The sequence below is a fragment of the Canis aureus genome, chromosome 1 (genome assembly GCF_053574225.1).
Source record: "Canis aureus isolate CA01 chromosome 1, VMU_Caureus_v.1.0, whole genome shotgun sequence".
Classification (NCBI taxonomy): Eukaryota; Metazoa; Chordata; class Mammalia; order Carnivora; family Canidae; genus Canis; species Canis aureus.
Window position 1 is genome coordinate 97,224,832 of NC_135611.1, and position 70,950 is coordinate 97,295,781.

The window sequence follows — 70,950 nt, forward strand, 5'->3', positions numbered from 1 at the left end:
CCACCTGGCTGGGTCCTTCTCTGCTTCACCCTCTGAGGGATAGCAGCAGTGCCTGGGACTTGCCACTCAGGCTCAGCCTGACCTCTCCCTGCTGCTTCAGCTCTGCTGTGGGAACCAGGGACCCTCATGGCCTGTCCTGCCAGCGTCATCTCTGCAGACCGCCCGGCGCCATACCCCTCTGGGCGTCTTGCCTGGCCGCGTACCAGGGCCCCGCATCCCCTCATCCTCCAGACCCTCTCCAATCCTCCAGGATCACGGGCCAGGCCCTGAGGGAAGAAGCCAAGGGCTGTCACTCCATGGGACACCTTCCAAATCCGTTTCCCATCTGGCCACCCCTGGAAGAGGCCAAGTCAAGTCAAATATCCCATCTCCGAGAAATGGCTGGTTCTTGTGTGATGTGATGAGTTTGCTTAGGAAAGAAAGCGTGCCCAATGTAGGCCTGGGTTGATACCGGCAGGTGATACCTGCTGATGCTGTCTGTCTTGTTGGAGAATAAATTTTGGAAGTTTTCTTCTCCCCCCGCCTCCACACACAAAAAATACCGGCAGGTGAGAAAAATGTGCATGCCAGTGACTCTAAGCATAGTTTAAACAATTCCTTCTGCATGAGGAGCCTGGAGGCTCACGGCGTCTGTGGATGAGGTGGGGACAGAGCTCAGGCACCTGCCATTGACACAGCAGGATTGCCATCCTCCAAAGCTCCGAGCTAGATCCATGGGGGACCCTTCAGACATAAAGGGAGCCTTGAGAGTCACAACAGGTCATTGCGCTCTGGAAATGAACAGCTCCAGAAAGTTAACTACTCCAGTAACCAATGAGTCCTGGCCAAGGCTCTTGGCAGAGGTGCTGAACTCCTGCCTGTACCAGCCCAGGTGAGAGATGACTAGGAGCCGAGTGGGAAATTATCAAAAAAGGGTGCGTCCAGCCCACCAGGAAGTGAACAGGGTAATGGTGATAAGACTGGAGACCCTGGTGGTTTTGAACATCCTACTGAGTTTGCATTAAATTAATCCTTAATGCTATGCCCAGGGAGAGTCATTACAGATTTTTTTTTTTAAGATTTTATTTATTTATTCACGAGACACAGGCAGAAGGAGAAGCAGGCTCCCTACGGGAAGCCCGATGTGGGACTTGATCCCGGGACTCCAGGATCACACCCTGAGCTAAAGGCAGACGCTTAACCACTGAACTACCCAGGCGCCCCTCTTTAAAAGTTTTTGAACCACGGGATGCTAGAACCTGGCCAGAAAGTACTGCAGCCTGTGGGGCTCTCTGCCTTGGCCGGACTGGTGGGCAACCATGGCCAGAATCGTGCCATCAGGCCTGGGTGGGCCTGTCTGGGGGCAGAGGGTGGAACCACAGGGAGATCCCGACTCCCACAGAGAATGCCAGGGATGAGCATGCAGCTGCTCGGTTTGCTCCAGTGTGACGTCATCAAAACCAAAATGTAGAAAGAGCTTCCGGATTCCCCACAGCGCCCAGCACTGGAGCATCAGGAGAGATGGGCCCACCACAGAGCGCCTGTGCCTGCCAGTGGGTGGGGGAGCAGGTGTGAGGCCTATGTTCAGGGCTCGGGCAGGTGCTCCCAGCCCCAGCGAGGGGTTCAGGGGGCCTTACACACGGTGGACACAGCCAGGGGGAGCAAGGGAAGGGCACAGAGACGAGCAAGGGACAGAGCGGGGGGACCCAGGTGAGCATCAGGAGCGGCGGGCGAGACGCTTGCTCCAGACTCGGTTTCCAGGGGAGTGCAGCCCCCATGCCCATGTTATTCTAAAATCTGAGAAGCGCGTCTCTAGGCACGTGGGGAAGGAGCCATGAACGTGCTCCGCGATTGGGTGATCCTAACGTAGAATTTGAGCTTCCGGGATGAATTTAGAAGTTTGTGTTTATATGAGCTTTTATTCTCTAGTTAGAGAATTGACCCACTCATCAGACAGATTACCAACACCTGCTAACCCTTGGTACCCTTACTGACCTTTCTGGAACCCACGGGAACATGGAACCGCGGTCATATTTGAAATTACAAATAGCTCCTAACTAGGTAGGAAGAGTCAGCATCCGGGCTGAGGACGTCCTGTGGACAACTCGCTCTAGACCTGGGGGCAGGGACCATGACCCTGGCCATTGCTGGTGACGCAAAGCCTTGGATGGAATCCCCCTAAGGTAGAGCAACCGCCAATTGTGATATTAACTCCCAGGTTGTCTGGCTCTGAAGCAGGAGATGCAGCTCCAAACACCCAGGTCAGAGGTCAGCCATATCGTGGGGGAGGGACAGAGAGAGAGAGAGAGAGAGAGAGTTCCCAGAAGCAAAAACACACCCTGGCCTCAGGGGATGCCCCCTGGTCCTGACACTGACACCAGAGGTGCAAGATGAACCCCCGTCGAGGAAAACCTGTCCCCCGCGTTCTGGTGTGTGAGCACCTGCACGGTTCTCTGAATGCAATCGGCTCCATTCTGTGATTTTACAGCGGCTGCATATTTCTGACATTTCTCAAAAATCATCTTCAAAGAAGAGCTCATTCCCGGAACAGCTCATTCTAGGAAACATTCACGTTCAGCTCTGCTACTTGTCGTCTCTGGGTTCGCTGCTCTTTGCCCTATTCTCCTCCCCTCCTCCTCTTCCTCCCCCTGTTCCTCCCACTCCTCCTCCTTCCCCTCCTCCTCCTCCTCTTCCTCCTCCTCCTTGTACCTTCCCCCTTCTTCTTCCCCACCCCCTTCTTCTCCTCTTCCTCCTCCTCCTTCTCTCCCTATTCTTCCTCCCTCCTCTCCTCTTCCTCCTCCTTCCCCTCCCCCTCCCCCTCCTCTTTTCTTCCTCCTCCTCCTCTTCTTCCACCCTCTCCTCTTCCTCCTTCTCTTCTTCCTCCTCCTCCTTTTTCCTCCCCTTCTTCTTCCCTACCCCCTTCTGCTCCTCTTCCTCCTCCTTCCCTTCCCCCTCCCCCTCCTCTCTTCTTCCTCCTCCTCCTCTTCTTCCACCCTCTCCTCTTCCTCCTTCTCTTCTTCCTCCTCCTCCTTTTTCCTCCCCTTCTTCTTCCCTACCCCCTTCTGCTCCTCTTCCTCCTCTTCCTTCTCCTCCTTGTCTTCCTCCCCCTTCCTCCTCCTTCTAATGCTATATGTATATATTTTGCACAACATAAAAATTAAATAAATCATTCACTTCATTTTATGAAGAATATAAACCCCAGAAACCAAATCATTTGTTTTTACTTTACTTGTTTTTACTTGTTTTTATTCACCATCACTCTCCGCTTATTGAGCCAGAGCCCCTTGCAGCGTTAGTGAGAGACTAGCCCCTCGTGCAGCACGCTACCTATACCTGCAAACTCACTGGCAGCCAGTGGTCTTAACACCAAGCTCCAACAACGTGCAGCAAACTGTGTTGTTTTTTTTTTTTTAAGTGGGAAGATAAATGTCGACCCTCATTTAGTAAAAACAGACATGTAAGATTCCTACCCCAAAAAAAGAAGGTCAAATTATGTAGCTCATTAGAAATGTAACCCTTGGAGATGGCTGGGTATACACTAGATACAGATACAGAAGATCAAGAAATGGATTGATATAATACCCACATTAATAAAACAGTGTATGGATATCATGATAAATTCTGAAAAAAATACATTTAATAATCACGCTTTTTAAAAATATGCCAATTAAGACTAGAGGCAGTCTCTCTTACTAACTCAAACTAACACTTTAGCCAGTCAATCCCTAAATATGCAGGAAGCTCCAGGTACCACCGTAGGTCCTTGGACTACATCAGTGAGCACAGCAAATACCTCTGCCCCGTGGAGATGCTATTCTGGCTACGGGGAGGCGTCAGGGGAACGGGTGGTAAACTACACACATGGGGTAGACATAAATTACATAGTGTTCATGGGTCCAGGAGCAGGGAGCCAGCAGGTGTGTCCAGAGGGAGCTGCTCTGGATTTGGAGCACAGGAGTGGGGTACGAGGATGGGCAGGGTTCTGGTATATTCTGTGGGTAAAGCTGAAATGGCTCGAGGATTTAGAGCTGGGGCGCCGTGAGAGCAGAAGCCACGGGAAGGATGCAGCCACTGTCAATGGGAAGCGGATACCAGAGGAAGGGGCCCCGGGGGCGGTGTGGCAGGAGCCGCAGTGTTGAGCCCTGGCTGCAGGGACAGACACGCAGAGATGGCCGCAGGGAAGCTGGTCACCTGCTCTGCAGCCTACACCTGGGCTGGGGCTGGGGATTGGGTCCTTAATCCCCATGGGAGACAGGGCCATGCCCCCTCTGTGTGGGGGAGCCCCGCAGGGAGGTTACGCTGGGCATTCAGGGAGCTTTCTCTTTGGTGACAGGGCCTGGCCCCCTGGGGCACCCTAGCTGTGCCCCCAGCTGCCTGTGGGGCAGGTACAGTCAGCACCGTCCCCTCCTGTCTCTCTGCCTCTGTCCCCCCAAAGTGCACAGGGCACTGAGGCAGCCCCATGTTCCCACTGCAAGTCTGGAGCTTGGAGGTAACAGGAGGGAGGCACTGTCAGCCCCATTCAGGGTCCCTGCAAGTTTCTCCTCATGTCCCTGGGACTCAGTCTCCTCCTCTCAAGCCAGCATCAGGTTCTGATGTTTTCCAGTCTGGGAGGACAGAAGCGGCCTCCTCCGGCAGCCCATGGCCTCCCTGGGCCCGTGACACCCCCCGCTGAGCGGCCCTGCCTCCTTCCCACCCTCTCTGACCCAGCCACCTGCCCAGAGAGGACTTAACCCACCAAGATTGGGGCGATCGGGGTTTTCAGGCTGGGAGCTTATGCATCAATGATGCTTATGCTCTACCTAATCGCTTTTCAAGGTTGTCCTGATTTTGGATGAGTTTGTGGCATTTGCACATTTGAAAGAGGAAACCACATGCAATTGACGCTTGAACAAGTCCGGAGTTAGAGCACTGACCTCCCGCACAGTCAAGAACCCACATGTGACTTGTTTGTTTCTCACTTTTCATCTCTGTGATGTATTTATTTATTTTATAACTGGAAGCTTCAACCTCTTAATCCCCTGTATCTATTTCACAGGTACGCCCCTTCCCCTATCCTCCACCGGATTCACCTGTCTCTCCCCACTCCTTCCCTCTGGCCATCAGTTTGTTTTTATATATTTAAGAGTCCTTTTGGTTTATTAGATGCCACATATGAGTGAAATCATGTGTTATTTGTCTTTCTCTAACTTATTTCACTTAGCATGATACCCTCTCTATGTGTATACATGTAGGGTGTATGTGGATATTCGCATATGTGTGTGTGTACACACCACATCTTGTTTATCCGATCATTCATCTATGGACACTTGGGTGGTTTCCATATCTTGATTATTATAGATAATGTTGCAACAAACATAGGGGTGTGTATATCTTTTTTAATTAAACTTTATATTTTCTTTGGGCAAACACCCAGCACCTTGTATTAGATCATACAAGGTATTTCCTCCACTTTTTTTTTTTATAGAAAACCTGGATTTATTCGTTAAACTATTACAAAGACAAAACAATTATCATTGAAGTACTGTGAGGACTTCATCCCAATTTCATTTGTTATGGAAACTGACCTAAGAGGTTAGAAATTAAAGGCTATAACCTAAGAGGTTATAACAAAACAGACTGGTGAAACATGGTGAAAGAAGTAAAAGCTAATCAGAAGCATCCATATTAGTGGTATTTCATGTGGCTAGTATATTTCTCAAGAGGCTCTCTAAAGATGCCTAAATGAATTAACCTGGATCCCAAATTAGTAAAAAGACCCTAATCCCTGTGAAGAACAAGCAGTGGCCAGGGTTTCTCTGAGATCTCTTTGTCTTTCTTTTTAAGGGGTAATGGAATCCTTAGGCTCTAAAGGATATATCTTAGATTCAGCCTCCTTCCTTCCCATCCAGTCTACCTATGTCTTCAAGCACCTGCGCATTCTCACCACATAGGCCTGCCAGGTTACAGAAGATGCATATAGTGAAAGCAGGAACTACAGGCCTACTCAGAGGATACCTATACACAAAAGTTTTGGGTAGATGATAAACTACAAATACCCTCTTGGTTAAGTTGATTCACCTTTGTTAATAAAGGTCATAGTTTCTTCTGCTGGTGACAACTTTTTGTCTCAGTATATAGTCTGTCTCAAAAAAAGAACTGGTTCAGGTAAATTTTGGAGAAGGAAAAAGACTTTCATCAACACCCACTCCACAGTAGAAGAGGCACCAAGTTCTTTAGTCCTTTCCTAGTTATGAGCAGAATCCCACAGCAGCATAAATCATCTTCAGTGATCAACATCTGCATCCTCAAACTGTCCAGCAATTGTTGGTGTAGTGTCTACCTCCATCCCATCTTCATAATCTCTGATTGAATCTTCTGTCCGGACTCCAGCCATGTTATATTGGCTGCTCACAGACTGAGAAAGCATTCTTTCTAATCTCTCCAAGATGGCTTGGCCTTCCGCTGTTAAATGGGATAATCCTTCTTCATAAGTATAAAATGTAGGGATGTCCCCCTGCCCTTGTTCATGTGCTTCCACATCATATTCTTCTCCATCGTAATCATCTGAATCTTCATCCTCAGGATCAGGATGCCAAGCCTGGCATTCACACATTACAGTGAACATTGCCTCCAATGCTGATTTATCACTAGGCACAAATCTAAATTCAGCAATAGGTTCAACATCATCATCACTGTCTTCTTCTTCTTCAGCAGCAGATTCTTTTGATTCTTCTCCAAATTTAGCATTCACCATAACATACAAATGCTCTCGTGGATAGGCATTTAGGTCCCTGGACACCGCATGCAAGCTAATGGTGGGTATTCCAGTGAGAATCCTAATCCAGAGCCATCTAACCAAGACAGGCGGCTCTCGGCGATGTAGAGCGTGCCGGTGCCAAGGCCCTTGCCGTTCAGCACAGCCTGGGTCTCGGGCTGCTGCTGCCGAAGCCCCTCGGCCGAGCCGGGCGGCGGGAAACTTTTGAGGAAGCTCATTGCAGCAGGGAGTGCGGAGACACAGGCCGGGAGGGAGCTGCAGTGCGGCGACTCCAGCCACTCGCCTCGCCCTGCCCCTATTTCCTCCACTTTTAATATTTTGAGGACACTCCATACTGTTTTCCAGAGTGGCTGCACCCATTTGCATGCCCACCAACAGTGCATGAGGGTTTCTGTTTTCTCCACGTCCTCGCCAACACTTGTTTCTTGTGTTTTTCATACTAGCCTTTCTGACAGATGAGAGGTGAGATCTCACTATGGTAGTTCCCTGAGGATGAGTGATGTGGAGCATCTTTTCATGTGTCTGTTGGCCATCGGCCTGTCTTCTTTGGAAAAAAATGTCGTTCAAGTCCTCTGCTCATTTTTTTTCCTCTGCCCATTTTTTAATTTTGTTTTGTTTTTGGTTTTGGTGTGAGTTGTAGAAGTTCTTTATTTATTTTGGATACTAACCCTTCACTGAATATATCACTTGCAAATATATTCTATTCAGTGAGTTCCTTTATTGTTTTGGTGATGATTTTCTTGGCTGTGCAAAAAGCTTTTTTACTTTGGTGTGGTCCTAAGAGTTTATGTTTCCATTTGTTTCCCTTGCCTCAGGAGTCAGAGCCATAAATGTGATGTGGAAGCCAATGTCCAAGAGACTAACAGCCTATGTTTTCTTTGAGGACTTTTATCGTTTCCTCACATGTAGTTCCTTAGTGCATTTTAGGTGTATTTTTGTGTATGGTGTGAGAAGTTGGTCCAATTTCATTCTTTGGATATATCTTTCCAGTTTTTCCAGAGTCATTTATTGAAAATACTGTCTTTTCCCCATTGTAAATTCTCATCTCCTTTGCTGTAGATTAATTGGCCGCATAAGCAGGAGAGTATTTCTGGGCTCTCTATTCTGTTCCATTGATCCATAGGTCTGTTTTTGTGCCAGTAGCATGCTGTTTTTAGATTATGGTAACTTTGTAGTATATCCTGAAGCTTAGGTTTGTGATACTTCCAGCTTTGTTCTTCTCCAGATTGCTTTGACCTGCGTGTACCTTTTGATTCCCCCAAAACTTCACTACTCATAGCCTATCAGTGACCAAATGCCTTACCAATAACATAAACAGTCAATTAACATCTGTTTTGTATGTTTTATGTATTATATACTGTATCCTTCCAATAAAGTGACTAGAAAAAAAGACAATGTTAAGAAAATCATAAGGAAGAAAAAAACACATTTACAGGGCTGTCTTGTATTTAGCAAAGAGAATTTGTGTATAAGTGGGTCCAAATAGTTTGAACTCACATTGTTCAAGGGTTGACTGTATTCTGAGTGGCGTGAATCACAACTTGCCAAGAACCCTGTGAGCAAGCACAGTGAGCCTGGCTCACCACCTCCAACGTCTTGTGGGAGAATCTGGGCTTTGAATAGGTAGAAATATTAGCAGAATGCTATATTTCTGCTGTGAAAACATTCCCCCTTGACTTAAATATCATGATGAGAAGCACCCGAAGGAGGTGGTTGTTTATCAAAGTTTCTCCCAGAATAGAAACTGCCCACAGTATTTTTCTTGGGAGGTACATGTGCAGGGGAATGTTCACGGCTGATATTTTTAAGCTAATGCATCATGTTATGCAAAGTTGAGCAGAAAAAGCAACCTTCCACTCGCCACCATGTGCTCTCCACAGTCTGCCAACCAGGCTCAATACGCTTTGCTGGTCAACGCTTTCAGTGCTTAGATTGTTAGCTCCTGCATTCCTGAAATGCCAGAAGCTCACCCTCAGGCCTGGATGGTTTGACATTTCGGTCCCAAAGCTGAGGCAAGTGGCCTAAATCCTTTGCTTATCCTTCTGTTCAGCACTTGGGGCCCACAGCAAAAGGCAAATACTGACAGTGTTCTCTGGTTTCAAATGCCCCAGTCTCTCCAGAGGGACACCACTCCACAAAGGAAAAATGGCCAACCTCAAATTAAGCAGCTGGCCCCCCTGTAAATCCAGGTTCGGGGTTTGGGGTCTTAAAACAGAGCACCTGTTGCAAGCAGGCAGGTGTGGTGGGACTGCAGCTGTGGGTGCTCTTGGGCGGCTGGTTGGTCTTGACACACACAAGGGTCCTTGTCAGTCTGACGCGTGGGGACAGGACGATGAATGAGTTTTATTACAGCTCCCACCACCCCGGGAAAGAAACCAGCCCAGTTTAGCAGGATCACAGCAAGCAATAAGGGGGAAACACATTCGTTTGCCTGGTGTCGTCCAGGCTCATGGTCATCTTTCCACCGGGTTTCTATGGCAACAATGTTCATTGTAAATGCAAACGCTAACCGATTGATTGATTCAGTCTCGGGACCACATTTCCATCCCATGCTGCAAGCACACCTGCCCCCTCTGCTCTGGCGTCAGTGCACAGGGCAGAGGAGGGCCCACACCTCCCAGAATGAAATAGCTGAGTGTTTAAGCACTGAGCATCCAGTCCCACATTCCAGGAATGTGCTAATGCAGAGAAAGGCAGGCAATGAGGGGCACGGGCAAGGGGTTGGTGTTAGACCAGAATCACTGGTGATGCCCAGATGTCCAGCCTATGCCAGTATCCAGACTAATTTTATTTTCTTTTCCACCATTGTTGGAATTTTGGTTAGATTACTCTCCTAATGACAATGGTTTACTAAAGATTTTCTTTTATAACAGAACCATGGAGCTTCTTCTGTGCATGTTACAAGCAAACCCAGGTGGTGTTGCAAAGATCACCGACCGCGAATCTCTATGAAGGATAAGAGCACATGGTATCAGTGTCTCATCTGTCTCGGGTGGAGATACAGAAAACCCAGAGCCACCCCAGGATCACAAAGATCCAACGAGCCACCACCCTATGAGAAATGATCCCTGCAGTAGCCCACAAGTTCACGGCTAATGCAAAACACTGAAAACACAGCCAGAATGTCAGAAGCTTCTCTCTGTGGCCTGGGACCCTCCGGACAGGTGCCCACTCCTCTGGCCTCTACGTTGTCACAGATGCGTCACCTGGAGCAGGGGACAGGTCCGTCTGTGCATTCTTCCAGGTTCTGTCTTTATTATTGTTACTATTGTTTATTAATACCAACACCAAGAGGGCTTGTCTTCTTAATGAAGTTATTTCTTCTCGGTGTGTCTTTAATTCCATATCAGGAAATGGGATCTTTTACTACATTTTTAAGCAGTTGTTTTAGTTTCTTTTAGCAAAGCTAAACTCAGGTGACACTCAGCGGTTCACCCCGCTAGGTTCCCACACCTGGGGACCTGTGCTGGCACCGCAAGGGTGAACTGACCCCGAGGCTGCACCCGCCTGTGGCTGGCCTCGGGCCTCTGATGATCATAGGGAGCTACAACACGCCGGAGGATTACGGGAGGAAGGGTGTATTTGTTTGATCTTCGAAGGTCAGGTTGTGCGTACAAGGAGGCAGAGGTCAGGTTGACGTTTCTCGGGCTTCTCTTGACGGCTCTGAGCAAGCATGTTCCAGGAAGCTGGGTTGTTATTTTGGCCAATGCCTGTTTATCATGCTACATTTGGGGGCGGAGGGGAGGGTCAGGTTTCCTGCTGCAAGGAGTCCTGAGAGGTCCTGATATTTACCTAAACTGGCCTCCAAATATTGACTGAAGGTGTATGGCTGGAGCGGGGGGTTGCAGGTCAGCCCAGAACCCTTTGTGGGGACACAGCATTGACCAGAATGGGGTCTCTGTTCTGTGACGAGTCTCTGAATCCATGTGCAGGAATCTGCCTGCTTTTTTCTTCCGTGCAAATCACTTAGAGGTCAGCGGTCCAGAACACTCGCCCGCGGCACTGCTGAGATGTGGCTCCTGAGCTTGCACATGCCTGCGAGATCCCCACACAAACAGGTCACCACGAATCAAGTAGGGAATTGTTCCGTCCCACAAAGCATAAGTTAAGAACCACCGTCGATCCTGGATTCCTTTTACAGAAATTCGTCGACGAAGCACACACGGTGGGGATTGTGGGCACCAGCCCCAGGAGGCTCTTCATGCAAACCAGTTCCTTTCCCTTGCTTCCAAAAACCCAACCAGGCCAAATAAAAATCTGGCCCAGACGGAGGAGGAGGGCAGGAGCATAAAATTATTCACCTGCAGAATCACAGGACAGATGAACCAGCCAAAAAAAAAAAAAAGATTCAAAGAAACAAACGCGTCAACACTGTGGTGCATTAAGACAACAAAGATGTGATTCACTTTGCCTTTGAAACAACGTGGTGCTGTCCTTCGCGGGAACGCAGAGGACCGCCCCGTTGGCACAAGGGGCAGGAAGAGGCAAAGCTCCATCCAAGTACACACGTGGCTTAAGACGGACCAGAGTCCCCGCTGCTGCCCCGCAGGTGGCACAACTTCATGGCCGGGGCCTCGGTGGCCGGGTCAGGCGGCACCTTCGCGGGGAACCAGGCGAGCCTCCCCAGAACACCCCGCTTGGCACTCCCAGCGCTCTCCCTTGGGGATCTCACAAGATTCCTTGACCTGACCTCTCCTCTGATTTTCTGATGACTCCTACCCTGCTCAATCATTGACAATCTGGGCAGGGGGGTGCAGGGTGGGGGGTAGGGATGTCTCCTCAGCCCCCAGACACAAGGCCCCGGGCAGGCCTAGAAAGTGAAAGCTGGCTTCTGAGAATGTTGCTGCCGTACAGGAAGGAGCCAGTGGCTTCCTTGACCCCAGAGCCCTTCACTTAAAAGTGTCTGCACACACGTGTGCTCTGTCTCCAGTGCTCCTCCTCGGGAGGGAGGAGTGCCCTGCTGGCCCTTCCCGGGGGTGACTCGGACCCTGGGCCTCCTGCCAGCAGCTGTCGTGGCTGCCCCTAGCCTGCTCCCGTGTCCTTTCTAGCCTTTGGACAGCTTCCAGGCAGGGCCGTCCACTCTCAGACTTGCTGGGTCAGAAGCTCTGGCAGGGTCATGCGTGGGAACCCCGTGGAACCCCATGGAGGTGCACGGTCTCCCTGAGTTTACTTCCCATCCCAGAAGCCCGCTCTGGCTTCCTCCCAGGGCGGCAGGGTTCCCTTTGAAAGAGGAGCGCCAGGACCAGTTCTAGCCCGGGCAGTGCCCGCCAGGCCCAACAGGGCCCCAATTCAAAGAAGGCAGCGAGGGATCCCTGGGTGGCGCAGCGGTTTGGCGCCTGTCTTTGGCCCAGGGCGCGATCCTGGAGACCCGGGATCGAATCCCACATCGGGCTCCCGGTGCATGGAGCCTGCTTCTCCCTCTGCCTGTGCCTCTGCCTCTCTCTCTCTGTGACTATCATAAATAAATAAAAAAAAAAAAAATTAAAAAAAAAAAAAAAAAACAAAGAAGGCAGCGAGGCATCGCTTGGCAAGGCCCAGAGCCCCTGGACAAACCGGTTATCCCAGCAGATTCTTGCAGACCTTTGGCCAATTCAGATGAGAGGAAGATAGTGTGTTATTTATAGTGTGTGTGTGTGTGTGTGTGTGTGCGCGCGCGCATGTGCAGACCCATAGACGTGTACATATAGACACACACGAGTGGATTTATTTAACTGCTTATTGTTAAATATACCATGAGCATGGAAAGCACTTAGCAAAGCCCTGCGAGAGAAACAGGCTTGTAACCAGCACTGAGGACCTGTGAGGACACCCCAGGCACCCCTGGGCACCCCCACATCATGCCCCTCCCTGCCTGGGCACCCACCAGGCTCTGATTTCTGGCCACCACTCCCCGACTTGTCTTTGTATCATTGGTACCCGTGGACAGTCCCACACAATGCAATTCATCTCTGCTTTATGTGGCTCTGCCTTATGGGTCCATGGGTCCCACAAGAGATGCACACGTGACCCTAAACAAACATCTCGGGAGCCCTGAGTTTGTATAGTTGGGACATCACAATCTGGTGGCCCCTGGGACTTGTGACCAGCATCCCAAGTGAGCACAGCCTTGCGGCGCTGAGTCCTTTCCCTGCAGAGGCTGGGCTGACTGCAATGAGTGTTGCAATTGAACAGGGTCGTCGGACGCACAGCCCATGTTGGAGAGCTGGGGATCGCTGTGTGGAAGAGCAAGGAACACATGCAGAGGCGGGCAAAGCGTGTGTCCTCAGAATGCCACCGTGCGCTATCTAGGGAGCCCGCGGGGTCTCCTGTGTGACTCTGGAAGGCAGCTGCCCACTCCTGCCCGCTCCCTGGCAGGCCTCAGAAACACCTCCTCCCTCTGTCATCCCCAAGGGGGCTCTGCAGGGTCCGGAAAGCCTCAGCCCAGCAATCCCAGCCCTCCCCTGGGTCCTGCCCGCATCTCAGGTCCCAGGCAGGCCCCAGCCTTAGCACGCCTCCCGCTGCGCCCCTGACATGATGAATGCCCAGGGCAGGAAAGACCGGCCAGCAGGGGAAGGTGAAGGCATCCCACCTCCAGGGCCGCTCCGGACCCACAGGACCCCAGCCGCCCTGCCCCTGCGTGGGGACCCCAGCCAAGCATGCCACTGGGAAGCAGTGCCTGAGGGAGCTCGGGGAGGAAACAGAAAATGAAACAGGACAAAATGTTGAGAACAGAAGAAGAGAAGGGGAGGGACGTGCCCCCAGGGAGGCCTGTCACCCTCCCTGGACGGGAGGCACTCTGCGTGGGGGTTGCAGCCCTCAGCACCTGGCCCCGCCTGCCCGACGCCGGAGCCGCTGTCCTGCCCTCTGCAAGGTGCAAAGTGCGGACCCAGCACACACTGAACATGATTCCCCCCCAGCAGCCGTCCCCCTAGCCGAGGACGGGAGGCTGGAGGACACGCTCTCCCTCCAGGGAACGGGGACTTTGACAAACAGAAACAGAGCAAAGCAGTCCCTGGAAATCACAATGAGGGAGCGTTCAAATGTTCGGGAATCAGCTTGTTTTTGTTGGAACTGAGAGAGCTGCGCCTGCATGTCCGTCCTCCTGCATGTCCTGTTCCCTTCACCCCGGGAACAAAACAAGTGCTGCGATCACCTGTTGACAGTTCTCGGCTGAGCCTTGCGTGGGCTGGGTCCACCCGGAGGGGCTGTCATGGCTCACTCTGGTGCATCGTCACGGGTTCCACACGCCCGGGGACGTGTTCAAGGACACACAGGCCTCATCCAGATTCCCACAGACACGCAGCCTGCACCACACGAGCATGCAGACAACTGACCCCGGGGAGGGAGGGCCCCAGAAAGCCCCGGGGCGCCCCGCAGGTGCTGTGGGCGGGGGTGGGGGGCTGGGGGCCTTCCCGGGCTCAGGCGGGGCTGTGCAGCATCCCTGCGGCCTCTCAGAAGCCAGACGCAGACGGCATTCATCAGAATAAACCAGTCTGCAACGTAGCAATCGAGGGCTCCACATAGAGCAGGGCTTCTCCAAGTGCGGAGAGCAGAGGGCCCTCTGGGTTACCCCGCAGGTGCCGTGCCCCTCCCCCAGAGTCTGAATCTGAACTCTGGACCGGGGCCACGTCAGGTCATTGCCACCTCCCTCGGGACAGCCGGTTCCTCCGTGACCTCTGTGTGCCCCAGATTCCCTAAGTTAGGGGATCTTCTGGGCCCTGGGGATGCCAGCGGCCTTTCTGTTGGTTTGCTGGGGGCTGAGCAGGTCTGGTGACATGCGGTCACTTGCCGGGCACACAGTAAGTGCTCAGAGTACGCTGCTTTTGCAGATGTGCTAGAGCATCAGGTGCTTCCCGGGTTCCGTGCACCTCTTGGTTCTGCTCATTCCTCCCTCTCCATCCTTGTCCTGGCTCTTGGATCGGGTCTGGGGAGAAATCTTGTTGAGCCAGTTTCCCCTCCACCGGCCCCGGGGTGGGTGCTGACCACACAGGGGGTGACCCTGCATTGCCAGCACAGCTGGCCAGGTGCTGCAATCAGGGCGCTCGGGCTTTCCAGGCTGTCAGCACCTGCCTCCTGGGAAGGGGTCTCGCCCAGCCAGTTACTGCGGGGGGACCTTCAGGAACACTTGATCCGGTTATTCTGACCTGCAGCATCCTACATCAGGGACACTGAGGCTGGAGTGAGGAGCTGCAGGCAGGGCACCCGCAGCCCCCGCTGAAGAGCACCCAGACATGGTGGTGCACATGCACGGGACCCAGGGCTGCTCATAGCATCACTCAGGGGCCCTGGGTCCCAGTCCCGCCCTGCCAGCCCACGGCCCTCCGTGGGGGATGTGAGTGCCCCGTGCCCCCAGGAAAGCCCACATGGCCCAGTGCAGGCTGGATGGGAGGAACCCCAACCAGAATCCACTAAACAGTGGGAGGCCTTCTACGTGAGCCCAGAGCAGCCAGGTCTTCTCCCCTTTTCTAGGACACCCATCAGCACTCAGTGGGACATAGGTGCCTGCACAGCTCCGGGAGGGGCCCATGCAGGGTCGGGGCACACGGCTTTCCTGGCAGCTCCTGGCCCCCTCGCAGGACCCTTGGCTTCCCAAGTGTGACACCTCAGCCTCCATTTAGACAGATCAAGGGCCTCCTCCTTGAATGTATCCCTCCCTTGGCCAAAAGCACAATTTAAGGTAATTTCCTGACCCATCGGTGACCTGTCTCGCAGCCTACCGGTGCTCAGTGTGAGTGAGCTTATTTTCCATGGACTAATTGTCTCTTTTGTAAGGAAATGTAATCGCCAGGTAAGAAACAACAGGGAAGCAGCTGACCCAGGAGGGCACATTGGGGCTTTCTTTCAATGTGACCACAGGTACCACTCAGAGAAAATAAAGCCTTGGGATTGATTTGCATTCACCCCCCAAAAAAGTGCATTAAGTTTCTTGTGCTTCAGATTCGGTCTTGCCTCCAGACAGGCAAGTGAGTCAGATGGGCGCAGTAATCAGATGGCGAACGCCCAAAACTGAATCCAACAACACAAGCTGTTGTGACACCGTCATTAGGCGCCACAAACCCAAACAGGCCTGAACTCCGTCACCCACTCCCCGGGGCAGGTGTGACTGCCAGCAAGCTGGCTGGGCAGCACGGGACCCCCGTGAGTCCCCACGCCCAGGCCCCCGACAGTCACCAGAGCTGTAAGCGCGGTGACAAGGAAGCCAGCTCCCTCCGCACTGGCACCAGGCTGGCACCACACAGGCCGGGCCTCTCTAGGGGTGGACCATTTTGCAGATGGGAAAACCGAAGCAGAGCTTTCTGAAGAGTGATCGTTGGTTGCATTAGAATGACCAGAAATTGTGAGTGATGGAACCCCAGCCGTAGTTTCAAATATTGGGGGGATAAAGCATCTTTCTCAAGGTCGAGTGAGGAGCCAGTGCTGGTTTTTTTTTGTAAGGGCTGGTCGCTCACGCCAGACTCCACTTCATCCCTGAGTTCACGTTGGAAGAGCTCACACCCCTGTTCACGTGCCATGTCCTCTTCTTTATGTAACTGGTAACACATCGAGTCATGGAACATGTTGTAAAAGGCAAACAGTGGCTGGCGCAGGCTGTGGCTCATTCGCCGTCCCTGTCGCAGGTCACATGGCAGCTGCTGACCACGTGAAGGCATAGGCTGTGGACACACATCTTCCTTCCTCCCGCACCAAGATCCGAGTCCTGCCGGTTTAAACTTCATTGATTTTGTACTTTACCTTCCATTCCGTCCTTGTCTTGTCTTTCAAATTTCTAAGCTCTTAACCTTGGCAACTGTTCTATATTTTGGGGACACAAGAAGAGGCTGACCCAAGGGATGCTGATGTGGAAATTTGTGGAAACTCCAAAGGTAGTTTCAGAGCCTGTTGCATGTGCTCTACCTTCCTTGTTTGTGAGTTCGGGGAGGTGCTGGGCCTCTCCCAGGATGGGCTTCCATGCGAGCGGCAGGACAAGGTAAGAAGCCCCTTCCCCGGAGTGAGCCCATTCACCCTCAGGGAGGAGGCTCAGTTTATGGTTTAAGAACCACAGGCCCCAGGGTGACAATGTGGGGTCTTCCAGGAGGGGAGGGGAAGGCGAGAGCTTGGAGGCTGAGGCTGGCCAGAGGGAAGGAGTCCCCTGATTCTAGGGAGGGGTGTGAGTTGGAGAGGTCTTGGGGTGGTACAGGTCAGTGCTGGGGCCCTCAGAAAACCCCAGGGGCAGACAGGCGCAGCTGCTCAGAGCACCCATGGGGGCTGGACCAGCGGCATGCCAGGCCCAAGTCCTCAATGCCCATACCAGGCCTGGAGACTCTAGGCCAAGTTCTTCCTCTGGGTGGGCATCTTAGCAGCCATCCTGATGAACCAAATATTAGAAGACTTCACCACATTCTCTAGGTGTAACAGGAAGCCCAGAGGTATGCATAAGGGTCCTTTACACCTGGCCGAGATGGAATTTCTTACCAGTCAGCTTAGTGGGATTTGAATTTCATTTTACATTGACGTAGAAAAATAATGAGACATTTCTTGCACTTGAGTGCAGTGGGATGGATCTGCCAGCATGAGATTCAATGCATAAAACAGAAGCCATGTGACAGCAGTTTAAAGAGGATTTTTTTTTTTTTTATCTTGCATAAACAGGACCAAAGAAGCTAGTGCCAGTCTCCTTCCAAAGTTCCATTTCACCCTCCTTGGTATGTGGCTTCCAACTGCAAAACTATCTTGTGGTCCAAGGTGACTGCTGGAGCACAGCCAACGTGTCTGCATTCCAGGTAAAAAGAAGAATAAAGGTGAAAGGGCAAGAGTGAGCAGGCCAGTGCATCCCTCTTTCAAGGTGCTTCCCTGAAGGCCCCACCCAGCATGTCCTGCTAAACTCAGTGGCCAGGATACAGGCATGGCTACACCATTTGCAACGAAAGCTGAGGGATTTGGATTTTGTAGCCGGACTCATTGTTATTCCCCATAAAATAAAGGTTCTATGGCTAAGGATGAAAATTGGGTGGGGCCTGGGGGTAGATCATAATCTCCAACACAATAAAGTGAAATTGATGATTAATGTGTGTTCCTACCCTCAGATTTTTGCAATTTCTCAGATACCTGGAGATCTATCTGCCTCCGATTAAAACCTCTTGACGTAATGATTGACAGTTCTCCATTACCTCGCTTCTATTTTTTATTTCCAAGCTCCATAAATTAGGTGGGGGCAGTGGGGATGGTTTATAAAAACAGCATTCACTTAGCTGTTGGCTGCTGGGGCTGACCAACCACTTGTCTAAAGCATCCCCGGGACTCTCTGTTCCTTCCCAGTAAATGGAGCTGTTAGTGAACTAGCACGGAGCCAGCTGTGGGGAATGAGATCAAGACACATTCTGTGCCAAATATGTAAAACAAGATGCTTTCCGTGGCGAACACTCTTCTAAGGGGCCACCGGTCTGCTTCAGCCAGGACAGGAGTGATATTTTGAATCCTAAGGAGACTGGAGAGAAAAAGAGAGGAGGTCTTGCAGAAGCATCTGGAAGACATTTCAAAGAGAAAGCGGGCATGAGAGGGGATGCTTTTGCCCAAGTGACTTTTTGGGAAACAAAGTTAATTTAGCTCTGGAAGATGCACCCTGGGGGAGAAGAGGGAATGGTTCGTGATGTCCCTGAGGGGGACAGGAGGGCATGGGGGTGGCAGGGACAGCCTGCAGGTGGAGGACACAATGGAAGGCCGTGTGAGCCACCAGGAGGGCGGCTGTCTCCCAGGTGACAGGGCAGCAGGGGCAGAAGAAGGGGAGAGCCTCCGTCTCCATCCACGTGCACAAAGGAAGAGTCCAGGTGTTTCTGTCCAACCAAGGGACTTTCATCTGTAGGTACCCTTTGCACTGATTTTTAGGCATCTCATGCACCTTTGCAAATTCCTGAATAGATTCAGAGTGGTGCTGTCCCATCCTCTCTTCTGCTCATTCGAGAGTGGCAACCATTTCTCTGTCACTAGGGCCGTGTGAGGCATCTCCATCAGATCTTCAGGCGGCTGAGAGCCAGTCGTGGGAGCCATGGACGCTTATTCCCAGCCAAGCAGGAGCAGGTGCATATGGGGACATCAAGCCTCGTCATGGAGAGACACCAGTGGTCTCACCCTGTTAGCTGCTGCCCCTGAATCCACTCTTCCTCTTGCTTTGGCAGATGGTTTGGCTTGAAATTGTGCCCTTTGGACCCCTCACCCTGTCCCCACTCACTAGTTCATTCTACACTTTTTTATTGGGAGGAGTGTATACTCCTGTGGAGACACTTTCATTGTCATGGTATCAAGACTAAACGGGATGGTCTAGAACAAATGCTCAAGAGCCCAGAAGGACCAACTCAATGGGCGCTCGTTTTGGAGAACACAAGTCTCAGACTGGTGTACATGGGGCAGATGGGGGCTGCCCAGAGCAGGCTTGCCTCGAATGTTGCTGGGCCCAGAGCAAAAGTACAAGCGGACAATCATGGGCCACAAGGCTAAGGGTTTTTAAGTTATGAATCAAGCTTACAAACTGCTAAGTAGGAGACATGCTGTTCCTCTGCCCTGACAAATATACTTCCCTAATGACTTGGAAGGGCAGGCTGGACTTTAGAATTCTCTCTGTCCTTGGAGAGGCCGACACAGGAAGATCTGGCCCCCAGCCGTGGCATGGGGTCATGGTCCTCTATTCCCGACGATTGGCTCCTTTGGGCACCCCAAGGGCCTCCCAGGCCTGTGTGTGGCTATGCAGCCCATGCATACAGGCACTGTCCACACCTCCAGCCCTCGGTGGTGATGTCCACTCTCAGAGGGGGATGCAGGAGCAGGGGGAGGATTGTTTTAGGCAGAGAGAACAGTCCAGAAGGTAATGCAGTGTCCTGGCTGTTCTATTCCCTTGGCTGTACTGACAACTCACCCAGAGCCATGGTCTTTCTTGTCCAGGTCTTGTCCCGTAAGGTCGAAGAATGGCAAGAAAGTCTATGAGTCGTTGATTCATCTGTGGTGCATTCAAGAAGCGAGTCCAATACTCTCATGTAGATAACCAAGAAAATGTGTTTTCGCTTGGTCTAAATGGACGTAGAGGATTCGTAAGGAGCGCTGAGTCTCCCAGGCAGCATGCTGGCCAGGGGAGTCCTGAGGGGACAGAGGAGAGGACTCTGGAATCTGAGACGGTAAATAAAGATTGGAAGAGGTGGTGAACACCGTGGACCACTCAACCTGGGGAGCATTATGAGCTGAACTGGGTCCCCCCAAAAAGATCTGTTGAGGGCAGCCCGGGTGGCTCAGTGGTTTAGGGTCGTCTTCAGCCCAGGGCATGATCCTGGAGACCCGGGATCAAGTCCCACATCAGGCTCCCTGTGTGGAGCCTGCTTTTCCCTCTGCCTGTGTCTCTGCCTCTCTCTCTCTCTCTCTCTCTCTCTTTCTCTGTGTGTGTGTGTGTTTCTCTCATGAATAAATAAATTAAAAAAAAAAAAAAAAAGATCTGCTGAAACCCTGTCTCCCAGTACCTCATAATGTGACCTTATTTGGAACTGGGGCATTTGCCACTGTGGTCAAGTTAAGAGGAGGTCGATAGGGTAGTGGGTCCTCATCCAACGTGACTCTTGTCTTTATAATAAAAAGGCAAATTTGGGTACAGAGACAGACACCAGGAGCCCACGTGATTTGGAGGCAGAGAGCGGCATACACTTCTACAAGCCAGAGCAGGCCCAAATTGGCCGCAAACCACCAGAGGCTGGGAGAGAGGCCTGGGGCAGAGTCTCTCTCACAGCCTCAGAGGGAACCGACCCTGTGGACATCTTGCTCTTGAACTCGCAGCCTCCAGAGGTGGGAGACCACCAACCTGTGCTACTTGTACCACCTGGTCTGTGATGCTTCATTACAGCAACCTCAGCTAACTCATACGGGGAGCTGGGCTGCATTTGTGCCTACAGAGGGTGGGGAGCACGGGGCACTCTGGAGCCGGGGGGTAACGTGATCAAAGCTGTGCCTGGCAGGTGTGAAAGGTGGCAGGTGAGGGTGCTGGCAGCAGCTTTTGGCTGCTCCCATAGCCGTCAGGGCCAGGGACCTCCCTCTCCATAGGCCGGTGCACACACGCATGGGTAGGGGGGCTCCCATCTGCCTGTTGTCTCCCCCAGGACTGGGGCCACCCTAGCTAGGACAGAGCAAACAGCGAGAGGATTCATGTTGGGAGCATGAGAAGGCTTTACAGTACAGAGTGGCCACCACACCCATGGCCTGACCCCACCTGAGGCCTTAGCCTGCACGTCCCCCTCTAAGTGGGTTTGGTGATAAAGAGTGCCCCAAACCTGTCCATCACTCCGGCCTCCCAGGAGGGTCCCACGACATCGATAGCACAGAATTTGGAGCGGCTGTTTTACAAGGTTGGTGGGATGAGAACAAGGACGGGGTGAGGAGAGACCTACCCTCCACTGTGTTTTCCCTGAACTCGTGTGGCTCCGGGCTTACCACAGGGCTTAATTTACGTGTGTCCATCAGTAACTGAATGACCCATGTTGACTCTCAGCTCTGACTGGAAGGACACTCTTGTTCTCCGTCCTCCCAGGGGCCTGGGTCCACCAGACACCTTAAGAGAGGAGGGTGGGTAAGTGCAGGTGGTAGCCTGAGGGCAGAGGCTGCAGCCCTCTCCAAACACAGAGGAGAATCAGTTTCACAGCAAAAGCAACACCGGCATTTGCACCCCGTCCTCTAAAGCCCCCCGACCTCTGTGACCATCACACACCCAGCGCGGTGAAGGTTTGGCCACGCCATGGCACCCCTCGGCTGACAATCGCAGTGCTCAGACGTGCAAGGATCACTCACTTCAGAGCAGCAAGGCTGTCCGCTCCCCTCTTGCTCAGAGGCCAGGCTGCTGCGCAGCCACCAGCCCTGTGGAAGGTCAAGGAGCTCGGTGGGGTATCGACAATCGAACATTCAGCCTGCAGGTGACCTGGTTCACTCGGCTCCTAACTCACCACCCACCCAACCCGGCAAAACCAGAGAGGGCTGTGGCATTGTCCAGCCTGAAGTCAGAGGGCCGCACGGTTCGGGGATGGCGTTCCGGAGGTGTTCTCCCACGTCACAGAAGGGGCTCAGACGAGCTGCATGACTGTCGCACCGCGAGGCCCTGAGCTCGGGCCAACAGGATCCAAAGATGATGCTTATTCACTCTCGGGCATGCTTGTCATTGTCTCTCCTCACCCCCTGACATGTGCAGCCCCACTCCACACACACACACAACACAATACGCACACATACACATGTGTACACACATACACACACAGTGCACACGTCACACCCACACGTGTACACATGCACATGTATGTAACATACCAGACACACACGTACATATGCATGCACACCACACACATGCATGTATACAGGTGCACACATACACACTACACACAGTGCACACCAGGCATACACATACACATAAATGCACACCACAATACACACACATGCACATGCTACACATATTGCACACATATACACTACACACAGTACACACGCATGCATACGTGCACAGCAGACACATGCACGCCACACATATACCTATGCACATATGCATGCACACATACAAACACACCACAGACACCTATGTAGGTGCACACATATGCACACCATACGAACACATGCAGACACAACACACACACATATTTCATACACATACCTCTGTACATCTATACCATTTTTCACTCAACTTTTCAAAAAAATGAGTCTGGAAAAGCACAAGATGATTGTCCTTCCACTAGAGGTAGTTCTGCCCTTGGCCATGCATCTTTATGGATTGAAACTGAACTCAAAATACCCCAAGTTCAGCTCAAAGTGCTGTCAACTTAAGAATCCATTTTTTTTCCTTAAATTCTAATTTTCCCTTGGGTCTGCGGCTGCCGGTGTTTGGGGTAACATCAAGTGTCCAAGAGTGGAAATGGGACGAGCTTGGCTTTCGTGAGCACTCAGCCCATGTTGAGGGAGAGCTCTGCGGTTTTGGCTTTGCTTCTGGAATGTCAAGGGCACGGCTGTCATTCCCCATGGCACCGTCACATTCCAGGGACATGTCAGAGCCGAGACCTCGGGAGACATGAGCCGGCTTTCACTCCAAGTGTTTTAACCACCTCGGTTACGGATGAAGAAACGCCAGCCAGGGCCTGAGACGTGGGGGGTATGTGTGCTTTCATGTGTAAAGCCATGACAGCTCTATTGTCAGGGCACCAAAGGCAGCAGGGAGGTGACGCAGGGAACAAATATTCTAAATAATCCCAACACAAGAGACAGCTGACAGGAAAATGCCTTTGATGACACCAGACACTTCGGGGAAGTGTCAGTTGTTGCCTTCTCCTGGCCACAATCATAAACGACCTTGGGAAGAGGAGTTTCGGGGGAGCAGGGGAGGGGTTGCCGTGAGGAGGGAGGTGCAGGGAAGTGGGGTGGCCGTGTGGCCAGAGGTGGGGGTCCCCAGGGCGGGTCTCCTTACACCCTCCCCATGGTAGCATCCATGTGGGTCCTTCTACTTTCCCAGTTCCTGGTGACCTTTGTCTTGGAAGTCAGATGGTCTTGCCATGTGCATGTGTCCCCCATCCAAGGGGACTTCAAAAACTCAGGCTCGAAAGCAGCGTCGAGCATGTGCACCCCCATTTCTGCTCTTCCCCTCTTCCTGCATGTTTCGGACGCTGCAAGAGCCCTTTCTTCAGCGTCGCCCTTCTGCTGGAGGAACTGTTGTAGCCACCTCAGGCCTAGGCCTTCCAGAGACAAATTCTTTCCAATTCAGACTCGACAACTGATGGTTGTTGTGCTCCTTTCCCCTCTGCCCCAGTGACTCCTCCTCCTCTCTGATGTGATATTGGGGTCACAGTTATCTCTGCTTTCATTTTGTTCTTTGTGTTTAGATTTCAGAAGCTTAATGATGATGTGTCTCGGTGTAAATTTCTCTGAGTTCCTCCTATCTGAGATGGATTCAGCTTCTTGAGTCTGTAGGTTTATGTCTGTTGTCAAATTTAAGCTGTTTGTGTCATTATTTCTTTGAATATCCTTTCTCTCCCACGCTCCTCTATCCTTCTGGGACTCCAATAATATGAGCATTGGACCTTGGTTATGTGGGTCTGCAGGGCCATAGGTCCCTAAGACTATTAACGAATTCTTTTTTTTCCTATCCGTTTTCTTTCTGTTTTTGAGCTGGGGAAGCCTATTGATCTGCCTTCACCTCAGTGCCCAGCACATGAAACCACATAGGATGGATTCACAGGGTTGGCGTCCATGTGGGTCTATGGTCATGGTTTAAAGTGAAATGATCGGTCCAGTGTGTGGTGTTTCGGTCAAGCTCTGCTGGGATACAGGACACAGAAGAGGACAAATGCTCACATTGAAGCAGCTTGGGGTTTAGTAGAAAATTGTGGAAAGAGAGAGAGCATCTAGAGAGACAGCGACACTAAAGAGAGTCCCAGACAGAGATGGGCTGCTCATGTCTGTGACACTCAAATCCAGCTTTCATATACTGGTGAATCTGTGGTCCAGGACCGGGGATGAGGGAGTGGCCAGCTGACGTGAGAGGAGTAGGGACTGGATAAAGATGAACAAGTCACAGGAAGGTGATGTATGGCCATCCAGAAGGTGACCAGTAGAATTCACGGTCCAAAGTAGATCGCTGCTGAGAATGGAAGAGGTGCCAACACTCATTGCTCCTGGACAGTGGGTCTCATCCGAGGCTCTTCAAGACAAACCATGATATGTGGCCATCTGGTCACCCAGGAGGCTGGTGGCCACATTGTGGACAGGGACCGGAATGGGGGAAGGCACGCAGCTGTGATCAGATTGCATGACTTCAGTGATTGAGGAGGTGGTGGCAGTGAACAATGTAAGGGATGGAGGAGGCAGCTGAGCACACCCAGGCTCCCGGAGTTTGGGTTAGGGAAGAGGGAGAGGGAAGGTCCAGAAGGAGCAATAAGTAGGAAGAGGAATCATCTCCACTTCCTGGTCCTAAGGTAGGTGACACATGAGGAAATAGCATCTTCTCAAGTTGAGTGTGTTGTGCCTAGGGGGCAGGCAAGGGTCTGAAGAGGATAGCAAAGATCAGAGGAGATCTTGGGGGTACAGAGCCCAGTGGATGGTGTGATGGGCAAGGAGGATGAGTGTAGGGTCACACCAGTACTTGCCAGGCCCCCAGGTGTGAAGGGTGCTCACGCATGGGCTCCCTGGACACCTCTCAGCCCTAAATGCAAATAGAGGTGAAGCGTGATGGGCGAGGCATGAGTTCATTCATGAGGCTGCTCCCCAAGACTTGGCCCACGGAGGAAGGTCGGGACGAGGAAGGGCAGGGGGAGGCTCGGCTCCCGCCAGGAGCGCCCAGGGCGAAGAAAGTGAAGGCTCCAGTGGAGATGGCTCCTAAGGAACCCCGCCTCCCCCTCCCCCGGTGGTGAGCTGAGCACGGTCTCTAGACCTGGCCCTTTCCCCCACTTTCCAACAGACTGTGCCCACGTCCGCACACCCTCCGGGCTTACTGTGCTCTACGTTTTAAATGAGCTATTGTGTGCAACCTGTCCTCCTTCCCCTCAAGCTTTGCTTCCCTGGAATTAGAGGATGTAGGAATCATGTTACAGCAATTTACCCCAAAAGCAAAACATAAATAAGCCTACGAGGTGACAATTGTCTGGTTTTCTGAATAAACAATAAGTGTTCTGAGAAACCTTTAGATTATTCTCAGGTGTGAGGCTGCTGTGAAGAAATCGGAAAAGGAGAAAGTGTTGATTTATAGTAAGAGGTTAGCCCCTCAGGCTACATAATAAAGAGGAATATTGATATCTTCCCTCTCTGTGCATTTTCCCAAGAGAAGTCAGACTAAGACTTTCTTCTATGGGCCAGAAGTAAAAATTGCCCGATTTCCCACATCACGTGGAGGGACAGTCATTGGGTAGATGTGTCCTGTCGCTCCCAGGGATGCAAACAACCCGAGCAGGTGGTCTGCAGGCGTGGGTGCAGGTGCTGGCAGGTGACCAGAGTCTGTGCCCCGGGCAAGTGGCCACCCCTTGGACGCTGGTCACGAACAAGCCTCACTGATGACCTCACATTGGCTTCAAAGCAAGTCATTTCCGGCCCGCTGGCCCCCTCTGGGCCAGAACAGTAGTGGATGGCCGGGTTTCCAACACACGAAGGGCCCGTGTATACTCACAACACACCAGACACCAAATATCTGTAGGTTTTTTCCACACTGACAACCATTTTCCTGACTCCAGGTGCCGGCGGGGGGGGGGGGGGGGTCCTATAATTCAGTTCAACTCTGACGCTAATGACCAGGAGTCAACATAGACCCCACATGTCTAAGGGCTCAGTCCTACAAGATATCAGTCACAGGACTGGGTGCCGGGGTGCCCACACTGCCGCCTGATTTGGCTACAACGTCAGGGGTTCCCACAATTGCTCTCCTGCCTGCCACCTCATCCCACCCCTGTTAGGTTTGGCAATTTTCTAGAGCAGCTCACAGAATTCAGGAAACTAGATTCCTTACCATCCAGGTGAAGAGATGCATAGGGTGAAGGGGAAGTAGCGTGGAGGGTCCACGCCTTCTCCAGGTGCCCCACCTCCCAGCACATCCAAGTGTTCAGTGACCCTGGAGCCTCAGATCCCCATTATTTGGGGGTTTCTATGGGGATTCCATTATGCAGGTGTGATAGATTAAGCCATGGCCAATGGTGATTAACTCTGTCTCCAGCCCCTCCCTGCTCTCGGGATAGAGTTGGGGGATCAGAGGGTTCAAAGTTCCAACCCCCTAATCAGTCCTGGGGTCTTGGTCCTTTGGGATACCAGGCCCTGTTTTAGCTGCATGCTGTCTTGGGGCTCCCAGCCCCTGTCACAGTCACTGGTGGAAAAGAGCCCCTTCACTGCCTTCACTGCCAGCCTAATACTGGAAGCGTGCCGTTGAGGTCTGCTTTGCCCACGCACCGAGGATCTATCTCCACAGCACTTTGAAAATGCAAGAATTACAGAATTAGTCGCCAACTTTTAAAAACCAGAGAAAACGTCTGACATTTACATTATCCAAGCATGCCTCCCCATTCAGGAAGCCGCATCAACTGGCAACCCTGTGCGCCCCGTCGCCCACAGGGCACGGGCTGGCCTTGTCGCCCGAGGCCCGCCAGCGCCTCGTCCCTCTTGGCCTCGTCAGTCTCAGTGGTTTCTGCTGACATATAATCTCCGTGGACAGCTGAGGCAGCAAGTACAGCTCGCAGATGACACTTGTCCTTCCAAGCGACTCACGGGTGCCATTTTCATCCTGGGGGACCCGGATAAGGCTGCAGTTCCTCAAGGCAGGTGATGGTCACCTTGAGGGTCCATTCCAAGGTCCACCCACTCCTTCTGTCTCAAGGAGGTCCCAGGCGCTGGGAGCGGGGTCACAAGACACGCAGCCCACACCCGCGCTGTGTGACAGAGAAGACACTGGCTGGCTTTGCGGTCTCTGATTCTCCCCCGGGGCCCAGTGGTCCCCCGGAAGCCTGTGTTTCAAGGAATAGATGAATACACACTGCTTATAGACGGGCAAGTAGTCATTCTGCTGTTCGGAGATGCAGATATTGGTGGTAAAAGTAAGGAAGAGATCAAGGAAGTGAGCCCCCCCTCCCCAAAACCCCTTAGTGGTTCCCTGGGAAAGAGGAAGGGGTTGTTACCCCAATGGGTAACTCAGAAGCTTCTGGAATGTTAGAATATTCTTCCCCTTGAGGGAATAGTGGTTACATGGCTGTCACACGGCTGATTTTTATGGCTGATTTTTGATAGACACTAAGTATTTGAGTTTTTCACTATTTCCTTATGTGTTACGTTTAGCCATTGTGGCGAGTGAGCTTCAAACGGGGAAGCCCTGAGCTAAGGTGAGGATAGTGAGGGGTCCGTGATGGAGATCTTGAGGGTGGGCCGAGGGGACTGGGAATGTGGCAAGAGGTGGCACCCAGGGTGAGCCATGGCGGGATGTGGCACCACTCACCGGCGTGGATTCCGGAGGGCACGCGTGTCACGCAGGTAACCGGGAGAGTGGACGTAACAAGCAAAGCCTCAGACTTGTTTAAACTCATGTGCTCAGGTCCACTAAGAAATGGATACTGGGCCAGGGCTCGAGAGAGAGGTGTGCTTTGCAGTTTCAGAGTTGGAGATAGCAGCATTTAACGGAGGTGCCCAGTAAGGAAGGGGGCGCCGGTGTGAAAGTGTGTGCGTGGGGTGGGAGGGGGCATGTGGATTTGGCAAACATTTTTAAAAAGTCTTTGGAGAACTTCTAGAGCCCAGCCTCCTAGCTTCAGCAGAATGGTGGGGACGCAAGCCTCATTATCAGAAATGAAGGACCAAAATGAAGAAGAGCAAAGTTGAGTCGGCCACTTTTGAGGATGGTAACAGGCGAGAGGGAGCTGGGCTGTCACCCCTGGAGGGGCCTGCATCCATTCACCGGGGGCTTCCTTGAGCTCGCCCGGCAGGTGCTGGTTCTGTTCTGCCGACCCAGCGACAGTGGGGGGCACAGCTGGAAATCCGGAGCTGAGAGCTGGGACCTGCCCTGAACAGGAGAGGGATTGCCTCCCACCGCAGAGGGAGGGAGGCCAGCGGCAGAAAAGGTCAACACAAGCGCAGGAAGTGGAATCCTAAACCTCTGTGATTTATTTTAGACGGCTCCAAAGAAGCACAGAAGTCAGAAGTTCCGGGAGATAAAGTGAACGACTTACGCGCCCTTCGGGTGACGGGACTTCCTTCCGATCTCAGGTCCCCCCTCCTGAGCTTCCGCATTACCCACTCGGGCAGAATTTACACGTTGTGAGGGGCCGAGGCTTTGGGGGAAGGGCAATGCATCATCAACTGACCTCTTCCTTCGTGTGTCTGCAATGATGGGGTGAGCACTGGGTGTTACACTGTATGTTGGCAAATCGAACTTCAACTAAAAAAAAATAATAAAATAAAATACAAAAAAAATAAAAATAAAAATAAATATGGGATGAGCACTGGGTGTTATGCTATATGTTGGCAAATTGAACTCCAATTTAAAAAAATGTAAAAATAAATAAATAAAACTATGAAAATATTCTTAAAAAATTTTAAAAAGAAAAAAAAAGAAAAACGAAAGAAAAAAAAGAAAAAAATAAATAAATTAACAATCTGAAAAAAATAAAATAAAAACGGTTTAAGCCTTGCAGAAGGCCAGGTCAGGGAGCACATCCCCCTCACTGGAAAAGATAGGAGGTTTCACGTGAGAAGATGCCACAGTGGCAGAGAAATAGAAGACGCGGCTCTGCGTCTTTTCTTTTATGCCGCACACAGGACATCTGAAGGTGACTATCCAAGCCTCTGCAGCGTAGGGAGCTGATATTTTATTCATTCGTCTGCCATCCCTTGGAAAAACAAAAGCAAAACCAAGAAACTTTAGTCCCAATTAAAATTGAGAAACCGAAATGGGTTGCATTTCCAAAAAGCCTACCCAGTAGGCGGTAGAATTAAAGGTAATTTTAACTGTCTTCTTTAAGCCTTCCTTTCTTATCTGATTTTATTTTACAGCCATGGTGCTTTGCCTGTACAACAGGAAGAAAGAAACAGGGAGCAGCTCTGGGCTGCCTCGCACTCAACCAGCTTTGGAGATGACCACACGGATTCTCTGAGAGACCTGCGCCCTTGTGCATCAATCCGCTGGGGTGTTGACACGTGCCCACATTGTTGGGCTCACACACTCGTGATTTTAAGCAGCCCAATGGGGTGCTTAGCACGAGGGATAGAAGTACAGACATGTAAAGGGTGCCAGACACGAGACAAGTGGGCCGTGAAGCCAAAGTCACATCCAAAGCCCTGGGGGCCCTTGGATGGGATTCTCCAGGACTCACCATGGCCTTTCATGCACCCAGGTGGGGTACAGAGAACACCCCCCATCCCGATGGAGGGCAGGTCTGAGAGCATACGGCTTCCAGCAGCAGGAGGCCAATAGAGGAAAGCTCATAGTTCTGACCATGTTTCCACATCAACCCCCAACAAACCCTCTTGTTAGGCTTCCCAAGAGGTGGTTGTGTTTTTGCCAAACCTGCATATGCCAGTTCTACTTGTCCATTTCGTTAACTCACATAAGCCAGTCGTCGCGACCCCAGGACTCATGTAAAGTTATGACAACCCAACCGTGAGCTCTAGTGGTACTTTATCTCCAGATGCAGCATAGATGGATGAAGGGAACATCCCTGCAGGCACCCAAGTTCTAGACTGGAAATAAGAGAGGGGAGGGGATGGTCAGGCCCACGGGCTCACCGTATCGGCTTGGGGGAGGATCCCCGTGAATGGGGGCAGTCGGAGAGAGATGTCCATGGAGTAGAGAGTTTACGTTTCTTAAGCATGCTCCCTAAAGAAGTCAGATAGGTACAGACCCCGGAGCATCAGGTCAAGTGGGTTTATAATGTCAAAGACCCCCGCTGTGTGCAAAGATCTGTTTTGCTTTCCAGCAGCAGCCTGCTGGTCTTCTGGATTTTCTTCCCTTGCAGCCTCAGATCCAGAAACACCCCACTGCTCCTTCGCACCCGGCTTCTCCCAGCTGCTCTGACCGTCCCTGCGTCCCAGAAACCTGTGGGGTTTCTACACGCCCTGCTCCTTCTCCGCCTCCTCTCTCCACACCATGGTCCCCTTAAGGAGACCCTTGTGACTCTCTGAGCATCTCAACAGACTTTCTTCACATCTGGCTTTTTCAGGGGCTCTTGGCAAGAGCACTGGTCTGCCCCAAACCATGCCATCCCATTCAGGAGCAGAATTCCTATATTTCTGTTCAGAAAAAGAAAGCAAGCAGAGAAATGCCCTAGCACAACTGTGATATTTCTGTATTCATTGTCCGTTCCACTCACACACAGAGCTATTTAATTTTCAGTGTGAGATTCTTGTTGGTCAAAACAAGAATGAGCGTTGTTGCTCATGTTTTGAAAAACTGCTGTTATCTCATTATCCCTAACAACACATAACCACTATAAGCAGTCGTAAATCGGTTGGGTGGAAAGGAAACTTGGAAACTTTAGTAAAACCTTTATTTATAAGACAAGGAATTGTGGGCCCCAAAGAAAGGTTGAGCTTAGTCAGACTAGGATTTTTCTTTTATTTCTCTAGGCTTTGCTTAGTGTCTCCTCCTCATATCTTACGGTGTAAAACTTGAAAAACATGGTTCCTAGGGAAGATCATTCTGATGGTTAAAGTTCATGTGGTTTAGCAAATGGGGAGTGGGTGCCCCCGTGTCCCCACACTTCTCAGCTGCTCTCAAAACAGCTTTCTGCTGGTCAGGCAGGGTGGCCGCCGAGCCCACCAACCCAGGGACAGCTGCCTGCACAAAAGAGTGGCTTAGGAGATCAGAGGTGGCTGAGGTGGGCTTGCCTTCTGCAGCTGTTGGCAGAGGGAGAGAAGAGGGCTCTGTTCCACACAAACACATGGCCAGAGACACGGGAGAAATATTCAGGATACAAAGTCACAGGAAAGACAGGCTTCCTGCCCTTATTTCTTCTTCTTCTTCTTCTTCTTCTTCTTCTTCTTCTTCTTCTTCTTCTTCTTCTTCTTCTTCTTCTTCTTCTTCTTTCTTCTTCTCCTTCTCCTCCTCCTCCCCTTCCTTCCTTTCTTCTTCTTCTTCTTCTTCTTCTTCTTCTTCTTCTTCTTCTTCTTCTTCTTCTTCTTCTTCTTCTTTTCTTCTTCTTCTTCTTCTTCTTCTTCTTCTTCTTCTTCTTCTTCTTCTTCTTCTTCTTCTTCCTCTCTCTCTCTCTTTCTCTCTCTCTCATCTAAGCCCCTGCAAGCCCCAAGGGCTTAGCACCGAAATGTATCTCCAATTCATCCACCTTTCTCCAGTGTTGCCACCACTACCCCACCTCAAGCCCCCGTCAGCTCACGCCTGAACTGTTGCAGTAGCCAAGTAAAAGGCCTTCCCACTTCCCTCCCTATTCCACTTCCAGCTAATCTTCTCCCAGTGGCCATGTCAATTTTTGAACACCACCATGGTCATGCCACATCTCAGCACGAGCCTTCAGAGGCTCCCCCTGGCATATGGAGTGCACTCCACGGTCACACCGGGGCTCATTGGTGCCTCCCCATCCTCTCCTTGTGCCACTGTCCCTCCAGTTCTGTGTCCCTGCCCTGCCAGCCTCTTCCCTGCACCACCCCACACCAAGCTCTTGCCACTCCAGGGGATTTTCTCGAGAGGGAAACCCCCCCTTTTGCCCCAATCACACTATCTGCCTGTCTGGCTCTGGATCCCTGAAGTCTCAGCTTAACTGTGTGAGCTGTTCAATCACAGGTTCCAAGAGAGCAGACTCTCGTCCATGTCTCTCCCTCATGTGTAATAGGTCCCTGGTGGGCTGCCTGGCAAACTCTAGGCACTCAATAAAGGGATGCACAAAGGGAAGAATAAGTGCATGGATACAAACATGTTGTCCATTTCCAGTGCTGAGTGAATGGAACTCAGAGGGTGGAAGTTTCTTCCAGAAATTCTGTTCAAAAAATCCTCAATGAATAACCAAAAGGCAGAAGCCACCCACATGCCCTTCATCGATGAGTGAGAAAACAGGATGTGCTACGTGCACACAACGAAATACTATTCAGCCTTAAAAAAGGAAGGCAAATTTTACCATATGGTAAAATTCAACTAAATGGAAGAAATTCAACTAAATGAAATAAGCCAGTCAAAGAAAGACAAATACTACAGATTCCACTCAGGTGAGGTGCTGAATGTAGTCAAATTCACAGACAGAACGTAGGAAGGTGGGTGCCTGGGGCCGCGGGAGGAGTGAATGGGGAGCTAGTGTTATTGGGTCCATATCTTTACTTTTGCAAGATGAGAAAGTTCCAGAGAAGGATGGTACGCAGCGGCGTGAATGGCCTTCTGGCTGGCTATGTGATTAAAAACCGGTTAAGATAATAAGTTTTATGTTATGTGTATTTTATCATGATTAAAAATTAAAATTTTTTAAGTCCTGAGTACTGTAGGAAGATATATCCTAGATATGACGTATTTGTACAGACAAAGACAGAGCTCTCATTTCCTGAAGGAAATAAGATTGCAGAGCCGCGGGGGAAACCATCTTCTCTTTATGGCTCTCTATATTGTTGGAATGATTATGATTTGTTTACACGACTTTTGCAATAAGGGAGATTATCAGAGTTTTAAAGGGAAGCGGCGGGTTGACTTGAATCCTACTGTGAGGCCTTCTGAGCCTGGTGAGGGCAGACACGCCTTCAGGGAGATCTGGACAGGGCTCACATGCAGTGCTGGGCTTCCCTCCCTGTCATCTTTCTAGATCAAACACACAGGGTTCTCCGAAGTCCTCGGTGAACCCACAGATCTCACAGGAAGGTGGGAAAGCCATAGAGAGAGCAAAAACGTCAGAGTTTCCAACATGCTTCTCTTACCCCCTAAACTAACACAACTCCTCAGACTAATTTTTCGTTAATGGGAGCATCTCATAATTCTGTATGGGATTCCTCAGCCCCAACGTGCCTACCTGGCCACACCTCTCATGAGACCCTCTGGCAGAGACATGGGGACCTTTCACCTCTGTGGAAAGAAGCACCTACAAGAGACCTGTTGAGCATCAGCCCCGATTCTGAAGGATAATGCTGAGCAGCAATTTTGCCATTTTTGCCTCATCTCTTCATTAGAATCCAGTGCCTCATCGGTTGCACAGATACTTAATACACCGCTCGAGGGAGAACGTTACCCCAACTGCAGAAGCCCTAGAACAAGTGGGCAGTGGGCATGTGAAGCCAGGAAGAGCAGTGCGTAAGCTTCTTTCTCTGCTCAGCAGTTAGGAAAATGCACAATCCACACGACCATGTCAAAGGCAGCTTCAGGACGGGTGGATTCTCCTGTTAAAAGTGCTCTGTGCCATTTACACACAGGCTGTCACTTGCCTGCACAGAGCTCCAACGTCACAGCGACAGCTGCAGGTCTCGCCCAGGCAGCCCTCACCCGGCCAGTAGAGAGGATCCTGTAATGGGCAGGTGCCCCTCTTGTTTCTTGGAGGGGGTCACTTTTGAGAGTGCACATGTTAGGGGTGCTCTTAGTTTCCCAGAGACGAGAGGTGTAAATCCAGACTCTCTAGGACGTACAGGGCCATGTGGTCATCCAGAAGTATGTGGTTGCATCATTTGCTACATTAAAAAGAAAGAAAACTAAAATATCCCGGGCTACAGAAACCAGCGTGTGCTCCAAGATCACATGTGCCAGGGGAGGAAGTGAGGGAAGGAGCTGCACCTCTGTACATGTAATTATGGAGATCTTTCCAGAAATCGAGGGATATAAAGTAAGTATTGCCTGGCATAAGAAGCACAAAAAGAGGGGGGAAAATTAAACAAGTGTTTTAGATCCAGGTAGACACGAGAAGTACTAATTTGATGGAAACTGAATTTGCTTTGAAAATGAGAAGGGAGCATAAAATTTAGGCAACTAAAAAGTTTTGGAGTCTTAAACTTTGTATCAACAGTTGTCTGATGTAATTAATAAAACACGGAAGTGATCACGACTAATTTTTCTATTCACAGATTCTTAGGTATGCATTTCCTGTTAAATCAACATTGAGCATTTGTATTTTTCTTAGAAGTGTGTTTGATTTTTGTCTGTTGTCAAGATAGATTGTATTTCATTTTCTCCCCCAAAAAACTTATTTGTGAAATTCAAAGGGTCATCATCATCATCACAATTGAGGACAATATTCCAGTTTCATTGATAGGTCAATGATACGTAACGATATATTAGTTGAAGGCAAGCAGCACAATGGTTTGATATATACATACACGAAGTTGATCCTTGAAAAACATGGACTTGAGTTGTGTGGGTTCGCTTCTGTGCAGAATTTTCTTGAAAATACAAAATGGTACTGTAAATATATTTTCCTTATGAAAATTTTCTCTAGCTTACTGTGTTGTAAGAATGCAGTGTATGTAACATATATGCATAGATTATATAACGTGCAAAATTGTGTTCATTGGCTACGCTATGATAAGGCTTCTGTTGAACAGTAGGCTGTTCACAGGTAAGTGGGGAATCAGAAGTTACGTGTGGATTTTAGACTGTCCGGGGTTGGCGCCCCTAATCCCACAATGTTCAAGATTTGACTCTGTTTTGAAATGATCACCCCAAGGAGTTTAGTTAACATCTGACACTCACACTGTTACTTTTTTTTTTCTTCTTCTGATGAGAACGTTTAAAATCTACTCTCTTAGCAACTTTCAAGTATCCAACGCAATATTGTTAACTACGGTCACTGGGCTGCACGTTACATCTCCAGAATGTATTTATTTATAATCGAAAGTTTGTACCTTTTGATGACTTTCACCCATTTCTACCATGGCCACCCCCCACCTCTGGCAACCACCCATCTAGTCTCTGTTTCTGTGAGTTTTGGGTTTTTTTGATTCCACATATAAGTAGTATCATATATTATTTGTCTCTCTTTGACTTAGCATCATGCCCCTAGGATCCACCCATGTTGTTGCAAATGGCAAAATTTTTTTCTTTCTTATGGCTGAATAACATTCTGTTGTATGTGTACACTGCATTTTCTTTATCCATCCATCCATCCATCGATCCATCCATCCATCCATCCATCGGTGGACATTTAGGCTGTTTTCATGTCTTGGTTATTGTAAATAACACTGCAATAAACACGGGGGTGTTGATATCTCTTTAAGACAGTGACTTTGTTTCCTTCAGATATGTATCTAGATCATAGGGTAATTCTATTTTTAATTTTTCAAGGACCCTCCATACAGTTTTCTGTATTTTGCATGCCTGCCAATAGTGCACAGGGCTCTTTTCTCATGTCCTCACCAACACTGATGATGTCTTGTCCTTCTGATTACCTATTCTGACACATGTGAGGTGACACCTCATTATATTAGGTTTGTTGTTCCCTGATGATGAGTGATATTTAGCACCCGTTCATGTACCTGTTGGCCCATCTGTATGTCTTCTTTGGAAAAATGTCCATTTGGTTCCTCTGCACATTTTTAAATTGAGTTATTTGGGGGTTTGCTGTTGAGTTTTAGGTGTTCTTTATATAGTTTGGATATTAATTCCCTCATCAGATACGTGATTTCCAAATTTTTTTCCCATTCTGGAGGTTGCCTTTTCATTTTGTTGGTGGTTTCCATTCCTGTGCAGAAGCTTTTAAGTTTGATGTAGTCACACTTGTTTATTTCTGGGGAGGGAGGTGTTGCTTTTTTGGGGTGTGAAATCCCAAAAACCAATGCCAAGTCCAATGTCATAGGGCTTACTACTGCTTCTTCTAGGAGTTTTATATGTGTCTTACATTCGTTCATAGCAGTGTCTTATGGTTCTTTCTGTTTGTGTGGCATCATTCGTGATGTCTCCTCTTCCGTTTCTGATTATATTTGAGTCTTTGTCTTTTTTTTTTAGCTAAGTCTCCCTAAAGCCTTTTCTATTTTATCTTTTATTTAAAAAAATAATAAAATAAACAAAGCTCTTATTTTCAACACATCTATTTTTTTTTTTAGTCTCTCTTCCATTTATTTGTTCTCTTATTTTTGTTATTTCCCTCCTTTTACTAACTTTGGTATTTTTTTTTCTTTTTCTAGTTCCTTGAGATATAAATCAGGGTCATGTGTTTGAGCTCTTTCTTGTTTCTTACTATAAGCGTGTATCACTAGGCACTTCCCTCTGAGCACTGTATTTGCTGCATCCCTTAAGTTTGGGAATGTTGTGTATCTATTTGCATTTTTGTCAAGATATTTTTTTTAAAATTTCTCTTTGGATATCTTCTTTGGCTCATTGGTTGTTCACTGCCATGTTTTTAATCTCCATGTATTTTGAGTTTTCCGGGCTTTTTCTTGTAATTTATTTCTAGTTTCTTACAGATTGTGGTAAAAAAAAAAAAAAAAAAAAAAGTCGCACAATAGGACTTCCATCTTCTTAAATTTTTTAGGATTTGTTCACTTGCTTAAGTATGGTCTATCCTAGAGAATGTCCCTGTGCCCTCAAGAAGAATGCATGTTCTGTTGCAGTCAGGGTGGGACATTCTGTATGAGTCTACTAAGTCCATCTACTCAGTATCTTCAGTCCAATGCTCCTTATTGATTTTCTGTCCAGATGATTTATCCGTTCATGAATGTGGTTACTGAAGTCCCCTACTATTATCGAATTACTATTTCTTTCTCTCTTTAGGTAAGTGAATATTTGCTTTATATATTTAGGTGCTTCTATGTTGGATACATTAATATTTACAGATATTATATCCTCTTGTTGGATTGATCCCTTTACTATTATGTAATGACCTCCTTTACTTCTTATATTGCTCTTAGGTTTAAAGTCTATTTTGTTTGATGTAAGCGGAGTTATCCCTGCTTTCTTTTGGTTTCCATACGCCTGGACTATCTTTTTCCAACCAAGCCTTCACTCTCAGTCTGTGTGTCCTTGGAACTGAAGTGAGTCTCTTGTAGTTGAGTTTTGTTTTTTTTACCCACTCAGCCGCTCTATGTATTTTGATGATAAATTTTAGTTTTTTTTACATTTAAAATAATTCTAAGTATGGAGCTGCTGTTATTAACTTGCTAATTATTTTCTCACTGTTTTGTTATTCCTTTCTTATTTTTCTCTCTTCCTTTGTGATTCGATGACTCTCTGTGGTGCTATGCTTAGACTCCTTGCTCTTTATCTTTTGTGCATCAATTAAAGGTTTTTGCACTGGGATGACTTCTATAAAGGCTTACATAAAACATCGTATATATATATATAATTATTATTTTAAGCTGATAACAACTTAAGTTGGATCACATACAAAACTCTATATTTTTGTTTCTCCCTCCTCTGTTTTATGTTTTTGATGTTGCAATTTACATCTTTTTACCTTGTGTATCCATTAACTAATTTTTGTAGTTTTTGTAATTTTGTAGCTGCTACACTTGTCTTATAACCATCATACTATATTTACAAGTGACTTACCCACCATCATTACAACATTAAAGAATTATGACTTTATGTAATTACCTTTGCCAGCACTGTCATATGTTTTCATGTACTGGTCAGCATCCTTTCATTGTAGCTTGAAGAAGTCCCTTTAGCATTTCTTGTAAGGCTGGTCTAGAGTGGTGGTCAACTCCTTCAGCATTTGCTCATCTGGGAAATGCTTTCTCTCTCCTTCATTCTGAAGGACAACTTTGTTAGGTAAAGTATTTTCAGTTGGCAGTTTTTCTTCTTTCTGCATTTTCAATATATCATGCCACCCCTCTGGCTGGCAAAGTTTTTTTTTTTTTGCTGAAAAATCCACCATAAGTCTTATGGGGATTCCTGTACATAGCAGATTGTTTTTCTCATGCTGCTTTAAGATTCTCTCCTTGTCTGTGATTTTTAATAATCTAAGTGTGTGTCTCAGTTTGGATCTATTTAGAGTCTTGTTTGGAGATCTCTGGGCTTCCTGGATCTGTATATCTCTTTTTTTATACAGGTTTGGGCAGTTCAGTCATCATTTCTCTGAATAAGTTTTGCAACTCTTTCTCTCTCAAACTTTTGAGACACCTATAACATATACATTGACCAGCTTTGTGTCTGTCCTACAACTTCCTTAAGCAATATTCACTCTTTCGCGTTTTTTTTTTCTTTTTGCTCCTCTGATTGGATGAATCCCACTGCCCTAACTTTGGATTCTTTTTTTCTATTTATATATTATATTCTTCAGCTCTGTGATTTTTCTGATTCTTTCTTATATATTTTTTTTATCTTCCCTGAAATTCTCAGTTTGTTCATGTGTTGTTCTCCTGACCTCAGCAAGCATCTTTATGACCATTGTTTTGAACAATTTATCAGGTAAGTCACTTATCTTTGTTTCATTAAGGTCTGTTTCTGGAGTTTTATCTGGTTCTATTATTCAAAACACATTCCCCCGTTTCTTCACTGTCCTTGTCTGCCTGTGTTGGTTTCTGTGCATGAGCTACAAGAGCCACCTCTCTTGGGCAGCCCTGGGTGGCTCAGCGGTTTAGCGCTGCCTTCAGTCCAGGATGTGATCCTGGGGACCCAGGATCGTGTCCCACGTCGGGCTCCCTGCATAGAGCCTGCTTCTCCCTCTACCTGTGTCTCTGTGCCTCTCTCTCTCACTCTGTGTGTGTGTGTGTGTGTGTCTCATGAATAAATAAATAAAATCTTAAAAAAAAAAGAGCCACCTCTCTTGACAGACTGTCCTTATATAGTAGATAAACCTCGTCATTTAGCCTGACCCTTGCTCCGTGTTGTCTCTCAAACCTTTGTGACTTTTCAAGCCACTTCTTTTCTCACAGTGGCTTTCAACTGTTGAGTGTGCCAAGATCTGTTTCACTTGTGTTTTTTTTTTTTTTCCTCTTTCATCCAATGTGTAGGAGTTGCTCAGCTAGTTTCTGGATTTCTTTTAGAGGAAATTATTCCATATGTGGCGGTGCATTTTGAGTGTCCATGGGTAGGAGGTGAGGTTGAAAGTCTCCTATGTCACCATTCTGGATCAGAAACCCTGACTGTATTTTATACATCTCTATCCATATTTTACCGTCATGTTCCATTTATTTGTGGCTCTCCCCTTTTTAAACTTCAACTTGCAAAGGCTTGGTCCACTGATACTTTTAGCTAAAATCTTCAATATTCTCTTGCTGCCAGACTTCCTAGGTTTGCTCCATTGTTTCATTTTTCTTTTTTTCTTTTATTTTATGATTTTCCAAGTTGAATCTGTGCTTGTTAATTTTACACTTCCTTTTTTTTTTTCTTTCTATACATTTCCTGTAAGTGCAACTTCCCCTGCACTCTGTAGGTTCTGATATGGTACCATTTTCAGTGTCCTTCGTCTATCGCATTTCTAATTTTATCACAATATGATCTATACTGGGTAGTGTGGGCTTCAGGATGTCACATCTTGATATCTGTGGAGACTCTCATATCTGTGCCTGTTTCCTGTGTGCTTAAAAGAGGTCATATTCTCTAAGAATTCAGACTATCACCCTCACCTACTCCTAGCCCTCTCCTTGGCATCGTGTTGTCTTTCCATGCAATACTCAGATGGAGCTGTATAGTAGTGCTGTCCCTGCCTCCATGGGACATCCACATCCCCCTGTTTGGAGATACATCTACCGTCCTGGACAGGGTGACTCTGCCTGGACCTGTGCTGAGCTCTGGGCCCTGGACTTAGTGGCACCAGTTGCAACTTCCCCTGTGGCACTTATTCCCTCCCTACTGCCGGCACGGCATCACAAACTCGTGTTTTAATGCACTGTGTCTCATCCACATCTTGATGAGGTTATAAGAGGAGGAAGGAGGCCCATGTGAATTCCACATGCCCGGTAGTCCTGGAAACCAAAGCCTGGATGGTCAACTTCCTCTGCCTGTCCACTTGAGATTTCAAGGAGCCTGGCATTGTCTCCCTGCACTGGGAGCAGGGCTCCCCTCTGTCTGATATTCTTGAAAGATGAATAGAAAAGAAAAAGATCATAATGTGTGTGAGAGATGGACAGACAGACAGGCAAACAGATTAAATCCCAATGTGCGTCTGGGGAGCAAGGCTGGGAGCACAGAGTAATGAGTCTTAATTCTGGGTCTCTTTCTCTTTCTAAAATGGTTTTATTGATGTGAAATTGACATACCATAAAGGCCACTCATTTAAAGTACATAGTTCAATGGTTTTTAGTATATTTACAAAGCCATGCAAAACCATCGCCACAATCTAATTTTAGAACATTTTCATCATCCTCAAAAGAAACCTTGTACTGATTAGAGCCCTCCCTTTAATTTCCCACCTGTGCCCCCTCCGGCCCCTGGCAACCACTGATCTACTTTGTGTCTCCGTGAGTCTGTCTGTTCTGGGTATCCGTGGCCCTGCTGACTGGCTTTCTCACTCTGGGGCTCTTGCAATGCTTTTATTAATATCCATGCATCAGGTTTTTTGTTTATTGATTCCCAGACTTGCGTGGACATAGACTTATATCTCTCTGGCGTATACACTCAGAAGTGGGGTTGCCAGGTTATATGATAACTCCGTGTTTAACATTTTGAGCAAAACTGGTTTCCAAAATGGCTTTTTATTTGCAAGTCGTGGTTGAGGTGGTTCCCTCATCCACACGGCAGGTGGGAATGCAAAGTGGTGCAGCTGCTTTAGAAAACATTCCAGCAGTTTCCCAAATGGCTAAATCTGGAGTCACCATATGACTCAGTCATCCCACCGCTGGCTCTGTACCCAGAAGAAATGAGGAAACGTGTCCACACGAAAACTTGTACACAAATGTCCGTAGCAGCATTACTCATAACAGCCAACAAGCAGAAACTGCTCAAAGGTCCCTCAGCTGGTTAAGGGATAAATACGATGTGATGTGTGCACACAATGGACCATCATTTGGCATAAAGGGGATAAAGCATTGAGACCACAGAGATGACTTTGGAGGCGGTCTGCTAAGTGGAAGAAGTCAAACACAAAGGACCAGGCGCTGTATGATTGTTCTCGTGGGACGTCTCCAGAACAGGCAAAGGTCTAGAGGCAGAAAGCAGATTAGTGATTGCCTAGGACTGAGGGGTGAGGGTGAAGGAGCCCAGCGCTTCCTGTTGAGGTCATGCAACTATTCCAAGGTTAATTGCAATGATGAATACACAGCTCTGAATATACTAAAAGCCATTTAACTGCACACTTCAAGTGGATGAATTCTGTTATAGGTGAATTATATCTCCAAAAAGTGATTAAAAAACAGAACCCTGTCCCTGATCACCTTCAGCTCTGAGTGCTGTCAGGCTGGTGTGGATCCCGGCCCTGGCAGGCAGCCTCCTCTCCGGAAACAGACTCCTCTCTCTGTGCCTGGCTTTCTGCCAGTATTTGCCTGCCTTGCCAGCCTATTCTGAAGATAAATCCAATTTCTCTTGCATGCAACAAAATCGATTCCAGCCAAGGCCAAATAGAGAAAATAGAGTTATTTGTGAGCAAATCCCTCTTAGCAACCTGACAATCACCCACCATCAGGAAGCCAGCCTTCATTGCCTGATATGAAACGTGATAGCGTGTGTGTCTGTGTGTGGCTGAGGACAGCATGGTGCGGCAGTGTGTGTGCCCGTGCATCCTGCGGATCATGCAGTGTGACAGTGAGTGTGCTTATGCACACTTGCAGAACATGTAGTATGACTGTGTGTCCATGCGCCCTGCAGAACATGCATTGTGATAACATGCATGTCCATGTGCGCCTGCAGATCATGCAGCATGGCAGTGCATGTGCCCCCACACCCTGCAGACCACACAGTGTGGTAGTACGTGTGTCCATGCACACCTGCGGACTGTGCAGTGTGACAGTGTGTGTGCCTGTGCCCGCCTGTAGACCACACAGTGTGACAGTGTGTGCCCATGTGCACCTGCAGAATGCACAGCTTCCTTGCAGACGAGGTGGGACCTGTTGCAGATGAGGTGGTCTGAGAGGACCCCAGTGCCTCACACTGCAGGGTGAGTCCCCCGGTGTCCACCTACTGCAAACCCTCAAGTCTTCATGGACCTGCTGTCCTTCTGGGGGAAGGAGTGAAATGCGGGCTGGAAACTGCACCAGGAGAAGCTGATAGCTGAGGGCTCCCTGGTTCTCTGCTCACTCCTGTAGCTCCAATCTTGGGGCCACAGTCACCCTCACCCCCAACTGCTCCCCTTGCTGGTGAAGTAACCGGGGCTTGCAGGGGTGACCCCAGGCCCTGGACATGTTCCTCTCTTAACTCTGTATCCCAAAGACGTGCCAGCACAGGCCAGCTCTGAAACGCCAGCAAGGTCACCGGGCATCACTTCTTAACTCTGCCCCAAACTATAGGCAATGTCCTCTGTTTACCATTCTCAGGGGGGTGATCGTGTTTGCTGAGTATCTCTGCAAGGAAGTCGTGAAACCTGAGATAAGTGAGTAGCCGAGCTAGATCAATAACTCTTTAAACTGCTTTATTGAGAGATGATTCACAAACCATGCAATTCATCCATTTAAAATATAACATCCAGGGCTTGGGGTATATTAAATTATTAATATTTTGTAAATTGTGATAAAATACATAGCACATAAAATTTGCCATTTTGACCATGTTACGTGTACAATGTCATAGCAGTAATCTCACTGACAGGGTTGTGCAAGCATCATTGTTGTCTGTTTCCCAGCATTTCCATCACACAGGAGCTCAGTGAGCAGTGAGCAATAATTTCCCATTTCTGGCTCCTTCCAGGTCCTGGCTACCTCTTTCTTCATCCTGCTCCCACATCTGCGAGCTGGATGCATGTCCATCCATAAGCACGTTGTAAACACATGTACCAGGAGCTGACACCCACCACCCAGTTTCTAGGAAATGCCACCTTCTCTTGCAGGGAATAGGCTTCAGGAGCAGCTACATGAATGTGTGGCATCAGTTGTCTGATGGGTTCGTGGAAAGCTGTTGTTAATCTGCCACCCGTCCAGCTTTCGTCTTGTAAGGATGGAGCTCGCTGTACATTAATCCAAAACCCTACCCAACTCCGATTGTGATTTCAGATCACATAAAATAATCGACGTGAGAGTTCTTGGAATATCACATTGTTCCACGTGACTGTGACACCAGAGCATTACACGTGAAGGCAAAAACCCTTCTCTCTGGCTCTCCACGTTTTTATCCCTTAAGGGCCTATGCCCACAGCTCTGTCACGATGCCAGACAAACCATAGGTGGTAAACTCTAACACCGGCAGGTGTCCCGCAACACAGATACGATCCACCTACCGTGGGATACAGTGTGGCAAGTTCTTGGGAAGTTTCACATAGACCCCCCCATATGATCCAGCCATTCCGTTCCTCAATATTTATCAATATTTACCGTAGCCCGCCATGTGGCAGTGGATAAACAGATTGTAGCATGACCTCCCGATGAAATACCACACAGCAGCCAAAAGGAACAAGAAGGAATAAATCTACTGACCCAAAGAATAAAGTGGGTCAATCCCAACCCAGTCATGCTGAGCCAAAGAAGCCTGATAGGGGAGTGTATGCTGTATGATTTCATGTGTACACAACTCTAGAGCGGTCAGCCTAATGCACAATGACAGGAAGTAGGCCAGTGACCTACTGGGCAAAGAGGGGGCAGACTTTGGAGTGCTGGTGTGTTCAGTATCTGGACTCTGGGAAAGGTTCTGCAGATGTATACATAGATCCAAACTCACCAAATTGTATACTTTAAATACACATGATTATTTGCAGGTCCGTTATATCTCTGTACAGCTGTAAAAGCAAAGCGCCGGTGGGGGTAGGGTGAGGGGGCACACTGGTTAAATGCAACTCTGATGCTTACTTAATTCCAGCTAATGGCTACCATGTAAGGTGGGCACGGCATTGCTAGGACATCCTAGTTTTGAAGAGAAGCTGGAAATAATATATTTATGAGGGTTTTTTTCCTCCAAGGCACTTTAGGCCAAAAATAAAAAATTCAGAAAGAAAAGAAAAAAAGAAAAAAAAAAAGTCAGTGGGCGCTTGTTTGTGACGTGAACACGCAAGCATATAGGCGATCTTAACCACAGCTTACGGCCCAGAGAAGGGCACACACATATCAGCGCACGTTGCAGAGATGTGACTGTGGGCAGGAGATCAGGAGCCAGAGGGGTGGATATGCATGTATGGCCCAGGGCCCAAATGCTTGCACCCAAACCCCAATGTGCCTCTCCTGGGTGTCATGTGACTTTGAGCGGGTGGCCTAGCCTGCCTTTGTCAATGTCCTTGTCTGCAAAACGTCCCGCCTTCCCTTTGGAGGTGCCATCAGGTCAGAATGCATCAATCCACATCTCTGATTTAAAAACGTGCCTGAAATACGCCCAGTGCTTTGTGATGGTCACCTGCTTCTCTTGAATGATTATGGTTGTTGCTGTCGGGGGTGTTTTTCCTACAGACTTAGCCTCTCTACTTTTTTCTGGGAGACAGGCTTGCCCTGGGTCTGAGGGTCCACCCGTCAGGCCAGTTCTGTTCCTCCAGAAGCCCACGCCATGGGGTGTGGGCCGGGTCCCCACCATGCCTCCTAAAACCAGCTGACACATCAGAAAAGGCGTGTTCACTGCAGTCAGATGGCCATCTCTGAGTTGTCTGAGTTTGGGCACCCACACACACCCCATATGTGACCATGTGATAGAGACAGCTGAGCATTGCTGTTCCCCACCCCAGTGCCCCAAGGGGTCCCGGAAACACTCCCACCTGACTCGGGTCAGCAGGCAGGTAAGCAACACCCTGCTTATCCATCTGCTTCTGTCCGGGGCTGTGCACTCCAACAGGGCTGTGTGTGGGGCTGGATGTGTTCTGGTGACATCAGAGTAGTAGCCCCTGGCCCCACAGGGCTGTTAAACATGGAGAAATCAAAATTTCAGTTTAGAGACCTTAAATGTCAGTGTTGGTAGCCCCAAATGGTTAGGGACAATGGTGTTGGCAGCGTAGGTATAGTTGCTTAGGTGCCCACGGCTCAAACGGAGAGGGCTCCAGGACCTGTGGGCTCGGGTCCTCGGGTGCAGGGCTTCCTAGTAAGGCACAGCTGCTGACGGCGTCCCTGAGGTCCGCCAAGCACTCTGCACGCCACACTCGGTCCTTCCAACAACGCTATGGGTGATACTCAGCATTTTGCGGGTGAGGGAATCAGACCACCCGCAGCGTCACGCAGCTTGTGATCGTGGGCTGGGACGGGCCCATCCAGCCTGACCGGCCTCAGCACTGCGGCCACCGCTCTCCACCGCTCGCTTGGAGCGAAGCCAGGCAGCCTCAGCTTTCTCTGGCCGGCCTTCTGCCCCATGTGCCAGGCTGCTCCTCGCTCTGAGCCGGCTTCCCCAGGGCATGGCCCAGGCTTATCTGGGCATCATCTGGACGCTTCTTTTGCGAGCCACGTTGTCCCCTTGGAAACCATGGCTTCTGCCCAGAGAGCTTTTGGAGGACATGCATTCGGCCCCCAGCTTGGCCCCTGGGGGTTGTCCAAGGCCCTCAGAGAGAAATCAGGGAGGCTCTGGCGGCCAGAAGTGTCTGGAAGCATCTTTTCTTCTATTGTTGAGGAAAGCAGGAGGGGAGGCCCGCCTGGGCCGTGGGCCCAACCCGGAGGACTTCGTGAAAGAACAGATGCCTGATCTGGGACTTCCCAATCAGGCCTCTTTGGCTTGGCACCTGTCCCCGACTCGGGGGGCCTGATTCTGTGGCAGTGCCCCGAGCAGATGGGTCTGACTCAGGCCGGGCAGCAACTAGGGTCTGTGACGACGTGCATTGCTGTGGGCACCACTTCCCGGAGGCTGTGGCGGGCAGCTGCGGGACCGTGGCCCGGCCGACCCGCACTGGGGACTGTGCCCGGGACAGAGCCTGGCTGGCAGAGATGATCTCACAGAGCCTTTGTTTCCCTGTCAGGGTAGGGACACATCTGAGAGCTGGCGGTTTTCTAGACGCAGCAGGGCTCAAGGGGCAGAAGCAGCTTATTCTTACCGATGTCTGTGCTCACCTTTCCTCTTGGGACATATGTGCTCCATGAGACCCTACAGCTTCCCCTGGGGTCACAGACATCACACGACTGAGCTCTAGGAGTGGCACTTGTGCATACGTGGGCCCAGCTTCCCAGACCTGCCCCTAAAATCTCCAGGTGGTGCCCTTGCGAGCATCACCCCCAGGGGAGCAGAAGAAGCCCAAGAGCCACGAGCAAGGCTGAGTCACACAAGGGAGGAGCCGGGACTCCCGGATGACCACATCCGATCCACACCATGCTGTGCCCGGGTGACCAGTACTTGCCCCGCACTGGGCCCTGTCCTGCGGGTGGTCTGTCTCTGCAGCCAGCCCGCTAGCTGAGGACAATCATCACAGACACACGGCGTCTGTGTCAGACCCATGCTGGCAACCTTTGACTTTTCTCAGAGCTCATTTAACGCGTGACCTCAGCGGTGGCCAGAATGTCAAGAACTATAAATATAAAGCATCTTGGTGGCAAATGACAAAAGGCACATTTGGATCCCAGACAAAGGGAAGGAAAGGTGTGTGCTCCCCACTTGTCTGTCACCCCATCACCCACTTGGCATCTGGCAGAAGACCAAAGCCATTTCTGCGGCATGGTTTTGGATAAACACCAGGCAAGGACACAACGCAGATGGCTCTGGGTGGCCTTCCCTTCACCAGATGCCACAGCTGTCTATCCGTGTGAACAGCAGAGGAAGGACGCTTCTGCAGAGCAAATGCAGAAAAGGCCCCCAGGTGGAGGCGAGTCTGGGGTCTCGCAGCTGTCCCAGGGGGGTCAGGGCTGGCCCGGAGTGGACATCGGCTAGAGGACTCTGGATGGGGCAGGGAGCTGTGCACGGATCTCAGCCTGACATGGGACCGTGGGGCATAAAACGGGAAATCTCACTCCTGTGCCCTCAGGAAAACAATGCTTCGGCTCAGAAACACTGATTTCCCGCAAATGCCTGGCTTCCAGGAGGCTGATAACGTTAGGTTTCTCTACCGCGTTGGGGAGTTGGTGGGTGGCGGCCACATATCAACCTTGGGAAGTTTTATCTATGGTTTCCCGAGGCACGAAGGAGAAATGCCCCGGGTGGGCTGGTCTCCCGAAATGAGCTGAATTGAACTTTGTTGGTATGACAGCACTGGTTTTCTCTGCTAGGGGAGATTTCAAAACCGGTCTCCATTTACCTGTTATTATAACGACATCTAGTTGCGCTCCCCGCCCTTGACACCCCTGCCCATCAACACAGCCTAACCCAAACTCTTCCCCCTTCCTCCCACTGGTGGAGCGTTCTGAACTGCAACTGCTCTCTCTTCCCAAGTAAACTCACCTTTCTGACAATTTTGATCTTGCCTCAGTTTATCTTTTTTTTAGGTGGACTTTCCTTGGTGTCAGAAGTGGGACCCAGAAGAGATGGCCCCCAGAGGACAATGACCCTTGGACTCAAGCAGATGCCCACAGTCAGCCCCCTGCTTATGTCAGCCTTGTATTAGGTGATGCTTCTCTCAGATTCCCAGATCTCTTCCTTTGGTGGAGCTCTCTGATTTTATTCTGGATCTGTCTAAAGACTTCATCCTTTTTGACGAAGGACTCATTTGTTTGCTTAGTGGACACAGGCCAGAATGTTGGTATCATTCCTTTGGGACTCTTGAGAGCAAAAATAAGCAAACAAATTCAAGTAATGTCAGTGGACACAGAGCGAGCAAATAAACACTACCAGAGTGCTTGCCACCTCTTCCAGAGAGAGAACGGTCCGTGGTACAAAAGACTCCCACAGGAGGTGAGCTGGTCAAGGACAGGCCAGATGGGCATTCTTGCCTCTGCAAGACAATTTCCATGCCACGAGGGACACCAGGAAACTGGAAGTGTTATCCCGTGAGACACACACTTAAAATACAGCTCCCAACCCCGAAGGTGCACCCAAAGATCCAGCTTTCACCATTTCTGGGTGGTTTTTTTTTTTTTTTTGCTCTCAGGAAAACCTCTGAGATGGGGGACCCCAATCAACTAAAACCCCTACGGGAGGTCCCCCTGTGAGACCTCCCATTGGGCTTATGTTAAAAAATGATGATCTGTCCTCATGCATGTTTTTGACAATGAGCACGTCATTGACCGTCATGGGAACTTATGATCTGACCGGACCTGCTTTTCTTCCAGACGAGATTGGAAGACCCCAGCAATAGAACCAAATGGTCTGAATGTGAGAGCTATCTCAACGGATACCTGGAGGCTTCCAAATGTACCCAGGAGTCTACAAACGCCTCTTTACAAAATGCTATTTCTGAGTTGACTGAAGCAGATAGACAACCAGAAGGAGATAAAGCACCTGAGGGGTCTACCTCAACTGCATCGACTCTAACCACATCCCTCCACCTCCTTGACACCTACCTTTGCCTTTTGCTGCCCTCTCTCCTTCACCTGAACCCCCTTCTTCTCTGGTGCTGAAACCAGGTGAAATTCTGCCTTCTAAAATTTAAAATCCTTCTGAGGATCCCACCAAACCACTAATTGCTTACATCCCACAGGCCAACCTGAACGTAGCACTGTCCTAAAAGATTTTCTCAAGGTGAGTGAGGCTCTTCATAGACTTGCCGAAAAATTCATTACTGTAATTCCAGCTTCTCTGATCTTTATCACTCCGATCTGTATCGTTAGTCCACCTGCGGGCAAGCCCAGCACTGGATAAAAGCCCCAAATAACTTTCAGAACTCCAAGCAAGTGCACAACCAGCTCTTTTATAGGACCAGGTTCATGCCATTCGCAAAAGGTTGCCCGGGGCCATCGCAAGGGCTTTTCCTACACTGGTAGACTGGAATGAAATTCAGGCATACCCCCAAAGTCTGCCAAATATGTTCACGATTATTGCAGCAGACTGCCAATTGTTTTTAAAGAAAATTCTGGACTCCCTGTAAACGTTGGCTACACCAGGGTGGCCTTTAATTCAATGTTTATAAATTTTTTTTTAATTTTTATTTATTTATGATAGTCAGAGAGAGAGAGAAAGAGGCAGAGACACAGGCAGAGGGAGAAGCAGGCTTCATGCACCGGGAGCCCGATGTGGGATTCGATCCCGGGTCTCCAGGATCGCTCCCTGGGCCAAAGGCAGGCGCCAAACCGCTGTGCCACCCAGGGATCCCATGTTTATAAATTATTTAAAGAGAGATCAAGCTTTGTTAGTCAAGAGGACCTGCAGGCATAGGAAACTAGGCTCACCCCGATCTTGGCCTTGTAGTTTACCGGTGAGCGTGCACCCCACAAGATGATTCCAAAGAAGGCCACCTAAAATCGTAAATCTCTGCAACTGCAACCGGTGGAAACTCCCTACTGGACTCTGTCATTGCTGTAGACAGCCTGGCCAGGGGAAGAAGGGAGGCGGCAGATTGGAAAGGTCTAGGTGATTATGGCTTTCCAAGAACCAAGGATCAGACTGGCCCCAAAGGCCAGGGGGTCCCCTGGAAACGTTCCCTGTGCTACCATTACAGAGTCTGGGGGAAGCCCCTCTCCGGATCGAGGATGAATGCCGTACAACCCTCATCGACACCTGACACCTGATGTGTGGGTGGAGAATGTATTGTGAGAGCCCTAATAAAGTGGCCTGAGTGAGGAGCGCTGAGAAACCAGTGGTCAGGGAACGCTGGTATTTGTAGCGTGGGAAATATTCGTAGCCGGTTGGGAATGATCTCACGGAGACAGAAGATCTGAAACAGTAGAGGAAGTGAGAGGAGACAGGACCAGGATGCCCAGCCAGGAACCATGTGCTAGGAGGAGAGAAGGAAAGTGAGCTGCCCCAGGAGAGGAGACGGAGGTGGGTGGGGAAGAATCAAGCGCTGAGGATCCTGCGATGAGTGGATGAGGGAAAAGAGACACTCACCGGCGGGGAGCACAGGGCAGGCGACGATGGAGAGGGGTCTGAGTGGAGGAAAGGGATACAAAATAATCTGATTCGGGACCAGGCAAACCGTCCCGGTGAGGTAACCCCAGGGTGGCATGCAGGGTTGCTGGAACAGGTGCATGTCCCCTTCCGTCCTGGTGAGGCCCCCAGGCCCTGCTCCACCTGCCGCCATCCCCCCAGGCCTCCGGCGCCCGATGGAGCCGACTCTGACACGTGCTTGCAGAGCTCTCTGTGGGGCCCACTGGGTTCCTCACCCGTATCTTCCTGGCCCACTGCCGCCCTTTTCTCACAGACGACATAGGAAGATCCCTGAGCAGACGCAACGCGAATGAGCGTGTGACCCTCACATAAGACCACCAGAGCTCCGTGGTCTCCGCTTCTACCGGCGTTATGTTTATTAGGAAGGATTTATGCACTGCCAGCAGGTGACCAAGAAAGTGTTTGAGGATGGAAATGGTTTGCACGGTCCATGAAATTCCGAGTTTGTCAAGGCCTTAGTCCAGAGTTCTTAGAGGAAAAAGACACTCACCTGCAGTGGGTAATCTCACAAAATTCCTAAACGCTGTCACAGACGTGCCGAGGGACTCTGACCACGCATGACGGACCTGGCCTCCTTCCTTGCATCAAGCTGTGGAAATGGAGGATCGTTTTCTTGGGCCACGTCATGCATCTGCAGCACGGAGCACCGGTACCAGGAGAGAGGGGACCACAGAGCTCGCAATCATTGTCGTAGTCAGCAGTCAGCAGGCCTGCACTTCACAAACATAGGGGTTGGCTCCAATTCCTTAAAATATTGTTTTTATTTTTTTAAAAAGGGTGTTTTAGGGGGCCCTGGGTGGCTCCATTGGTGAAGCGTCTGCCTTCAGCTCAGATCATGATCCTGGGGTCCTGGGACAGAGTCCTGTGTCGGGCTCCCTGCTCAGTGGGGAGTCTGCTTCTGCCTCCCCCTCTGCTGCTCCCCCTTCCTGTGCTCTCTCTATGTCAAATAAATAAAATAATTTTTTCTAAAAAAAGAGTGTTTTATATAATTGTTTTTCTATGCTTTGATTTTGTCCCACAGGAGTTTGTACACCCATTTTACAGATGCGGAGAATGGAAGGAGGACTTTCTCAAGGTCAAGGCAGGCCCCCTGGGAGCAATGGGGAGCAGGACAATCATCGTGGGCTCACCATGGCAGGTTGCGGACACATCTACCTCCCCCACTAGCCGGTGACCTCCCCGGGCAAGGACTGTCCCCATCTGTTCTTACAGCCCAGCACCTAACCTGAAGGTAGGAAGGACGCCCCCGGGGGCAGGGTTCCTGCAGCGTTTCTATCTTTCTCCTCCGGACATCTGTCTGCCTTTCAGGGACCGAACCCCCCTCCTCCCGCGTCCCATCAGGCCCATCCAGCCAGCTTGGGTTTTTTTTTTTCTCTTGTGATTGTGATATAGTTCTGTGATTTTTATGATTAATTTTTATATTATTTATTTCTCTGCAGACGCAGAGAACTTTTCAACTCACTTCAAGAGCGTTCCTGGTTGCTGGCTGCCATAAGGTCCTCATCCGATGATTCCAGCATCCGCGTCATCTTGGTGCTGGTGTCTGCCGACTGTCGCTTCTCATTCATGTTGTGGCTTTCCTTGTTCTTGGGGTGATGAGTGATTTTCCACTGTATCCCAGGCAAGAGACTGGATCTTCTCCGGCCTTCTCTCTTTAGGAGGAAGTCCCTGTCGGGGTGCAGTATTTATGGTGCCCCCCACCCGGGCCTCCTCCTTGTATGAAGTTAGGGAGGGATTCAGCTGGTTAGGGAGGGATTCGGCTCCCTCCTTGACCCACTGACGCCCTTCCTGAGAAAGTGGGGAGCAAACAGAGTGCATGAAAGGGAACAGGATGCTGCGCAGACCCACCTCCCCACAGCTTGCTCTGGCTCATCTGTGCTGAGCGAACAGAGAGGGTCACTCCTGCCAAGAGACCACCTGCTTTGGAAGACAGCCCTGTGAGCTACACCTGTAAGGAGCGTAAATCACATTTAATCCTCAGGTCTGTTATGAGGATTACCCGAGCTCAGCACAGTCCACGGATCCCGGGAGCTCATTAGAAAAGCAGATTTCAGGCCGTGCCCCAGACCCCAAGGATGAGACTCTGAAATTTAACGAGCTACCCAGAGGTTTCAGGTGTGTATTAAATCAGAACACCCAGATCCAAAGTACTTACAAGCACATGTGGAAAGCTAGCGACCTCGGTGATAATGTGCACTGCTGTTCCTTTTTCCTGCAGATGGTCCCCGCCTCAGACACCCAGACCTGGGGAGGCATCTGCATTCCACCCGCCCTTACGGTGCAAAAGGCAGGCTGGCCTCCACTGCAGATGCCATGAGGGTGCTGCAAAGCCTAATGGGCTGCTGCCCCTCATGCATTATTTCAAGGGATGACAGCTTTATCCCATGTGGAATTTCTTCAAGAACAGCTTCTTTGAGGATGAGCTTTTACCTTTTTTTTTTTTTTTTGACCTCACATCCAAGAATGAGTGGAAAAGTACTTGCGCATCATGAGTCAGAATTCGTCAGACCCCAGAACACGGAAGAACGGATGTATCACCGTAAGGCCTCCCATGGAGGACCGACCACGCACAGTGAGAACCCAGTTACGCGTGCCCCACCCCAGCCCCTCCATCATCCTCCGATGCAAGAACAACTGTCAAGCAACATCCTTCCCATCTTTGTTACACAAAGAAATCTGCTTCACATTAAACTCTTTCTGAAAAGTGTTTTGAATTATCATAAAAAGGCTTTATGACGTGTGCAGAGTGAAGATTGCACAGAACACAGACAGCTCTGCCCTTGTGTACTCAATCCCCGTTTGCTCTTGCGCTTTGAAAACACGATGCAGGTGTTTGGGAACGGGGGCCGGTGTGCCGGTCGGGGAAGTTCACACTTGGTTACCCTCTGGAGCTGGTGATCTTCACCCTCTCTTTCCTGCTCAGATGTTTGCAACAGTGTCAGATAAAAGTCAGAGTTCATGGGGCAAGAGAGAGAAGCAGGGCCTCGGTGTCTGGGTGGTGAGGCTTTTGAACCCAGTGGGCAGATGTGAGCCCCACTTGGCGACCTCTGCACCTGCCCGTCGCCAGGGAACTTTTGGAAGGAAGACCGGAACAGCAGCTAGTCATAGCCCAGGTTGGGGTGAGCGGGTGAGCGTCCGCAGCTTTCCCCTGGAAGTAACGGGGAGGCCGCCGGGAGGAGCCTCGGGGCTGGGCTCCAGCCAGGGCGCCAGGAGGGCTGCGTGCCTGTGTCCCTGCCCCGTCCGCCCACAGCCTCCGTGAGCCTCCAGCAAGAGCATCCTGGCCGCCTCGCCAGCAAACCCTCGCCAGGCTCGCGGTGCTCTGGAGCGTGTACAGCTGAGGCTTGTCTTTTTCTCCCCAAACCGAACGCTCATCGTCACACGGCAGCAGCTTGGAATCATTTCCTTTCGTTCCCTCCTCGGTGGTGTCCCAGCCGATACCACCCTCTGTGTGGAAGCTTCTCACCCACATGTCGAATTCCAACAAAGGCAGGGAGTGCTGCCCCCTTTAGCATCCGATTTGTTTTTGCAGGAGACAAGGACACGTCCCCTCTGTGTCTCGGGGGTTGGCCCCCACACCTGCTCTCTCCCAGGACACGGATGCTGTGTTTTAGCTTCTCGGCCCGATTCTCCACTTGAGAAATGTCCTCTATATGCCTCCTGGGACTGGTCTACTTTTTCAAATGACAGTAGAAATAGGCTCTGGGCCTGGGGTGGCACGTCCATGCAAGCGAAGTAAGGGTGGGGAGTTCCTTGAGGAGGCGGCTGGACCTGTTTGTTAGGAAAAAGATGGGAGCGCAGCAGACTCCGATCTGGCTTCCTGTTCCCTTGCTTTGTGTGGGGGAAGGTTTTCCACTAACGCGTGCGCCCATGAGCTCAGGGAGTGCATGTCCGGCGTGATCCCCGGGGCTGCCTCTAGGGGAAGGCCTGCTGTGCACACCCAGGGCGATGGCTGCCTACCGTGTCACCCTGTGCTCGCAGGAGTGCCACCAGACACCAGCTCTGCCGGTAAAGAAGAGCGGGAGATGGCCCAGCCACGTGCCGCAGAACGAGGCCATGCCAAGTGGCCGTCCCACCCAGGATCAGGCGCCGATGTTCCCACTTCTGCCACCGATCGTTCAAGCCGTGCAGGCTTCACTGTCCAGCAAGGCTCCTACACTGCCCCCAGTGAGTGCCCTCTGCGTGCACGCTCCAGGGCGGCAGCCACACACAGCCACCACGTAGGACATGCCGACCTCAGGGGTGGCAGAAGGGCTCCCAGGGTGGGGTGTGGGCCTTCTCTCCCGGGAACAGAAGAAGCACCACGTCCTGGCAGCTCCTGACCAGGGCTTGGAAAAGCCGGGGCTCGAGCTCTATGTCCCCCACACATCATGTGATGGTGGTTCACGGGGAAGGAGGGGATCAGAGGGAGACTCATGTGCAACCCAGTTTAAAAATGTAAGAAATAAAGCGCATTTGCAATATTTCGATCTTTTGCTGATTGTGAGACTGATACATGGGTAAAAAGTATTGCAAATAAAATGAGTATCAATTGGTGTCAGAAGCCAAATATTAAATACAGGTAAGGAGTTTAAATAAATAAATAAATAAATAAATAAATAAATAAATAAAACAATTTCTAAAACGCTTTACTGAGGCTGCAAATGTCACATCCCCAAAAGATCACAAGGAACACTCCAGAAAACAGACAAGGCGATCTGCATTCAGTTCTTCCGAGAGGAGGCAGGCAGGTCGTGGGGGGCACAGAGGAAGGCCCACTGCCCCGTGGGTCTGAGGCAGCAGGGAGGGCCGGCCAGAGTATGACCCCCTGGAGATCGCCGCAGGGACGCTTCTTGATGGCAGGCACCATCTCCCCAGGGCACAGGGAGGGAAATGAGCCCACGTGCATGCTTTGCAGTTTTTGCAGGGAGCTTTGCATGCTCTCCTCCACCATCCAGGGAGGAACACCTTCTCGGACACCAGACATGGCAAGGAAACCGAGTCACACTGACAGTGGAGGGTGGGTGGGCAAGGACCCCTGTCGTCCTCGCAGCCTTCCTTCTGTAGCGAGCACCCCTGAAAACTAGCCGACAAGGAAAGACCTAGATCCTGCTTCTCCAGAAGAAACGGCAGCAAGGATCCCAGCCCACCTGTCTGTGCCCGTGACGGCGAGGCTGGAAGGGAGAGGTGCACGAGGACGTCTGCGGGAGGAGACGGTATTACAGGGAGGGAGGATTTCCTCATTCTCCCGCTTGTTCACCCTGCACCCGTGGGTCGGCCAAGCGCGGACGCCAGGACACCGCACTGCTGAAAACCCGCCCCACGGTCATGGCCCATCGGAGAAATGGGGGAAATGTCAACCTGTCAAGTAACTGATGCAAAGAAGTGTGGAGTTCCAGAGAGGACGGGAGCCAGGAGTGGGAGGGGGCTGTGTGGGGACCCAGGGTCGGGGGGTGACTGAGGCATGCCCGCGGCCACCTGCTGCCCCAGCTCCCGCCAAGCTGCAGCCGCGGGAGGGCAGGGGTGTCAGAGCGCTTGCTTAAGACCGTGGGAGTCCTCTGGAGTCCCGAGTGCGAGTGCGTGTGCCTGTGCGTGTGCAATCCCACATACCCCAGAGCTGGGTTCTCATGCTGAGATGCGTGCAGGGGCGGACCCTCCAAGGACAGTCCCCACTGCCTGCGTCCCTCCCGTCCCTTGTGACTCCAGACACGGTGCCTTCAGCTGGCTGTGAAGGCTCATGAGAGCGTTTGGGGATTCCTCCGAGGTGTGAGCTCTCTGACGGAGGGTCGACTGGCTCAGGAGGCCTTCGGGACCTGCCTCCAGCAGGTGGTTGCAACTGTGAAGTGGCGAGAGCGTGTGGAGGACCCGCCTGGTGGGTGCCGTCTCATGGGTCCCCCCTGCCATCCCCTCACAGCTCCCAACCCCCCGGGGCCCTCACACACGTGCACTGCTCTGCGCCCCTGCAGCCAGACCAGGAGGTCCTCCTGGAGCATCTGTCGTGTTCACAGCACCGCTGAGAAACATCGGCCGCGTCCCCGGTGCCCGAGAGGATGATCCCACTCCCTGATCGGCAGGACTTCCTGCAAACCGTCCTCCTGGCCTTCCATGTCCCCGGTGGCCGAGCTGCTCACCGCTCTCCTGGACGCTCTGGGCTCTGAGGCTCCCTGCCCATCTGCTGCCTTCCTTCCCGTCTCTCCTGCTCATCCCGCCCCCGGCATCGCGCCCGTCCTATGCGGGTCCCAGCCGGGTGGCGCGGCCCTGCCTGTCATTCGTCGGAGGAGCACAAACTTTCCCCCGGGCCAGGCGTATCCTGCTTTGCGTTATCTCCAACCGTACAGCCACTTCCCTATCTGCTTCCTGCCCCCTCCCCAGCCAAACATCTTTCTTTCTTCTTCCTGATTTTGAAGTTTCTGGCTTCTGAACCCTTGGGTTTGCTAGAAAGCGGACTTCCAGACGGCCGGGGGGTGGGGGTGATAGTCGTATCTGGAATGTCTCTGGTTCCCTTCTCTGAGGAGCTCTCCCCACATTCCGTGTGCGTGAGCTCACCAACCCCAGCGTTTCTGCACGCCAGGGGTGGAACAGGTGTTTACAGGAGGGCACCGGCCCTCGTCGTCTCGGCACCATGATGGGGTGAGTCACACGACTGAAATAGAAGCTGCTAGGGTTGCAAACTTAGTTCTGTTTCCACTGAGTTGATTGGCAAGCACTTAACTGCTTTTTTTTTTTTTTTTTTTTTCCACCACCACATGGACGTTTACACCACCCAGATAAGCCTGCTCCCAAATCTCCGGTGGCTCACCCACTGGCACCAGGATAAAAGCGGCGTTCTTTCCTCTGGTACAATAGGTCCCCGTGTGGTGTCCCCTTCATCTGTGACAGACCACTCTCCAGCTCCGGGACCCCTCGCCCCTGCCTGGAACGCTGTACTCCTGCCGAGCAGCTTGTGGGCCTCCGGGCTCACGGCTGCTGCTCCCGGACCCCTGCCCGTGCCTTGGGAGCGTTGCGAGCTTCAGTCGCTCCTCAAACCTCAGCTCAAATGCCAAGTGTGGCCTTTCTCTCTGGGCCTATGCTCCTTTACTCCTGAGATCTTGGCATGTGGTTTCCAGAAAGCTGTAATCCTTTCTTTCCATGGCTTTTGTCATTAAGCTGAGACCAGAGAACACGCTCTTCCATCTGTATTTCCAGCTTGCATCGTGTTCCACTACAGCTGTGTAACCAAGTCCTCCCAAACTCGCGGCTGCTCCCCCAGGCTGGGGCGGGTGGTTTACTGAACCGAAAATGTGGCCAGCGCTCAGCTGTGGGAGCTCCCACCAGCAGCCCCTCTGCCGGAAGAGGCCGTTGTGGGGGAGGATTTGCAGCCTGAGGACCCCATCCTTGACTCTTGGAATAGAATTTGCTGTTATGAACGTGAGCTGAGGACAAGGAGCTCCTCCGGGGATGTTCTAGCACGTTTGGCTCTGGAGAAGACGGGAGACAGGAACACGTTCCCTCACGCAGCAGGACCAGGGCCTGTGCTCACCTCTCCCGCTCACCCTGATGCCCACCACATGGTCCCAAGAGGGAACAGCGAGTGCCTGGCTGCGGACAGCCGTCCACCCTCTCTTTTCCAGGAATATTCCACAACCGGGCCCATGTGGCAAGAGCACCTAGAGGGACACGAGGGCTGATGGAGATGGTGCTTCCCCACCATCCCTGTCCCTGGCCCGGGTCCCTCTGTCCTCCAGCCTCTGCCCTCTGCCCTCAGAAGGAAGAGCTAGGGCACGGAGGGCAGGACATTGACTCCCCTGACCTCCTACACTCACGTGTCATTAGAACTAGCGGACATGCACCCGGGACGTCTTCCCTCCACCTGCGGGCCCCAGGAAGCTCCACGCCTCTGGAACGTCTGCTGTGGAGGACGAGCTGCTCAAGCATTCTCAATCTGTGTATGTGGTAGCAGGACCATCACCCCCCGCCCGGGAGTGACCATGAGCCTCCGTCCCCGCAGACAGGTCACCCTAGATTGCACATAGTTCCCCGCGGTCTCAGTTTCTCCTCCGGGCTGGAGGGCGGCCCTGGTGCCTGGTGCAGGAGCAGCAGAGGAGGATGGCAGGCGGGCCAGCCCCCCAGTGCTCCCTGCGCCCAGCAGGTGCCTCCCGGCTCCCCTCCTGTCTCCCCTGCACCTCATGCCGCTGGATCCAGGTCGCGCGTGCTTCCCTCAGAGCCTGGACGCATCTTTCTGCAGACTTGCCTATTTCATGATAAATTATGCTCAATTTCCGTTTCCTCTTTTTCTCCGAGTACCTGCCTTCCTCCATCCCTGCAACCTGAGGTCATCCCAGCCTCTAGCTGATGGAAACTCAGCGTTGCCCTTTGTCCAACAAGCTACATCCACAAAATCTAAGAACAAAAGCTGCCTTCTGGGTGACGGGAGGTCGGTGGGGAGCCACCACTTGGCCACCGATGGCTGACTTCTGCTGGGGGGCCTCCAGGTGCCTGCGGTGGGCCCTGCTCTGGAGGACAGCGAGCACCCACAAGAGAGAGAATGCCCATTTCCAGGTTGCACATTGCTCTGGGCATCACGCGTCCAGCAGGATGGTCTGAAGCGCTGGCCCCCAGGAGGCTGGAGTGAAGAAAACAGAGACTCCCATCTGCTGGGACCTGCCCTGTGTTGTCTGGTCTCTGGTGTGAACTGGAGACCCTTCTCAGTACCTCAGCCACCCCAAAGGCAAGGAAAGGGAAGACCCAGGAGCTGGGAGCACAGGACACTGTAACCAGGGCAAGAATACCTGTGTACCCCTTGGGTGGGCCATGGGGAACCCCACCCCGGGCTTCCCAGGAATTGGGCTTTGTCCAGGATCTTCCCATCGTGAGATCCTGGGCCATCAGGTTGGATGTCCAGGCCTCCAGGCCCATCCGTGTGAGGTCCTCCTGGCTGCACAGTGGCTGCCACACTGGTCCCCATGGTGGGCAACTGCTGCTCCCGGCTCTGGCCCTCAACTCTGACCCATTCCCTGTGTCCCAGGGACAAGCTTCACACAAGTGGTGCTCAGAGAGGCCTGAGAGGGCCTGCCCTAACAAGGTGAAGTGTGACTGGAGGGGGCCTGCCCTAACAAGGTGAAGCACACCTGAGGGGCAGCTGCTTGGGTCTTCAGCATCCTTGACCATCTTCACAAAGGAAGGAGAGGGAAGCATTGGCCAACGAGGTTCCGTTTAAAGAGCTGTTCCTATGGTTTGTAACCAGTCACTTGGGGTAGGAACAGACTTGGAAAGCTGGTCGTTGTCCGACCAGACCTCCTTGCTGATACACATCACTGGGACCCGGTCTCTCACCCTCTGCTGCTATCAGACAGCTGCCACTTGTCAAAGCATGTGGCCACCCACCTCGGGGGGTCACGTACAGTTCACATTCACCTTCATGTGGGATGGAAGGAAAAACATCACCTTCAAACCAGCCAGTGTGACCAGCACCAGCACCAGAAGGGAAGTGAGGGCCTCGCCATGCCGTGAGGACCCCGGGGTCCAGCGGGGCCCAAAGGGCAGTGGGGAGCCGGGGTGGGCTGTGACCTGGCTGGGCTGGGTGGGGGGCGGCTCCAAGAAACGCAGGCTCGTGACATCCAAGTTCCGGTCTGTGAGTCCTGGTCCCGGCTACAGCTGACTTGGTGACATAATCTCGAATCTGGGATTTGACAGGTGACATTCTCACTCCTCCTGCTGGAAATGTGCCTCGGGGGCCTACCTTGTGTTGGCATGGCTCTTCCTCTCCCTCTCCCTCCCTTCCCTCTCTGCACTTGCTGCCTGTCCCTCGCACACTTGGGGATTAGGGCGCCCCTCCAATGTGGAGCAAAAGATCCAGAGGCATCTGAAAATTCAGGGTGAAAACAGCCTGGAGCCCAGGAGCCAGGTGGAGGGTGGGGTTCAGCAGCTAATGCAGAGCCAGCAAGAGATGAACCCTCGTGGAGGATGTGGGGCTGCAGTGCTTCTCCTCCGGGTCGGTTCCTTGGAAAGTCATAGCATTCTCCCGAATTTCTCAGGATTCCCTGTCTTCCAGGGATCATAAATTCTGCATCTGTGTGTGCTTATGTGTGTGTGTGTGTGTGTGTGTGTGTGTGTGTGTGTGTAAGGTAGAGCTCCGAGATTAGAGAAGCACACCCTGCTAAGCAAGACTGCATCACTCACCACAGGCTTCCCAGGGAAAGGACCCATCCCTTTTCCCTAAGGTGACACCCCTTTTAGAAGCGTTTCTCGGCGCTTGGACACCCACCAGCAACCAGGAAATGCCTCAGTCTCAGAAGGAAGACTCTGTGGGTACCAAAGTTTTTTTTTATATTTTGACAGTTTAAAAAAAAAAAAAAAAAAAGAGGGAGCGGGGACAGGGACCCTAATCACAGAAGGAGCAGATTGCACCTCAGGCAGCACGTTTCTGAGCATTTGTGGTTTACAGACATGAGTAAAACAGAAACAGTTTGTCCCAGCCCATGGGGAGGTCAGCTCGGTCCACTCTCTTGTTTTGCAGACACTCTGGTTGGAGAACAAAGCCCCGCCGCTTCCCGAGAAACGCACCCTGGCCTGAAACCAAGGATGCCGTAGCTCTGCAAAGCCTGGCAGGGGAAGAAATGCCCTCGCTCCGGGTGCAAGCGCCTTCCGCGGGTTCCTGCCCCACCTCCGGCAAACGACTCTCGCTGCCCCCCGGCCTCAGGTGCTTCTCCCACAGCAGGCTATTCCCTGAGGACACCACCCCCCCCCAGCCCACCTCCGGGTGCGGCTGTGAATCCTCTCTGTCCTGTTCTTACCCCAGACCCCGGGGGCTGAGGCTCTCCCGGCAGGTGCTTGGCCACTGCCTGTGGATGCGGAGCCAGCCTGCGTGGCCCCCGGGCAGGCCCGTGATGCCCATGCTCCCTCTGCCCCCCTGCCCACTAAGGCCAGGCTCACAGCACAGGTGGGCTCCCAAGTGCACCTGCCGAGGGGGGCCAGTCCACGTGAGGCGTTGTGACTTCCATACCCACAGTGCAGGCAAGACTCTATGGACATCATGAGGACAGGCCACTCGCTGGCGCCTTAAGCTGTGTCCGTTCAGAGAGAAGACACTCTGACCCACGGGTTCCCTGGGGTCTGAGCAGCATGATCCACAATCCAAGACACAGGTAGGATGGGATGCTGGTGGTAAGGAACAGCCACGGCTGGCCTCGTGCCCGAGGACGTCGGCAGCACTGCCAGGACGGCACATGAAGCCACCTCGTGTGGGTACTGGGCCACTCATGTGGGCCACCACCTGCTTCTGAAACCCAAAGCTGTGCCCGGACTCTTCATTTGCCACGGGATGGCCAATGTGACTCTCTGTGCTCTGGCCTCCACCTGCCATTTACATGTACCTGCAACCAGACCCCTCAGCCCGTCTGTGCCCCAGATGCCCCAGGTCTTCCCACAGACCCTCTCCCTGCTGACCCTGCCCACCGTCTCCCATTCAGGTGTAAGCATCCCCCTGCCTTCCCACAGCTTCCGTCTGTGTGCCTCCACCATGTGGGCTCAGTCTTTCCACCCCCAATGCTAGCAGGCACAAAGGAGCCTGTCCTCTCTGTGCCCAGATGGCCTGACACCTGGCAGGTGCCCAACAAGGAAGTAACTAGACAAGACACTGCGTACGTAAGCAAGTCAGTCTTCCCTGCTGCGAAACAAAGAGGCCTGCGAAACCAGGCCACCCTCAGGCATTGTAACATCCTGTGAGGCTTCTCCCCCGAGGGGTTACACAGTCCGGGAGGGAACAGCTCTGTGATGACCAAGTCTTTACTGGCATGGGCTAGGTGACAGCACAGCATTGGGCTCGGGAAACACGCGGGTGAACGAAAGCAGGCCTGGTCTGGGGATCACGTTCTGACCACCCAGGGAGACAGGTGAGCCCTGGTAACAGACATGCCATTGGGGAGTCCAATGTGGAAGACAGGGTGTGATGGCGCATCATGGGGGACGGGCCATAAGGAGGAGAGAAGAAGCTGCATGAGAGAGCTCCTTGGATGAAGGCCTGGCCAGGAAGGGTTGGGGAGAGGGAGGTACCATGGAAGGCATCCAGGTCTGACCTCACAGAGCTCCACGGGCCTGGGTAGTGTGACAGGTCTGCAGGGATGCGTCTTTTCCTGGCCTATAGTCACCCTGAGTTAAGGCGTCTTAGATATGACTCTGTGCTGATGCTTTATGGATTCCAAACTCTGAGGGTGAGTCCAGCACGGTGAGGTCAGGGTGCGCATGGCCTGTAAGTTACTGGTCATCGAAGCCAAGAGGGCACAGAAATATTTGCAAGTAATTGAAACCTCAATGTAAAGTGATGTTGACAATGAAGGTGTCCATTACCTCACACAGGAGGGAAGAGAGAGCAGTTAGAGGGTTGGTCAGTCACCCTGACGTCAATAACCCAGTTTTTTATTTTTCTGATTTTTTTTTTTTTTTGTATCTGCATTCTCAGCACTCTGACTGGGTTTATAGGATGCAAAGACGGCAAGACAGCAAGAATAGAGCAAGCCTCCTATCTCAGGCCAACAGCCAAAAGAGAAGAGGTCACCCCCCGCTCACGGAACCTCAAGTTACGAGTGAAACAGTCCCCGACAGCCACCCCGCAGAGGCATCACTACCTCCCAGTGTGTAGGATCCCATCTCCTGCCAGGAGTTGGAATGGGATTGGAATGGGTTGGGTTGGAATGGACCCAACCTGAGATGGGGAATGGTTCCTGGGATGGGTTGGAATGGACCTTGGACTCACGTGAGGGGCTGGGCCGGGTTGGAGCTCCAGCACCCACAACAAAGAATAAGGAATAGGGTGTTGGGGGAAAACCTAAGAGCGCGCGCCACCTTGGGAGAACGTGTGGAGCGAGTGGAAACGGTCTGAAGAAATGCCTGTGTTTCGAGGTTGGACATGGAGGGGATGGAGATGGAGCCGGAGTGGAGGCGTGAACCCAGGGAAGATGCTCCTGGAGCTGAGGGCAGACCAGACCCCGCCGAGGAGGCCGAGCCCCTTTGTGCAGAATGCGGCTGGCAGGTCAGGCAGCAGCACAGGATGGTGGGTGAGCCGAGCCACAGGTTCTGGGGGCGTGGTGAGTGCAGACACCCAGATTGGGAAGGCTGCCCAGTGTTTGGGGGGTAAACACAGGGGATGGAAGATACAGGCAAGTCTTGTGAGAAACTCTTATAACTAGGAAATGGGAATAGGCGGTAGATGTAGACTTTTGAGATTTGGCTCCTGTTTTCCTTCTGTGCCTCTTGAGCCTGTTTCATGTTTCCCTGCAAGAACCCCGCTGTATTGAGTGGTACCCAGTGGAGGGGCCAGTGATGGGCTCTACAGGAGGAGGGAGGGGGGCAGGTTGTGTGAACATGTACGAGGTGATGTGCACTAGATGATTAGGGGATAAAGGATTTACTCTCCAGTGACTTTTATCTTTCTCTAAAGGAAGGAATATGAGGAAACCAGAAGCAACTCCACACAGGTGATCTGTTTCCCAGGCTCCCAAGGGCTGTCACCCCCATTTCTCGCCATGATTCCTGAGCCATCTGATAATACGTCAGAGGAATCAGCATTTGCAAGCTGTGACATCATATGCTTTATGGGTAAAGCTGACTTTGAGAATGGGATATGTAGCTGCAGTCACATCAGTGGGCTGATTCTCAACCCAGAAATTAGTTGACTTAGGGAAGCAGTGCCGTGCAGGCAGGAGGTGCTCACACAAGATAGTCAAGGAGAGCAAGGTGGCCTACAGTCATCAGAGCAGACAGAAAGTCCTCAGTAAAGGCCAGAAACAGGGAAACTGGATCCCAAAGCTCTGAAATAATTCAGGATATATTAACTAGATTAAATCCAAGAGCACTGTGTACCCAAAATGGAACATTCATTCTTTAATCCATTACACCAACTATGCCCACCTTCACCAACAGTCCTCAATAATATGAAAAAGAATGTTTAACATTCTCCTCCCCCCAAAAAAATTTGCAAAAACATAGAAATGGCCCAAATTTAAGGAAACACTTTCTCCCATTGTCAAGTTCTGAGGGAGAGATTAAATTCTCTGGTAACTTCAGATCCAAATACCGAAGGGAATAAAGACCAAAACCCAATTATCTTGTCCTTGTGAGTCAAAAAGTTCAAAGAAATTAAAGTGGCCCTCGTTTCCTATTCTGCTTGGTATCAGCACCATGGCTCTGGGGGTGTGGATGGTGTTCACGTGTGTGATGCCTGGGCTCTTTCTTTGGAATCGATGTAGAACTCTGAAGACCCCAGAATTTGAGTTCCCTGGTGCCAGATGTGTGACGTGGCTCCTTTTTTTTTTTAAGATTTTATTTATTTATTCATGAGAGACACACAGATAGAGGCAGAGACACAGGCAGAGGGAGAAGCAGGCCCCCTGCGGGGAGCCTGATGCAGGACTTGATCCCAGGACACCAGGATCACGACCTGAGCCAAAGGCAGATGCGCAACCACTGAGCCACCCAGACATCCCAGACGTGGCTCCTTGTTAAAGAGGCCAAGGGTGTAGGGGACACAAAGGATGATCAAGGCCCTGGCCCCATACCCACCAGCTTTAGCAAGTCAACCAGCAATCAGCCCCCAGAGCAATAACCTCCATCTCTGCAACAATTGTGCATGTCCCAAAAGCCTGCATTTAGTCTTATCCGACTTGGCATCACCTGAAGAAGTGAGTCCCAGGTAAACTTGGTTCTCACCTCTCCAGGAAGACAGTCAAGCGATGCCAGCAGCTCGATAGGCACACCCTATGAACTCAGGTGAAATTGGGAGAAATCTCATAGCAGTTAGTTTTGGCACAGAGCATTTCTATATCTGGAAAAATTAATCTGCGTGAGTGTGGAACCAGCCTCCAGATGAACTTCACCTATCCTGACTTCTGTTCTTCATACACACGGACATGGTTCCTTCCCAGAATGAGTCAGGGATGACCCATGGGACCAAGTGATGGTTAGTGACTTCTGAGTTAGGTCCTAAAGGACATTGCAACGCCTGCCTTGACCTCTTCGGTAGATTGCCCTGGGAGGGAAGCCAGCTGCCGTACCTATTAGAATGCTTTAAATAAAATTTTTTTTAAACCCTAAAAAAGTATATATCGGTGAAGATGTTGAACAGCACAACTCTCATTCACTGCTGGTAGAAGGTAACCTGAGAAGCATGGCATTGCTGGGCAAGGTTGATTTTTTATTGAGATATAATCTATATGGGATAAATGCACAAAAACAAAACTTAGGAATACAGTTTCATGAATTTTGATGATTGTGTACACCCACAGAAACTACTACCCAGATCAAGTGGCAGACCGTTTCCTTCCCCCCAGAAAGTTCTCTTACCTCTTTCCCCAGTGAACATTCATCCACCCCCTCCAGTGGTCACCGTCGTTTTGAGTTCTCTACACATTGATGAGTTTGCTGGGGGTTTTTTGTTTTGTTTTGTGTTGTTTTTTGTTTTTTTGTTTGTTTGTTTGTTTGAAAGAGAACTGCGGCAGGAGAAAGACTTTTTTTTAAAGATTTATTTATTTATTTGTTTATTCATTCATTCATTCATTCATTCATTCATTCATGATAGACATAGAGAGAGAGAGAGAGGCAAAGACACAGGCAGAGGGAGAAGCAGGCTCCACAGTGGGAGCCCAATGCGGGACTCGATCCCAGGACTCCAGGATCATGCCCCTGGCCAAAGGCAGGCGCCAAACTGCTGAGCCACCCAGGGATCCCCAGGAGAAAGACTCTTAAGCAGGTTCCACACCCAGAATGAAGCCTGATGAGGGGCTCAATGTCACAACTCTGGGGGCATGACCTGAGCTGAAACCAAGAGTCAGGCACTTAACCGACTGAGCCACCCAGGAGCTCCAAGCTGACTGGTTCTTAACCTTCACATGATGGAATCATCACCCAACATCTGCTTTTTTATATTTGGCCTCTTTTCTTAACATCTGCTTCTGACACTCACAGTGCTGCTGTTGTGTGTTTTCAGTTATTTGTTCTTTTTTTCTTCTTACTTTTGTGTTGCGGTCTGTTGAATGAATGGAGATTATCTATTTTCCTGTTGCTGGTTACATAAGTTTTTCATTTTTTAGTTACAATGAACACAGTTTTGGTGAATATTGGTGAACCAGTTGTTGTGGAAATAAACTTTCTTTTATCTTAAGTATACACGGGAGTCAATTGTTTAATTTTATCGGAAACAGCCAAAGAGTTTTTCAAAGTGGGTCTAGTATTATCACTGTCCTAGAATGGGAGAGCCAGTTGTTTTATATCCTCCCCAGCACTTGGTACTACAGCCTTTCACATTTCAGCCATAAGCATAAAGGTGGCCACTGTGGCTTCCTGTGCCTTTTCCTGAGATAGTGATGCTGAGCACCTGTTTATGTGATTATCTTCCTTGGTGGATAACGGAGTCTTTTCCATTGTATAATTGGATCTTTTTTTTCAATTGTTGAGAAGTTGAAGTTCCCTGTCTGTCCTGGATATGATTCTTTGTTGAATTTACGGCAGGGTACAATCAAGATGTTCTTTGGGGTTGTTGATTCCTAGTCTACGGTGAAAGCAACCTACTTTGTTATTGGTTTTCTGCAACTGTCTTCATTTCTTGGCTGCACAAACAGAGCAAGTCAATATTTGGGTTTATCCAGGATTGAGGTGACCTGCCTGTCAGGTTTGATAAAAAGCAGGTCAAGGGAGCTCAGGGTATTAGCAAATATGTTACTAAAAAGAGAACCCATGGACTCTAATCGGGATACAGAGGGAAGTAAAAACAGAGAGCTGGGTGAAGGGTGACTGTCAATCCAAGGTGGCCGTAGAGGAAGAGGGGAACAGACCAAGGCATCAGGTTTGTTTCATGACTTCCAAAGATGACCAGCGACCCAGGATCCATGAACACCCCTCACGGGCAACAGTGCCACAAACACAGACAGAAAGGAGATCTCACACAATGACTTCAGGGATGGGAAGTGAGTATCAAACCAGCCTTCATGGACCAACTGCTCTGCACTGTGCAGCAAGTAGAGGGTGACCCCCGAAAGGCATTAGGGCAGCGAGGGGACAACAGGCATTTCCACAGCTGCATGTGTATGACTAACGATAGGATACCCCCATCATCCTCCTATAGGGTTTCAGTTCCAGGAACTAGGATTTGTGGCCAGAGGTGGTATCACCTGAGCACATGTTCCAATCCACTGGCTCTTTTTTCTTTTTTCTTTTTTAAGATTTTATTTCTTTATTAATGAGAGACATATAGGCAGAGGGAGAAGCAAGCTCCCTGCAGGGAGCCCGATGCAGGACTTGATCCCAGGACCCCAGGATCACGCATTGAGCCAAAAGCAGATGCTCAATCACTGAGCCCCACAGGGGCCCCTCCAGCTCTTTCGTCCCCAAGGATGACATAAAACCACATACTGTGCTGGCAAATGAATTAACATCATCATGACTCAAGTAAACATTGCAAATTCATGGGAACTCAGAGAGGGCATGTCTCGGAGGGAGCATCATAGGAGTCACACATGTGCACAAAAAAGCAAAGGAAGGCTGAGCAGGGACTTAGGTGCTAAAGCAAACCTCCTGCCTTTGCCGCCCCTGCTCAGGTTGACCCCTGCTAGCATCTGAGACCTGGATGTAATGAATCAATCGCTTTTGTAGACAACAATCTCGGAGCCTTTGCCTGTGATCAAATCTCACCTATTGACCTCGCCAGTATAACAAATTACCCCTAACTGTAAGGCTGGAGTGCACAGCAACCTCTGCTTCTCTTTCCCAGACCATCCCCCCTAGCCAGCAAGGATCCAGCCCTGCCCCAGCCTTGCACACTCCGCAGCTGGCCCTGTCAAGCTGGGACCCTCACCCATGAGTGAATAGGGTTGGCAAATGTCCCTGCAGGGCAGGATCTGGCACTGAGGCAGCTTTCTTCTTTGGTTGAGTTTGCGTTTGGAGGGCATTTTTCAGAGCCTTTGGGTTTTGCTCTGGTGACCCTCCGATGCAACGGTCACTTTAACGCCTCTTCAGAAGCATCTACACAGCCCTGGTGCTCTCTAGCAGAGGACACCAAGGGAGAAGAGCACCTGTCGCCTTCACTTCACTCTCTTGAGGGCAGCCCAGAGGGATAATCAAGAATGACAGGCTACCTGGCACAGTGATCAAGGACAAGAAGAGGGAAGCCATCATTCAAACTTAGCCTTGCCCATTGTGCAAGCTGAAACCTCTGGTGAGCCCCCAGTCTGGGATGGTAGCATGAGGCAGGAAGACCAGATGGCTCATAAAAAAAGGTGGGTACAGTCCCAGCCTCTTCACTGAGCACCTTGATGCTACACTGCTCCATGCTCAGCTTGATTAAGCTCAAGTCTGGGTCCCACACCCCTTTGTCCATATGGCTTGGGGACTGAGCTGGCTAACAGTGTGCCTTGGCCTGAGTCTGGGGAGCTGGAGGCAGCCAGTGTCTCCTGAGGACAGATGCACGGGTTCTTGCCTTCTTTTGCTGTGCAGCCAGCAACCACAAGCATCTACTGTCCAGCCATGGAAGCTTCGTAGAGGAAGCTGCAGTCTCCTACCTGACAGCCCCCTTGTACACCTGCCCACAGTTCCTGTGAGGTCTTCCATGGCCACCTAGGCCAGCGTTTGAGAGGTGTGATTGGTGATCTCTTGACTCTCTGGTTCCCCGATCTTCCCAATGTGAGCTCCAGGTCTCTGAGCACCCTTCCTGCATGGCCCCCTCTTCCCCAGTTTGATTTCCAAGTGTATGAGTGCTCTTCATGCATGGGATGCCTGGGGCTTGGCTTTTTACATTGTATCCTCCTGGCACAGACTTTCACCTGTCATTGGAGGGAACAAGAGGGGACACTGGGGATCATTTGGATTATCTGGAAACTGCCCTCCATGGTAGGCATACTCCACATTTTCCATGCTCACTCTGTTCCACTCATTCCCAAAGCCAGCTTCTTCAACCTCAGGCTGTTTGAGGTGGTGGCTTCTTGATGTCTGGCTCCTCTCTCTCGATCTGGTTCTCTGTGGCCAGTACTTGCATGTCACTGAGTCTCTGTTCAAACTCAGCTGACTGGAGTTGGCCCAGAGCTGTCCCCACTTCACCCAAGCCAGAGGTCTGGGGGGGTGAGCATCAACACAGAGCTGCCCACAACACTATTCCCCAGGGAGGCTCTGGGACTGTGTGGTCAGGGGCCTGCCCATGCCCTCCACCAGTTCCCGTCCTGGGACACATGCCCTAATGCACTTTGCATGAACTCGCTGGAGCAACCAGCCTCCTTAGTCTCCTGTGGGCCTCAAAAAATGTTTTGCTGTATTAATACTTCAAAATGGGCTTGGATTTTTTTTAAAAAAATGTTGACTGTAGCAAAGGCCTGGGATTTTACTTCATTGATATGATGCGATCTTTGCACAAGCATCTAAATGTCACTTATTTTCTGTCATTCCAAGGGCCTGCCATTTCCCTTCCCTCCCTCAGCTGCTGCTGTATCCGGGTAAGAACAGTGTGTCCCTGTTAGTCATCTCGGAGAGTGAGGGGAAGTGGCCAGGTTCCAGAACTCCCAAACCCCGAAGGAGTCAGAACACAGAAATCGCATGAAATGCACTCATTGTGGGTAGAAGAGGAGTCAGGATCCCCTCCTGGCTGCCCCCCTGGTCAGCCACAAACCCTGCTCGTACCCTGCCTGGTCTCCATCCTGGGCCTGTATCTCTGGTCCTGCCACTCTGATAAACCAGCACTGGCATTCATGTTCCATTTGCTCTTTTGCCCCTTTGTGTGTCACTGGTCACCCTACTTCCTAAGGCAAACTTGGGAGGGGACAGTGGGTGAGAGCTGTGATCCCTCTCCCTGACCCTGCATTGTATCTCCTCCATGGGGAGAACAGTCAGAGGATGCTGTGAGTGAGGATACTGAGGGAGAAGACAGCCATCCCACAGATCAGAGCAGCAAGTGTAGGATGAGGTATAGACCAGCAAATGGGGGAGTAGTGATGAGGGAGGTTGGAGAGGCTCTCAAGAGGTACAGAAAAGGATGTTATAACAGCCCACTATGCATGATTCTCCTGGGTGGTGAATGGCAGCTTTATCCAAAAAACGAAGGACTAGTGTTTCCTTCCCACAATTGACAGGGCTTCAGACCCTTCTGACCCCCCACTCCCACAGGGAGCAGTGTACCTACCCCTACCTGAGGGATGAGCAGGGCAAGGCATTAGCATCGTAAGCATCCAGTCATGGAAGCATTTCCAAAAGAGGGTGACAGGTGGGACAGCCCCAAGGACAAGAAGGGCTTCCTCCCAGCTCCAACAGCATAAACATAAACCCCATCTTACTAGGCAGTCTAGTAATTCTGTTGGCAAAGTTTTCAGTTTTTCTAGGCCTCTGGGTGCTGTGTGTACTCATTCTTCTACTCGCCTTTCTACTATAGAATTGTTTCTATTTTTAGCAGAGTACACCCACATAGTGAAATCAAAGAGTTCTAAGTAGCTTATATTTAAAAAGTCTTGGGCTCCATTCCCAAACCTTCCCTACTTCTTAGAGGAACATATTTTCAATCTCTATAAAGATTTTTGCCTGACATTTATTTCTGTATGTTTGTGTAATACACCATCCTATCTCTTGATTAATTGAAATTTTAGCGTATCTTACTGACTTTCTGTTAAAGGAGGAGAGACGTCAGTTCTCTTCCCTCACACCTGCACCCTAGAGCCCACCTCCCCTTCTCTCAACAGGCCAGAGTGTACATTATCCACACAGGGCATATATTGCTCTCCGCTACATGGATGGACAGCCTCCATTCTCACATAGCCTTTATGGGTTTTTCCAGAAGTTAAAAATTGCCTTGTGTTTTTATTTGCTTCATGGTCCATGTACTTCTTAGTAGCATTTCCAAAAGTTTTAACACATCTGTTAAATACCTCAGAACTTTTTTAAGCATTCAAAAAAGCTCTTCTTTATTTCTCTTCTCTCCCCTGTTTTGGGCGCCCTTTTCCAGATTTCCATCTTACCTAGCTTTCTGTCT

General features: G+C 50.6%; 4 long non-coding RNA genes and 1 pseudogene across 6 annotated transcripts; 3 read left to right on the top strand and 2 right to left on the bottom strand.

Moving 5' to 3' along the window:
• Positions 1-5,439: 5,439 nt before the first annotated feature.
• LOC144290397 (methylosome subunit pICln pseudogene) lies at positions 5,440-7,023 on the bottom strand (annotated as a pseudogene).
• Positions 7,024-14,831: 7,808 nt separating this feature from the next.
• On the top strand, positions 14,832-20,112 carry LOC144320992 (uncharacterized). The gene is made up of 3 exons (XR_013386623.1): positions 14,832-16,679; positions 17,342-17,472; positions 19,625-20,112. It is a non-coding gene; the product is annotated as an uncharacterized LOC144320992 (long non-coding RNA).
• A 27,948-nt stretch (positions 20,113-48,060) lies between these two features.
• On the top strand, positions 48,061-52,115 carry LOC144290463 (uncharacterized). The gene is made up of 3 exons (XR_013358110.1): positions 48,061-48,638; positions 51,025-51,234; positions 51,443-52,115. It is a non-coding gene; the product is annotated as an uncharacterized LOC144290463 (long non-coding RNA).
• Positions 52,116-54,607: 2,492 nt separating this feature from the next.
• On the bottom strand, positions 54,608-57,196 carry LOC144320993 (uncharacterized). 2 transcript variants are annotated; one of them, XR_013386644.1, is made up of 2 exons: positions 55,922-57,196; positions 54,608-55,815 (listed from the first exon to the last, which is right to left on the bottom strand). It is a non-coding gene; the product is annotated as an uncharacterized LOC144320993 (long non-coding RNA). The 2 variants fall into 2 exon arrangements; XR_013386655.1 differs by having other exon boundaries at positions 55,918-57,196.
• A 5,494-nt stretch (positions 57,197-62,690) lies between these two features.
• On the top strand, positions 62,691-64,055 carry LOC144290498 (uncharacterized). 2 transcript variants are annotated; one of them, XR_013358134.1, is made up of 2 exons: positions 62,691-63,010; positions 63,394-64,055. It is a non-coding gene; the product is annotated as an uncharacterized LOC144290498 (long non-coding RNA). The 2 variants fall into 2 exon arrangements; XR_013358131.1 differs by having other exon boundaries at positions 62,691-62,985.
• Positions 64,056-70,950: the final 6,895 nt, after the last annotated feature.